Consider the following 68,515-nt stretch of genomic DNA (forward strand, 5'->3'; position numbering starts at 1 on the left):
GTGTTCATGCTCTTGTCTGAAGAGCCCCCAAGTACTCAAATAGGCAAGAGATTTAAGAAAGTTCTGTGCCCGGGACTGAGGTGAGGGTTACTGCAGGCCGAAGGGATTAGCAGAGGCTTGTGGAGAGGATAAGGCTGTGACCTGAATAACTCAGGACTCAAATCCAACCCCTCTGGAATTCTCTGGATGGCTGCCCAGGCCCCTTTGGCAGGAGATCGGCCCCAGGCTCTGGGTTTTTGCAGGACTCCCTGCATATATAAAGCCAGCTGGGGGCTGAGCAGGGGCCTGCCCCGCTGGGTCCAGGCAGAAGTTTCTCCTGGTCACCTCCAGGCCTGTCTTTGTCGCTCGTTCCCATTCAGGGCTTTAAGGTCCTGGAGACTGAGGATCTGTTCCCTCCGGACCCACGGTCTGTGGGTGCCGATGTTCTGGCTGGAGGCGGGGAGCCAGCGGGGCCTGGGGTTTCCAGCTCTGCCCGAGGAGCAGGACCTGAGGCCCGGCCAAAGAGGTCAGTTACTGGCATGGGGGCTGCACACGTCGGGGAGGGACGAGCCGGCCGGAGAGGGACGGCCTGGAGAAGCTGGGGTCTGGAAAGCTCAAGAAGGGGCCCTGGGAGAGGTAGGCAGGCACAGCCTCTGTCGGGGGACTGTCCCTCGGGCTGCTGGGCTCCTTTACCCTTCACTTGTCACGCCTGGACAGTTGGTGTGGTTCTTAAGGAGGCCAGGCCACCCCGATGGGAAGGTGGAGGTGGCCGAGAAGATCATTCCTAAGCTTAGGGGCAAAGCCCAGGCAGGGATATGAATAGGGTGTGTTAGGACTTGTGTGTGTGTGTTCATCTGAAGTCTTGCCTGAATTTCTTTTTAACCCAACCCACAAGAAAATATTTCCTTTGGGAGAAGGAATCATCAACATCTACGGCACATCCCTTAACCTTTGTGAGCACCCAGTGTGTTGGTGCAGGTAGACAGGAAGCCAGAGCTGGCCCTTACAGGGAGACCTCTCTCCTCCCGTCCTCCACCTCTCTCTCTCTAGCCTGCCTTTCTGGAAAGCAGTTTAGCTTTCGGCCCAGCATATGTGGCCTTGGGAGTCAAACTGATCAGGTTCAACTCAGAGCTTTGTCACCGACCAGATGTGTGACATGGGTGAGCCACGTCATTTTCTTTGATCTTCAGTATCCCAATTTGCAAAGTGTGTACGATAATAGTATCTGCTTCGTAGGGTTATTTTAAGGATAACATGAGGTCGGCCATGTAAAGAACTTAGCATGGAATCTGTGCTTAATAAGCATTAGCTGTTTCTATTAGTCATTCAACAGACTTTCCTTCTAGGATCTGATCGCTGCCATACAGTGTACTAGGTGCTGCCAGAGACAGAGACAGATGAGAAATTCGCAAGGCTGCACAGTCTACTACGTTCATTCATTGATGGATTCAGTGAGATGGTCAATAAATACGTATCATGTCTTCTACTGGGCGCTGGAGACATCAGCGTGAAAGACACAGTCCCTGTCCCCAGGTTGCTTGGGAGGCATTGCAGCACAATATGCTTGATGCTGTGATGAGGGACAGATGCTGGGAGGGCTCAGAGCAGAGGGACCCGGCCAGTTTGAGGAAGGGCGATGGGTTCACAGAAGACTTTCTGGCAAAGGTAGACCTAGCTTCCTTGTTTCTCCAAATCACAAGCATGCTCCTACCCCAGGGCCTTTGCACTTGCCCTTTCCTCTCTGCCTGGAGTAGTCTTCCATAAGATATCCCCCATGGCCTGCTCCTTCACCTTCATCCTAGCTTTACTCAAAATGCCACCTCCTCAGGGAGACCTTTCTTGGTCATTCTATTTAAAGTGGCTGCTCCCACCATCAACGGCCTCCTACCCTCAAGCACACACTCTCAGCACTCCGATCTCCCCCACTTTATTTTTCTCCACAGCATCTGTCACCCCCTGACAAACTACGAATTTCACTGTTTTGCTTGTCTGTTTCTGCGTTCTCCCACCAGACTGCAAGTCTGCCATGAGGGCGGAGTTCTCAACTGTGATGCCCCAGTGTCTAGAACAGAGCCTGGCACCTAATAGGTGCTCGCTAAGTAGTTTTTGAATAATAAATATGCTAAGTTGGCCGGGCTCGGTGGCTCACGCCTATAATCCTAGCACTTTGGGATGCTAAGGTGGGTGGATCCTTTGAGCTCAGGAGTTAGAGACCAGCTTGAGCAAGAGCAAGACCCTGTCTCTATTAAAAATAGAAGCAAATTAGCTGGACAACTAAAAATATATAGAAAAAATTAGCCAGGCATGGTGGCGCATGCCTGTAGTCCCAGCTACTCGGGAGGCTGAGGCAGTAGGATTGCTTAAGCCCAGGAGTTTGAGGTTGCTGTGAGCTAGGCTGATGCCACGGCACTCTAGCCTGGGCAACAGAGTGAGACTCTGTCTCAAAAAAAAAAAAATGTATGCTAAGTCTAGAAAGATGAGTAGGAATTAAGAGAAGAAAGACAAGAGAATAATGAGGGGAAGAGATTGAGAGAGACTGAGGTTGAGATCGGCGTGTTCAGGAAATGGAAAGAGTTTGCACTGGGCTTCGCCCCAGGAATGCACTGGGGAGTGGGGGGTACAAGGCCTGGCTGGAGAGGGTGAGGGGGAGCAAATCACGAAGGCCATGCTCCCGTGGGGGGAGACAGGTGCCTCTAACTTGGGCAGGATATGCTATGTGCTGTCATAGAAGTTAGGAAGATCGACCCAGGAAAAGAGGAAAGAGCCATTAACTCTGCTGCAGAGGAATCAGGGAAGGTGTCTTGAAAAGGGTAGAACCTCCCCTAGGCCCGGGGAGAGAGTTCAAATGTTAGTCTAGGAGTGATGGACGTCCTGAAGGCCTGTTCCCATTTCCCCGTCCTAACAGACAGATGCTGGATTATAAAGCCGCATGTGCAGGGACTGACGGAGTTAGCTTTGCATTTGTTTCTCAGAGTGCCCAACGGGAACTCCGCCCACAGGAATCGCTCAAGACACGTTTGCTGGGTTGGACTGGCATTGAGACAGGTGGCGTGGCCTCAAAGTGTGGGTGTCGCCTGCTCGCCAGCCGAGAACCTTGGGTACCGTCTGGGATCTTGCCAGCCAGAGGAGGAGCCTATTCTGGGGTTCCTCCCTCCTCCAAAAAAGAAGTAACATTATAGCATGGAAAAACAAGTGGGCTTTTGCCAGGTAGAAAAAGAGAGCAAAGAACATTCTAGGTGGAGGGAACAAAAGAAACAAAGACAGGAAGGCTGGTTCGTGGTGTATTTCTTCAGAGTGAGCAGTTTTAACTGATTAGACTTTTCAAAGATAAAACAAAATGTACTCGCTGTTGAGTGGGTGTTTAGATTTGCATTCTTAGCCAAAGTTTTGGCGAAAGTTGGACTTGAGCCTGTTATTGAACATTAGCTGTGATGTATGTGCAAACTCTATGTATGTCGCAGACTGACGCCGAGATGGACCAGCTGTGTGCATGTTTAGAGCAAGCTGCCAGTTTACAGACTGGACAAAGCCCGGCCAGGGCAGCTGCTCCCCTCAGATTTCGCTGGTTCATCCATCCAGTCCTGCATTCCATAAATAAGTATCAGCCGCCAAAGTTGCGCTAGTTTCTCTGCTAGTGCTGATAACATAATGAAGAACAAGATGGACAAGTTTCCCGCCTTCAGAGGCTTATCTTGCAGTGGGAGGGACAGGGCACATAAACGATCGAATTAAAGAGAGCTAAAGATGATGGCAAGTGCTATGAAGGAAAAGAGCAGGGCGACCTTGGGTCGTGGTCAGGGAAGGCCTCCTGGAAGAGGTGGCATGTAAGGTGAGGCCTGGAGGGTATAGAATCGAGAACACCAAAACCTGCTAAGTATTCTGGGCAGGGGGAGCAGCAAGTGCAAAAGCCCTCAGTAAAAAAGCTCAGAATGTTCCAGAGCCGGCTGACGAGAGAGCACGTGTGGTCATGGAAGGGCAGACCCTGCAGGCACACCCAAATCCCACTCACCAGCTGCTGCTCTTTGCAACGTCTCTGAACTCGAGTCTGGCACGCAGCAAATGTTGGCGGGGGGCGGCGGACTTGGAGGGCAGGGGGCACAGACGATTGACAGCTCAGCTCTCTCCGTGCTACTGAGCAACTGAAGGGCTCATTTTTTTTTTTTTTTACAGACTAGAGCCTATGCATCATAACTGAGGTAGCTGACTGTGTGGGGTTTGACAGGTCTTAAAGAAAGTTCCTCTTCCTGAAAAGTCGAGTGGGGGCCTGTCCCACCCACTCTGTCCCCACTTCTCATGCTACGTTTCTTTCCCTAAAAAGGGGTAAATAAGAAGTGCCTTCTGGGGACAGGAAACTCACCACTCCCGAGACAGCTCATTCCATTCCCAGGATGGATATGTGAGCCATTAGAAAGAAACGTACGTGGCTGGAGCCAAACTCTGACTCCTTGGAGCGTCTGTGGCCGCCTGGTGTTGGTCCTGTGATCTGGAGCCACGCGGACAACTCGGATTCCTTTTACCCCAAACGGCCCTTCAGAGATGTGAAGACAGCCTGGGTACCCCGAGCCACCTTCCGAACACTAGTCAGCCCCGATTCCCTCCCTCCTGTCTCCTGTGATCCACACACCTCCTGCTTTTCCAGAAACCCACTCAGAGGGAAGGCCCAGGGCCAGGCACATCTCTCGGGGTCTGGTCTGCTGGCGGTCCCCACACTTCTGCCATCTACATCAAAGACAACCGCGGTTTCTGTGATGTCGCTGGTGCCGGGTGTGGGGTCACACGTACGACAGCTGAGCTGTGCTACCCACCCTGTCCCGGTGCAAGTCAGCTTTGGGGAATCTCAGGAAAGGATCTATTCAGTCTCCTCTTATCGAACTCAGATCGTCTAGCTATTGGTCAAGATGGGGACAAAAGTCTAAACTCCTTAGCCTGACACCCAAGGCTCTTTGTGACTTACCCAGCTGTGTCTCTTTGGCCAGACCTTCCCACCATTCCTGAATTCCTACTCAACACTTAAAGAAAGTTCCATTTTTCTGAGAAGTCAAGCGGGGGCATGTCCCACCTTTCTACTAAAAATAGCCAACATTTACTGAGATCTGACTGTGTGCCTACACACCGGCCCTGTATCCACCCAGAACACAGGCATGAAGCGAGTGAAATTACTCACCCATCATTCGTGCGGGCAAACCGAGGCATAGAGCAGTTAAGAAACTTGCTGGAGGTCACACAGCTAATACGAGGTGGTTCTGGGCCACGGGCTCTTAACTACTGTGCATCCTGCCCCACTCCCCGGTGTGTAGCTCACGGTGGCTTATAAGGGCTGACTGCCAAATTGTTGGGAATTTTGCAAGCTAGTTGTTAACATACAAGCATCATTTAAAAACTATATAAACTTCCTACACCAATTCATCTGGAAAAAAAAAAAACTATATAAACTGACAGTCAAATAAGTAAAATTAAAAACAAAGAGAAATACTCAAAACTTGTCACAGCCTAATGATTTTACTACATTTTACTATCACCTGTGTTCTTAAGGATATTTATGCTTATCGGATCTGTGTGGTGGAAATACCATACAATGATGTGCTGCATTCAGTGATATCATGCCAGTAGCACGAAATTGTCCGCGGCGGAATATTTACACTACAGAGATAGGCAAATGTTAAACATTAGGGCTTTTCTTTTTTCATTAGAGAGCCAGCTATTAAATATTGACTAGGATATCTCTGCCTAACACCCTCTCAGCTACCACATCAATGTATTCTTCCCCAAATAAGCCATTATCACAGATGCCAGTGAGTCTTGCCCACACTGTTCCTCCTACCTGGAACGCCCTTCCTCGCATTCTTGGCCTGTTGAACTTTAACCCACTCTTTAAGGTTCAGTACAGGTATCTCCTCTTCTAGAAATCCCTTAGTGACAACTCATCCTGGGGCAGGCACCCCTAGTGTGCTTACACGGTATTTAGCGGGCCATTGCTACATGCTATCCTCTGAGCTCAGCACTTGAAACACAAGGTTCCATAAGAGATGGTCTCTGATCTCAAGACAGAGATCTCTGATCTCTGATCTCGCTGTCTCCTCCGTGGTAAGCGGGTTGAGAGGGCAGGACTCAAGACTGAATGCCATGGCAGGTCCTGAGAGAGACCCCTCCAGGCAGAGAGCAGATTGGGCGTGAGACAATAAGGAGTGGTGAGGACTGGGGCAACACTAGCCCTGTGCCCCATCTATGAGTGCAGCCACTTCTCCACGATGGCCAGTTGTTGCCATTTAGGAATCCAGGCCTAGGATGGCCAGATCTTTTCAAGAGTAGCTGGAAATTGGGACCTCTGTGTAAGATCTCTTAACAGTTAGACATTGGCAACTAATTCCACTTTTAAAAAAAGCACTGTGTAGAGGAAGCAAAGCATCTCCTAGGGCTGCATGGAGCCCTGGGCTGAAAGTTTATAACCAAAGCTCCAGTTCCACTCATCAAGCAACTGTTGGGATCATGAACCCATTTCACTAACATCTCCAACTTGTCCGTAAGGAAACCCCATGACACTGTGGTCAGACAGCTTATGAAAATCCCAATCATTATGTCTTTATTGGGTCTCAAGCCCTTTGTGCAGTGGAAAGAACATGGATTTGGGTGACAGACCCAGGGCCAGACAGATTCTGGGTCCTCCTTTTACCAGCCATGTGACCTTGGGCAAGCTACCTAACATCTGCCCCTTCCTGATAAGATGGGATCACGATGTCCCACAGATTTCGTGAGGGCTAAGGAAGGCTGTGAATGTTATACTTGCCTTGTAAATGTGTCATAGCGGATGCCCATCGAAGGCCAAGTTCTTCTCTCCTTCCTTCCTGAACCATGACCCTTGCAATCCCCTCCAGCAGGAAGTGCCAGAGTGAACAGCATGTGTGATGAGTTCTGTAACATTCCAGAGATGGGCAAGCTCCCCGTGGAAGGAGGAATCATGGAAAACTTCCTGGAGGAGGAGGACTCAATGCAGACTTTCTGCCAGTGAGTACCGGACAATACTTTGTACTAGTAAAGCATTTGATGAGGTCAGGGATGTCTCAGCAGCTCAGGTTCTTAGAAAGAAGGAGGGTCCGGTGTGGAGTGGGGTGGTGGGGGAGAGAATGAAGCCGGAGCCAGAGGAGTCATGCATTCACTCAACAGACCCTTGCTGAGCACCTACTGTGTGCCAAGTGCTGGGGTACAGAGGCGAAGCTGACACAGCGCCTACCCTCATGGAGTTCTCAGTTGACTGGAAAGACATCCTGGCAATAATGTTTATGATAGTTATGATTTACTGAGCACCTACTAGGTGCCAAGCACTGTCCTGGGCCCTTCTGCCTAGCTCCTCTCATTGCTTTATCACGATTACTAAATGAAACTGGTTCTATTATTCTCTTATTTTACCCAGATAAAACTGAGAATCGAAGAGGCTAAACAACTCGGTCGGGTGACACAGGCGGTCAAAGGTGAGACCCAGGTTTGAATTCACGTCTGTCTGGCTTGAAGGTCAGGTTCTTGGATCTGACATTGTGCCTCCTCCTCCCTCGTGTGTTCAGTCTCTCCTTCATCAAGCGTTGTTAGTTAAGTTCAAGCCAGCCGCGAACTGCTCTACCCGAGACACCTCCTGGATGCCTGCGAAGACATTCGAGCCAAATCCCTCAGGTGGGCTGAGCTCGGCAGGGAGAGGGGAAGAGACAAGAGCAACTCCTACAATGCAGATCCCTGAAAACACACTGCGCTTGGGGGGCCCAGAGAGGTGGGGAGGGGTGAGTGCAGAAGGGCGGCCAGCACGGCCTGGTGAAGCCCAGAGGCGGACAGAGTTTCGAGGAGGAGGGGGGGGGTCTTGAGATGGAGGGGACTCCATCCTGCGAGCCTGAGCGGCGGCCCCAAGCTCGGGCTAGCCAGGCTCAGGGCACCCCTGAGGGCAGCGAAGGGCTCAGAATGGGCGCTGAGGAAGTGGAGGCCCCTCTGGTCAGAAATGTGGTTTTTACCAGAGAAAGAAAGCTAGAGAGAGAGAGGCCACCTGAGGCAAGGGCTTTTTTCTTTCTATTTCTTTTTTTTTTTTAGCCTTATTGTGTTTGGTTTAGGAAGGCAAGGTGGATGCATACCAGTCAGTGGAGGAGAGAAGAGGTTGAAAAAGAGAAATGAAATAATGCAGGACAGAGAGGACTTTTCCCCACAGCACTGAACACCTCCAGACATAGTATATATTTATTTGATGTCTTTTTTTTTTTTAGAGAGAGACAGAGTCTCGCTCTGTCTCCCAGGCACAATCATAGCTCACTGCAGCCTCGAACTCCTGGCCTCAAGCAATCTACCTCAGCTTCCCAAGTAGCTGGGACTACAGATACGTAGTCTGGCCATGCCTGGCCAATTTAAAGAAAAAAAAAATTTTTTTTTAGAGATGGGGATCTTGCTATGTTGTCCAGGCTGGTCTCAAACTCCTGGCCTTCAGCAATCCTCCTGCCTTGGCCTCCCAAAGTGCTGGGATTACAGGTGCAAGCCACGGTGCCCGGCCTTGATGTCTTTTCTATTAATATCTGTTTCCCACCAAGCACAGGGTAGCTCCAGGAAGGCAGGGCCTCTGTCTCAGTCACAGGTGGATTCCCAGTGCTGCCTGGCATGCAGTAGACACTTAATAAATATTTTTGTGTTGAATTGGATTCACAGGGTTCCTCAGGGAGCCCGGTAGTCGGGTTCCAGGAAGAGAAGAGTCCATGGGGGCCCAAAGGAGGGGCATCTTTCTGATCCAGCTGTGGGAGGAGGGGGAGAGAAAGAGAAGCCCAATGGCCAGCAGACGGGGAGCTCAAAATCCACGTCTTCTCGAAAACATGTGTGTGGGCTGGGGTTGGGGTAGGGTGGAGGCAGGGATTGATGGAAATGGAGAATGGAGAATAGTAGCTACCTATGTCCTGTGAGAATACTCTAGAAGGTTAGTTATCATTTATTTGTTAGCGTTATTCTGCATTGGCCGCTGCTGTAAGTTATAAATGTATAAATTCATTTAATCCTAACAGCAACTCTCCAAGGCAGGTGAGCTACAGACGTCCCTCCGAGGTGACGTAGCCAGTAGTGGGGAAGCCAGGATTTGAACCTGGGATTTGGAGCTGATGCAGAGTTTGTGATGTTACCCATTGGGCCACACACTTCCCTACCCAGTGTTAGTTCATATGCCTTGTTTTATCATTTTTATTTTTTATATTTTTATTATTTTAGAGACAGGGTCTTGCTCTGGAGTGCAGTGGCATGATCATAGCTCATTTTAACCTTGAACTCCTGGGCTCACGTGATCCTCCTGCCTCAGCCTCCCAAGGAGCTGGGACTACAGGCACATGCCACCAGGTCTGGCTAATTTTTAAATTTTTTTTTTTTGTAAAGACTGAGTCTTACTGTGTTGCCCAGGCTGGTCTGGAACTGCTGGCCTCAAGTGATCCTTCCTCCTTGGCCTCCCACAGTGCTAGGATTACAGGCATGAGCCACTGTGCCAGGCCCTCTGTTTTATATAGTGCATTCCTCTGAGGAGCCCCTGGAGCTGGAGGGGCTCATTGTTCTCACGTTTCACATGAAGAAACAGAGACATGTAGTGACTTTCCCAGGGTCACACAGCCACTAAGTGGCTGAGCAGGGGACTCCAGCTTGCATCTCTCTAACTTCAAGCCTGGTGCCTTCCCCTTGCCAGAGGGAAGACACACAGGAATTTAGTGGGGAGCCAGGTGCCAAAATAAGGTACCACCTGGACTTGGGGAGGCGACATTCTGCAGCCTCTCCAGAGAGGGGTTTCCACAGACTCTGAGTCATCCCAGTGAGGGCGCAGGGCGGAAGCTGCTGAGGGTTGGCAGGCTGGGAACAGCAGGAAGCAGACAGGGGGCAAAGCTGCAAATCCCAGAGGGGGGCAGGCTGGCTCCCGCGGCCGTTCTGGGTCTAGGTTGAGCGAGACGAGACGGACTGAAATACGAGCAGGAGCCGTGCACTGGGAGAAGTGCTCAGGGCCAAGGGCGGGAGTGTGGTGGGCGGGAGGGGGGCTGGGCCGGGAGAGGGGTGCCAGGGCTCCTCCTGTCCCTGGCGGGGAAGAGCCTGGACCATGAGTGGCCAAGCCAGACCCTCCTCAATGTCGCTCCTGAAGCCACCCTGGCACTGGGACCTGTTTCAGAAAATAGCTGCTTCTGAACGAGGAGAGGGAAGAATCCCCAGGGGTCTCGTGGGGTGCGCAGGGGGGAAGTAGGGCTTCCTATGTGAGTTACCAGGGATCTTGGAGCGGGGCCAGGCAGGAGAGTGGGAGGCGGCAGGCAGGCCCTTAAAGCCAGGCGTGTGCCCAGCCCCTGCCTCTACCGCGGCCCCTGGGACGGAGGAAAGGTCTCACTGGTGAGCAATCTTGCTCTTGGGGCTGCCTTGCTTGGGGGGGGGGGTTGGGAGAGCAGGGTGCACACAAGGGCTTTGAGAGGAGACACCTTGGTGGGGGCGCAGGGCCCAGAGCGGGCGGCCCCCATCTGTCGCCTGCCCGCAGACTGCGGTATCTCAGCGGTGCCTTCAGTGCAGCCGGGCTTGGTCCTCTCCAGCCAGGCGACGTGAACTGGGGTGTCCTGGGACATGGGGGCTGCTGCCCATGGGCTTGGAGGACTCATCGCTTGGGTGACCCGGCCACTTCCCGGCCTCCACATCTTCCCGAGTCTGTCGGTGGATCCATCCCCGCCTCCCCACCTCTTGCTGCTGCTGCTGTAGCCGCTGCCGGCCCTGAACTTCTCTGCGGCCGTGCTCGTTGCTCCCTGTGGTTGCCTGATAAAAATAGCCGAGCCCACATCCTTCTCTGGGACCTGCCCTGGGCTCACCCGCCGGCCCATCTGCAGGGCAGTGTTTCAGTGCCCTGCCACCTCTGCAGGGAAACCGCTTGTCACTCTTGCAGGCCCATTTTCTTTCTTTCCTTCTTTTTGTTTAGAGACAGGGTCTCGCCGTGCTGCCCAGGCTGGAGTGCAGGGGCGCCATCACAGCTCACTACAGCCTCAAACTCCTGGGCTCAAGCGATCCTCCTGCCTCAGCCTCCCACGGAGCTGGCTAATTTTTTTTGTTTTCTGTAGAGACGGAATCTTGCTATGTTGCCCAGGCTGGTCTTGAACTCCTGGCCTCAAGCGATCCTCTTGTGTGGCCTCCCAAAGTGCTGGGATGATAGGTGTGGGCCTTCGCGCCCGGCCTCAGCCTCATGTTCGCAGGGCCCCTGCTGCTCACTCACGCTGGCAGCCTGAGTCCAGGCTGTTCCCAGACGCACCTGGGAGGTTGGTTTTCTTCAGGTGTGGTGGGGCCAACAGGTCAGGAGGTGACTGTTGTGTGTAACAGCTTATTCACAGTCCCTGAGAGAGGAGGGCACGCCACCCCACGCAGGGCCACACCGGAGGTACCAGGCCGGTCGGGAGGCAGGGGAGGCCACTGGGAAGCGTGCCCCAGGGCCTTCGTCGTGATTTCCGAGGGGGAGGCCGGGCAAGGCAGGTGGACAGCGTAGGCCTGGCTGGCTGGAACCTTCTCCGTGGGCTCCAGCTTCCCTAGTTGTCCTGTGTCTGGCTGGGGGTGATTCAGAGCAGGAGAAATGTCGGCTTGGAGTGTGAGAGTGAGGCGACGGAGGTGGCCGGGTGTGACGAGGGCCCGGTTGGCTTGTGTGGCACCTTCGCAGAGGAGCCACTGCCTTCTCTAGGAATTAGCTGGCCCTGGGAGGGACAGTCTCTCCCTGGCCAGCAAAGCCCTGACATGTCGAAACATTATAAGATAAACAGAATAAACAGCGTGTTTACTGCCCAGGGTGCCCAGAGGCGGTGGAGTTGAGCCAGCCGAGGGCGCAGCCTCACGGCCCTGGCCTAAGCCCTCAGGCAACTACTTCCCCTGCCTGAGCCTCGACCTCCTCATCAGTAAGGTCCCAAACTGCCATGCATCCAGCAAGTCACTGTTGAAGGGGACAGACACCAGGCCAGCAGGTTGAACAATAGACACCATCAAGGTCACTGGGGAGACCAACGACCACTGGTTAGAGAGACGGTGACGGTGTCTGGCACGCCGGAAGTGCCCAGTGTCTGAGTGGCAGCTGGCGTCTTCCTGCCGCAGCTCAGGAGGCAGCGGGGAAAGATTGATGTGGAAGCCGGGGACCTGGGGCCACTTCTTTTGGCTGTTCAGAGCCCCCAGAGCGGAGGCTGTGGGTGGACAGAACCCTCAGGAATGTTCTTGGAACTCAGGGCTGCTGCTGGCCAGAGCTGGCATGGAGGCCAGCCCAGTCGCCAGGAGCCCCGGGGAGTGCGAGGTGCGTTTGAAGGCCAGGCCTCGGGAGGCGCCAGGGGCACGGGCGGAGCCCCGGCACCAGAGACCGCTCCGCTCAGGGACTCGGAGACGGCAGGACACCGCAGGGGAAACCCTGGCAGACCACAGGCCAGCTGGGCAGCTGCGGATAAACAAGGGCTCTGGCGTCCTGGGAGGAAGGGAGCAGCCAGCCGCCAGCGAGGAGCCTCTGAGACGCCCAGCGAGACTCGGGCAACGGCCGCAGACACGGGTGTCTCCTCCGCCTTCTGCCTGGGGTTGTTTGAACCCTGGGCGAGTGGTGGCTGTGTCTGCCAAGCACACAGCCTCAGGGGGGAAGCCGGGGGCCTGGGCCCACGAGGCGGAGGAACAAACACAGCCCCTCGGTTCAGAGAATTCACGCCTCTGGGGCGGGAGGCCACACGGTGCAGTGAGGGGCACACGAGGACAGCCCTGAATCCTGTCCCCGCTTCTCACTGGCTGCATGGACTCAGGCAAGTTCCTCGAGTTCTCTGAGCCTCAATCGTCCCACTTGCAAAATGGAAAAAAATGATACCTACCCTGCAGGACTGTCACGAGCACCCAAGGCTGGCTTAATCTTTAGGTAGGCACAGCGCCTGGGGCCCAGGAAAACGTTTTCATTTAAAATTCTTTAAAAATCGGGAGGAAAAAAATGAATATAATAATCATAATGAATATATAATAATGAATTCAGCTGGGGTTATATTTTCTTTATACCAATGTAATGGTCAAATATAATCGTTTATGCGCATATACACAGGGTGTGTCTATTCATATATTTTGGAGAGAGAAGGCCACTAAGCCCTAAGTGCTTGGGACCCACACAAGCCCCAAGAAGGCCCTGAGAGCTCTCCCGTCTTCCATCAAGGGCCAAGTGTAGGTTACGTCAATTCCTGCCTCTCTACGTACGCCACCAAATCTCCAGTTAAGAGTCCTGCCTAGTCTATGTTCCCTTTAGCCATTTTCTGCCGAGCGGTGGGTGCGTCCGGGCGTCCGTGGCTCGGGGCTCCGTTGGGGGAGACGCTTCCATGAATGCCCCTCTGCCTCCAGGGCCCCCAGCGGACCTATGAATTTTTGCCTCCTGTGTATTGTCCAACCCGGGGGCCTGTGGTGGAACAGGCGGGGCCTGGCAGGGAGGCAGGGTGGGGTCTGAATGGGCCGTTGCCCGATACATGCGTCGTGGCGTGTGTTTTCTTTTCCAGAAACCCAGAGATGAAGGGCCTCCTCCCACTGGCTTGGTTCCTGGCTTATAGTAAGTGCTGGCCCATGACCCCTGAGTGACCTTTGACCCCACGGGAGTCATGGCGCAGTGGAAAGGGGACCAGTCTCTGAGGTCGTGGAGACAGACCTGTGTCTGAACCTTGGCTCTGTGCCGACCGCGTAGATGTCAGCAAGAGCCTTTGTCCCTCTGAGCCTCTGCTCCCTGGGCCGACACAGGCAGACGCAGCCCATCATGGGGCCGGGCGGCGTTCTAGGAGATGCCATACCCAAAACGCAAAGTGCGTAAAGGCCGTGGACGCAGAGGATGTGTGGCTGGCAAATGCAGGAGGCGGATTTTATCCTTGGATGCAAAACAAAGTAAACTAAGGCCAAAACAAGACCAAGACATCCAAATTAGACACAAGGCCCTTAGCTAAATGTCCCAGCCTATGATTCCTGGTCATTTTCTGGTCCTGGGCCATCCAGGGCTTCTACGCACCCCACCCCTAGCCTCCTCCCAGCTTGGAGGTGACAGTGCAGCTGGCTTTAGTCCCACCCTGCAGCCCCATACCTGTGTGCACAGCCCCACGCCAGGCTGTCCTGATGTTTGATGTCCTGCCAGATCCCCAGGGACCCCAGGAGGAACGGGAGGCCAGTGTGGGGACAGAGCCTCGGGCTCTCTGCCAAACCCTGGACAGGGCACGTTCCCCCTCCAAGTCTCAGTTCCCAATTTGTAAGATGAGAGAGTAAATTCCCTGATTTCTAAGAGTCCCCTCCTGCTTTAGGGTTCTCTGCCTTGTGTTCTAAAAGGTGCCAGAGGGAGGGCAGGAGGGGGAGAGGGATGCATCGCCAGGAGAAATAGGAAACTCTGCCTGCTTCATACAGATACCATATGCATTACACCTGATATTTCTTGGTCACTTAGTATGTGTCTGCCACCATGCTCAAAATGTACATACTTTATCTTATTTTAACTCTCAACATGACTGCATGTGGTAGCTGCTAATTTTAGGTTCCCATTTTCCAGAAGAGGAAACTGAGGCTCTGAGAGATTAAGCCTGCTCAACATCATCCTTTGAATCAGTGGCAGAGCCAGGATTTGAATCTGGGTCTGCTCATTTTTTTAAGTCAAACTCTTAGCCACTGCTTGTACTGCACTAATTAGGGAATAAAAAAGAGACAGCTAGGTCCCTCTGAACCCCGGGGGGTTGGGGGCAGGGGTAGAAGGGGCAGGAGGTGCTGGGAAGCGGCTTGAGCAGGGCCGCCCAGGGGACATGGGGACATGGCTGTCTTTCAGGTGTGCCTGCTGTGCCAGGAGGCTTGCTGCAACTGAAGTCAATGATTGAGAAGGTGACAGGAAAGAACGCCCTGGTAAACTATGGCTTCTACGGCTGTTACTGCGGCTGGGGCGGCCGAGGGACCCCCAAGGATGTCACCGACTGGTGAGCTGATCCCCATATCTGTCCTTTGGGTTCCAGGCTCTGCATTCACATTATCTCACCCAGTGTCATGTCAATTCTGGAAAATGAGTATGAAAGCATCAATTTAGGGATAAGGAAACGAAGGCTCAAAGAAGTTAACTGGAGATCCCAAGAGCTCAGTGGCTTAAGGTGCCGTCAGTTGGTATATTATGGCAGATTCACAAATGGTCCTAAATGTAGTGGCTTAAAACAGCAGCCATCACTTTGCTTATGACTCTGCCATGAGGGCAGGGTTTGGCAGCGTGACCTGTGTCAGCTCTACCCAGCTTCAGCTCAGAGCCTGTGGCTGGCATGTTGCTGCTGTCCCCTGGCCTGAGAGTGGGCCAGGGGCCTCAGGTCCTCTCACTTAGGCCCCTGTAAGGATGTTTGGATTTCCTCCCAGCATGGTGACTCTTGGGTTCCAAGAGTGAGTCCCCAGACTGCAAGACCAAAGGGCACTGAGTTTTTATGATCAGCCTCAGAAATTCCATAGTGTCACACCACACTTGGTGGAGGCAGTCACAAAGGCTTTAAGAGGGAGGGGACCTAGATTCTACTCTCGATTGGGAAGAAGTTTTAGAAGAACATGTGAAATGGGAGATATTGCTCTTTGTAAAACACGCCCTGCTGGGCTAACCATTCTGATACCAATAGAAATGTAATGGAAAAGGACAATTAAGCAAATGGGATGACAGGTGGGTGGAGCCCAGGCTCTCCCTGCTGGGGTGGGATGAGCAGAGCAGGAAGCTAGAATGACCTGTTGATAATGCCTTGGAACAGGAGATGTCAACGTGAGCTCCCCTGAAGCCTACGATAGATGCAGATATTTACAAATAGATGTACGTATAGATACATGCATATACACAAGTTAATGTGAACACATTTTTTTTAGTGTTAGTTGAGAGGGGCTAAAAGAAATGACACCCCACTAGCAATAAGCACACTTGCTACCTATGTCTGGTTTCTAACACCATTCTTCGATGAAAGGAACCAAGGCTCCTTGAAGAAATGGCAGATTCTAAGACTCAGGGCAGGAAATAGATGAGTCTGGAACCTCTTAGAGTTCCAAAAAGCAAGAAAGAACTCAAACAAAACGAAACCCTGCATGGACAGGGGTAGGTCAGGGGACACATGAGCCACCAGAAAGATGCCCAATGCCCAGAGCTGGAACCACTTGAGCAGCAAAGTAAATAACCAGAACCCTGGTCTTACCATGAGAAGAAGAGAAAAATCAGACAAATCCCAACACTGGGGCATCTTACAAAATTCCTGACTGTACTGCTCACAGCCAGCAAGGTCAGCCAACCAGGGAAAATGTGGGAAACTGTTGCAGCCAAGTGCAGCCTAAAGAGACACAACAACTAAATGTAACATGGGAACTCGACAGGATCCCGGGACAGGGAAAGGACATTTGGTAAAAACTAAAAAGACCCGAATAAACTATGGAATTTATACAATTAGTGAAGCAATAATGACATATTGTTATTCAGTTAATTACTTCATTATAAAGTTGAATTATATATTATAAATATATAATTATATATTTAGTAATATGTCAATATTGGTTCATTAATTGTAACAAATGTAGAGTACTAAACATTAAGATGTTAATAATAGGGGAAACTGGGTGTTTTTCCTGTACAATCTCAATTTCTCTGTAAATAATAATAAAAAAAGTTTTTAAATACAACCCTCCACACCTAACATACAATCACCCTTCAGTATCTGTGGGAGGCTGAATCCAGGGCCCCCTACGAACACCAAAATCTGCAGCTGCCCTAGTCCCTGACATAAAAGGGCATAGTGTTTGCATATAACCTATGCACATCTTCTTGTATATTTTAAATTATTAATATCTCTAGATTACTTATAACAAACACCTGATGCAATGTAAATGCTATGTATATAGTTGTCATACCGTATTGTTTAGGGAATAATGACAAAGAATAAAATCTGTGCATGTTCAGTACAGACACAACCATTGTGGGCCTAACTAGATTTTTGGTCCATGGCTGGTTGAATGCATGGATGTGAGGCCCGTGATACTAGAAGTTTAATTTTTGCTCATGTAACAGTTCAGTGGGTATCACATGTTGATTTAGGGCGCCAGGCTTCTCCTGTCTGGTAGCTCTGCCATCCCCCACGGCCTCAGAGTCCTCTCCTGGGCCATCCCCAAGGGGGATAAAGAGAAAAAGTGGAGGAAAGTGTGGGAAGTTTTCCGGCAGGCCTGGCAGTGGATGGAGAACATACATCACTGCTGCCCACGGCCCACGTCCTGGCCAGAACCTAGTCACGTGTACACGCCCACGTGCAAGGGAGCTGGGAGTTGTCATCGAATCGTGGTCCCAGGAGGGAAAAGTGACCTGCTGGGCAGTGGTGGCCCTTGTGGAAGGCAGGGAAGTGCTCGGCCACGCCCACCAGGGTGGCTGCCGCTAAAGGGCCATGGTTGAAGTTTTGCTCCTATTAGGGACAAGGGGGGGGCGTCAAGAGAGCACCCCTTCCTCTCAAGATCTACGTCTCCCGCATGGACAGGTGCTGCTGGGTGCACGACCGCTGTTACGGGTCGCTGGAGGACAGAGGCTGCAACATCAGGACACAGACCTACGGATACAGATTCGCATGGGGCCTGGTCACCTGCGGTAAGGCTGGGGCTTCCCCTTCAGGCCATTGGAAGAGCCTGGATCTCCCCTGGCTCTGAGTTCAGCTGCCCTAGAGGTCAGCCAGCCTGTGTCTCAGGGGTGCAGATGTGGGACAAAAGGGGCGGGGAAACTGGAGCTGTATCAGAACTCCAGGGAGGGGCTGAAACATGTGACACCAAGCATGTGCTGGGTGCCAAGTGCTTTGCTTAATTCTCTTGACTTACTCCCCCCAATTCCCTACGGAGTAGACTTATTCTCCCCCACTTTGCACAAGAGGAAACTGAAGCTCAAAGGCCTGCGGGTGCAAACGGAAGGGTTCCAGCCCGGATCCTCCAAGTTCAAACCTAAGTCTGGGGATGGAATCTGCTGTATGAGAACTGGCTTTCGTTCCTCTAGAGCAGAGCTGTCCCCACCCTCACCCAGGAGTTCCCAAGAGGAGGGACCCTGCTTCCTCCCGGACTGGGAGCTCCCTGAGGGCAGGAGCTTTGTCTCCTGGACTGAAACCTCCCTCTGAGCAGCAGCTGTACCCCTCCCATCAGACTATCCGTCCCCCCAGTTTAAGAGTTGCACCCTGTTCATCATGCTGAGAGCTCCTCAGAGCAGGAAGCGGAGCGGGGAGTCTGCTCAGACTGAACCAAGTCCAAGTTCACGAAGCCCGTCCTTTCTGGCCTCATTCCGTGCTTGGTGTCGTGTTTGCAGAGGCCGGGCCCTCGTGTGGCATGCAGCTCTGCGCCTGTGACCGGCAGCTCGTCTACTGCCTGAGGAGGAACCTGCGGAGCTACAACCCTCGCTACCGCTACTTCCCCAACGTCTTCTGCTCCTAGTCACCCGGCACGGGCTCCTGCCAGGCCAAGACTTTGTTCTCTTCTACAATGCAGAGTTCTGACTCGGAGGGATGCCCCGGAGAGGCTCAGGGTCTCAGACCTCATCCTGTCTCGGAGGAGCCCCAGGGCCACACATCACCCTCTGGAAAGTCCCCAAAAGGTGACTAATAAACACCACACAGGCATTTTTCCTCTGCTGTGAGGTTGCCGGTGCCTCTTTCTGTGCCATTGGGACACTAAACCCAAAGTTGTCTGCGTTGTCTTGGAGACGGGAGGGGAGGTTAGGAAACGGAAGGTTTTGCAGGGTGAGATTCAGGCCTTCTCCTGGACTCATTTCCTTAAACCTTGGGGTCGTCTGGAGCCCAGCGCTGGGACTCGGTCTTCCTCAAGGAGTGGGGGAAGGACAATTGGCAACTGTCCCGCTTCCAGGCCAGGGAGGAGATCCCAGCCTTGGCTTCTCCACATGTGTGGTCTTGGGCCAATCACTGAACCTCTCTGACTCTCAGTGTCTTTCAAAAAGAAACTGTCACTCTCCTTGTGATGTAAAATGAGGCTTCTAAAGCTCACTGTGACGCTGATATGGGAGCTGCTGAGGTTCCAGAACTTCATTGAGGGCATGTTTTTTAAAATAGAGTTCCGCTATGGGGTTTACTTTTAGCCACCATGCCAGGCTAATTTTTCTTTCTTTCTTTCTTTTTTTTTTTTTTTTTTTGGAGAGATGGGATCTCACTCTTACTCAGGCTGGTCTGGAACTCCTGGCCTCAAGCCATCCTCCTGCCTTGGCCTCCCAGAGTGCTAGGATTACAAGCATAAGCCACCACACCTGGGCAATTTTTTTTTTTTTTTTTAAATAGAAAAAGGGTCTCTCTCTGTTGCCTAGGCTGGAGTGCAGTGGTGTGATCATTGCTCACTGTAACCTTGAATTCCTGAGCTCAAGTGATCCTCCTGCCTCAGCCTCCTGAGTACCTAGGGCTATAGGCATGTGCCACCATGCCCAGCTAATTTTAAAATTTTTTTTTGTAGACGTGGGATCTCACTATGTTGCTCAGGCTGGTTTTGCACCCCTGGGCTCAAGTGATCTTCCTACGTTGGCCTCCCAAAGTGCTGGGATTATAGGTGTAAGCCACCACGCCTAGCTGAAAATGTTTAAATCAAAGCCATTTCCCAGATGCGATTTTATTTTATTTTATTTTTGACAGGGAAAAAAATTTTTTTAATTATGAACTCAATCCATTTGGTGTATTTCAAAGGTGCAATACTTTTCTTCATTTATCAGTGAAAGAAGTTAGAAATTAACTTCCCAAAAAATCAGCAAATGGCAAACAAATTTCCTTGAAAGTCACAGTCACATATATAGTGCATCCTAGAAAAGAGGAGGGGCAAGACAGGTTCCACCCACTTTCATGAGTTTCATCAAATACTGGATCTACTCAAGGGTGGAGAGAAAAGGCAACTTTCAAAAAGGAGTATGTTATTAAATGAGGCATTTACTATACTCCTTCCTAAGAGCACCAGATGGGGAACATGTTTTCTAAACTAGATCTAGGAAGTGGAATGTGGAATCAATCCATCCTCCTCCCCTTAAGGGCTGTCCACTGGTTAATGAATTTAAAAAACAAGACTAAAAAACAAATCCCACACATACTCCCCCCAAAAACACAGGAAAAAAAAAAAACAAAACAAAAAACAACACTAAGATGTCCCAGATTACTCTCCAGAGTGGAACCAGGGAGCAGCTTCAACAATTCGAATTAGTCTGTTACAGAGTCATCACAAGCATGCCTTGCTTTAAAAAAAAAAAATTTCTTTTTTGAAACAACAAAACAAAAACTAGTACTGATCACTTTTCTGACAATACACAATTACTCAAAATTAACTAGTATTGGGAGGGGAAGGGGGGGCCATACCTATGGGCCTCGTCTCACACGAGTGCATGTGGGTAGGTGCAGGGCATTTGTCATTATCGCAAAAACGAATTTTAATTTTTAATCTTTAGTTTGATTTAAACATTGCTTTTAGTATGATGCCGACACCAGCTGTGCAGAAAGGGCTCTGGAGAGATGTTCATAGCAGCACACACCTGCGGCTCTTCTTCGGTTCTGGAGGCTCCAAGGCAGCCAATATTGCTTCGTCAAATACGTTCTTTAGGCCTTTCCGTGTGAGTGCAGAACACTCCACATACTTGACAGCCTTCAGGTCACGGGCCAGCTTTTCAGCAGTCTCTGGAGTAATAGGCTTCTGTTTGTTCTTGGCAAGTTTCTCAATAGTAGAGGGGTCATCTCTGAGATCAATTTGGGTCCCGACAAGCAAGAAAGGAGTCTTTGGACAGTGGTGAGTTATCTCAGGCACCCACTAAAGAAAAGGTATTTTGAAATACACCTTTGTTAATCCATAAGCATCTAAAGCTATTTACAATTGGTGCACAGAAATTCTGTGATGACTTTTTTTTAGAGCAAGAATATCTGACAAACTTACCTTTTCTTTCACATTTTCAAATGAGGACGGAGAGACCACTGAAAAACAGACTAGAAATACATCTGTTTGTGGATAACTCAGCGGTCGTAATCTGTCATAATCCTCTTGCCCTGCAGTATCAAAAAGTCCGAGAGTATATGGCTCTCCACCAATCAGTACTGTGACTGCATAGTTGTCAAAAACAGTCGGAACATATTCGGATGGAAATTTGTTTGTTGTGTAGGATATCAGGAGACATGTTTTACCAACAGCACCATCGCCCACAACAACACAATTGTCTGCATTGCTGAAATAGTTTTATATCCACTTTAAATATTTCAAATCTGATGGTGACCTCAGCGTCTCCACCGGGGCGTTGGCCCCCAGATGTGATTTTAAATGGATGTGTGGAGGAAGTTGGAAGCTTCACTCTAACGCCTTTTTTCTTCAGTGGTAAGATTCTGGATGAGGGGAAGAGAACCTAGCCCAGACTTCTCCCTTCTCCCATTGGGGTCAGATGGCAGGCAAGGCAGTGTTTGGCTTTAAGCTCTATGGGCAGGCGCTTCTCATCGGGGCACCCTGGCTCAGAGCCCCAGGGCACTGACAGGCTCAGACAGGCGAGGAATACTGAGGTTATGAAAGCAGCACCTCAGGCTAACATGGGTTTGAGCTGGAAGGAACCATGGAGAGCCCTCATTTATGTACCAGGAAATTGAGGCCCAGAAAGGTTAGGAGACCTTCCCAAAGTTGCATAGCACATCGACAGCAGAAGTAGAATTACACATCGGATCCTAGCTTTAAACCCTGGGCGCTGGCCACTGTCCCCCGCTGTCTTCAAGTCCAGCCCACAAATGCAGAAACAGGAACTCAGGGCACTTCAGGGACTCTCCCACATTGGGGCTTCACAGGAGGACCCCTGCATACCAGCTGAGGGCCAGCTCCATGTCGTCTCTGCTCTGACTGCCTCTTTGGGTTCCAGAGGCTGTCCCTGGATGGTCAGTCTGTCTGGGGACCCCATTGCCGTCTTCCATGGCTGCTGCTGGCCCTGGGAAATGGTGAGAGCCGAGTGAGCCCCAAAACTTGGAACGAAGAGTGTTCTCCTCGACTGTTTCATTTGTCCACCCCTTGGCCAGCAGGAGAATCATCAGGGAGATACCCCCCCCACACACAATTGCATGGCTCCCCTTTAAAGGGAGACACTGAAATGTACAGACCAGATGGCAAATGTCTCCTTTACTAGATCTTTCTATAAAAGTGGGCAGAGAACACAAATCCACACTTACGGGACAGATTGTCTTATAAATACAGGTCCACTCCTGGCTTCTGAAATGGGGCTTCAGATACGAATGCAACCCTAGAAACATATGTAAAATAATCTGTATGAACATACCTACATTTGGGGAGGTGGGGGGACTTTGCTCGTAGCTGTTACCAAACCGAAAATGCATCAAAGGTAGAGCCCGCTGGTCCAGCCAGAGGGGAGAGGACAGGGTGAAGGTGCGTTCATGTAGCAGTGGGTGCATCGAGCCCCTTCTCTGTGCTGGATGCTGCGTAGACATTACCCACTCTCTTATGAGGCAGGAGTTCTCATCCCCACGTGAGGGGCGGGACCTGAAGCTCAGGGAAGTGAAGCATTTTGCCTGAGGCTGCACAGGTAACAAGGAAGACAGGTGGGAAGGAAGCAGCCTGTCTGATCTCAGAGCTGTGTTCTTAGGCGGTGGCGCAGGTAGCATCACATGGCGGGGGGGTTGCGGGGGCAGGTAGCTTGGAGCTGGGGGCAGGTCTTACCACAGGCACTGGGGAAAACACATGCTGTCTTGTTCGGGGCGGGTGCGGTTCATTTGGATTTTGCAACTTTAGTGAAGCTGCATTTCCCAGAGTTGCCTGCGGAGTTCAGGGCTGGCAGGGCCGGGAGAGGTGTTTCACATGGGATGGGGAAGGCGGAGGGGAAGCAGGAGCCATATTCTTTTCATGCTTGGGAGGTTGGAGCAAGGCACAAGATCTGTGTGCGTCTCGGGCGTGGTGTCACGGACCTGCCAGCCTGCCTTGCCGGTGTGAGCCGGCGGTTCTCTCCGTTTGACTTGGGCTCTCGGGCTGCTGTGTGTTTGGCCCCGTGGGTGAGGGAGCCCGCCTTGCCCGCAGGCTGCACTGGCAGCGAAACTGGGGGCTGCAGACCCAGGTGGGTGTCACTCACCCGCCCAGGTTCCAATTTGTCCTTTCTCCTCCCACTTCACACCCGTCTTCCCTTCCAGACGGTCTGCCCTGCCGACTTCAGGCCGCAGCACCAAACACGGGAGAAACAGCCTCGCATGGAGTGCGAAGCCAGCGCTCGCGTCTGCACCAGGCCAAATCTTTACCGAAAAACTTCATTGTTATATAGAGAGCACTTCTGCCTCTCTGCCTGAGAGGTCGGTACTAGCAGTGGTTTCAGAGGAAGAGGGCCTGAAGGAAATGAAATGCTTCTGGGTATCTGAAATTGGCTTTTCTTGTCTGATTAGATTTAAAGGCGTTACTGACTGGCGTTGACTGGTAAAGGGGACATTGTCCACGGCCTGCAGGGATAAAACAGCTAGTTAAATGATCACCTCTGCATACCCCTATTCAACGGTGACCAAGTGGTTGATGCCATAGAGCATTTTAGTGGCAATAAAAATATTATGGATTGGAGAACTTGGAAAAGGAAAATGGAATCTGGGTAAAGTGGGTACACCTGTCATCCCAGTTACTTGGGACCCTGAGGTGTGAGGATCTCGTGAGCCCAGGAGTTTGAGACCAGCCTGGGTAACATAGCAAGACTCCCCACTCTACCCCGCCCCCCCAAATGGAAAAAGAAAATGATGAGCTCAAGGCTTTAAATGCTCACTCAAGATCCACATACACAGCGTGAATTCTTCTTTACCTGCCTACACAGAAGACAGATACCTGTGAGAGAAGGACAGTGGAGTTGTTAAGTCTTGTGCCTGCAATCCCAGCTACTCAGGAGGCGGAGGTGGGAGAATCACTTGAGGCCAGGAGTTCAAGACCAGACTGGACGATATAGTGAGACTCTGCCTCAAAATAAAATTAGCTGGGAAAGGTGGTGCCCTCCTGTAGTTCCAACTACTTGGGAGGCTGAGGCAGGAGCATCGCTTGAGCCCAGGAGTTTGATGCTTCAGTGAGCTACGATTGATTGTGCCACTGCACTCCAGTCTGGGTGACAGAGCAAGACCTCATCTCGTTGAGAGAGAGAGAGAGAGAGAGAAACAGTGGAGTAATGCAAACTGAATCAGCCTCCAGTTGCAGCTGCTATGGTTTTGTTGCTGGAGCAAAATCGCACACCTCCGGCACCTGTTTTATAATTATTCCACTGTAGAAAGATTTCTTCTCTATAGCTATTAGTGAAACCACAGGATGCATTCGCGTTCAGCTTTTAGGGGCAACAATGCACCTTTACTTCCCTACGGCAGGGCTACATCAGCCCTCTGGCGCTCCACCGTGATCTAGTCCAGAGAGACCGTGGTGATCTTTGTGTTCCACAGGACATTGTGCTTGGCCATTCCACTGGTGATGTTGTGCTGGTTGGACCCGGTCGTCATGGCGAAGCAACTACTTTAGCCTCAATGATAAGACATGCATGCGTCTTAGGTGAGAAAGTAAATCCCACAGGAATTCAGGGGCCTGATGCCACAGTGGCATTTCTAGGGGTCCTGTAGTCTGGGGCATGTGGTGATACCCCTTTCAAGGGGTAAGACAAGTAGCAGCATCTGGCCCTGCTGTCCCTGGAGAAGGAAGCATGATGCTTTGTGGGCCCCCAGAGTTGGAAGACAGGTAGCTTAGTGGTTGTGCTACTTCAGCCCATGTACCGGTCGGCCTGAACAGCTGCCAGTTTTGAGCTGAGCCCAGGACAAGAGAAGGCTCTGCAACAGGTCCGGGCTGCCCCTCAAGAGGTCCTGCCACTTGGGCCGTAAGGCCCAGAGATCCAACGATGCTTGAAGAGTATGCACAGAGAGATGTCACATAGACACTCGGGCTGGCCTCTGTGGGCAAAGCATGGAGCAGACCCTTCGGGTTTTGGAGCAAAGCCATGCCATCAGCTGCAGAGAACTACTCTCCTTTTGAGAAACGGCATCTCAGTAATGGCAATGAAGGCTTGATAATGGGCCTTAGTGAAAACCGAATGCTTGACCTTGGGTTACCAGGTTATCATGACACCTAAGTTGCCTGTCACGAACTGTTATCTGACCCATCAAGACGAAGTTGGGCATATACAGCAGCAATCCATCATCACATGGAAATGGTATCTGTGAAGTTGGGCTCGAACAGGTCCTGATGGTGCAGGTAGATTGCATGAGCATGCCCACAGTGCCCGAACCTGCCACGTTGCCTTCTCCTTAAGCTGACCTGTGGTTTTATGGGTGTGTTCCCTGTGACCAGTTGCTTGAGGAAGAAAAAGGTCTGGGCCATTCTTGCAGATTGTTCTCCACAATACGCTGGGACTCCCCGAAGTGGCCAGCTCTGTTACAGCCCCCTCTGGGGTGGCCCTACTGTTTGCATAATGTATGATAATGTAGTTAACCTTGTATCTCAATATTCAAGTCAGAGACTTCAAAAGGAGATCGTGACTCAACCAGAATAGAAATGAACCTCACCTATAGATGGATAAAAGGACTTTGTATCCTCTTTTGCCACTTTTGAGGGAGTAGTTATCTTGTTTTGGATCGTATAGGGGATAACTGCATTATGTTAGGCAGAAAGGTGATTTCACTATTGTCTTTATTTGGAAGTCAAGTATGGTTGGAAGAGGTGTACGTGGGTGCCAGGTCAACGAGAGGTGGACTTTCATGGATTTGTGTTGCCACTTAACATCTTCTAGAATTCCCATCCCTGCAGAGTTGCCTTGACACTTGGGACGTGACTTCAGGCTGCAGCCCCAGCATAAAAAGAAACAGCCTCCCACAGACTATTTTACTGGCTCCCACAGTCATAAAAAGTCAAAGCCCTATAATAAACCCCTTATTTTATATATAGGAATCTCCTAGTAGTTCTGTTGCTCCGATCAAACCCCGGTTGATACAGGCTTCCCAGCGTGCAGGTGAACAGTGTGCTTGGTACACAGCAGGTGCTCAGCAAATGTTTGTTGAATGAATGAGTGACTGAAAGAAAAAAATGAACAAATGAGATGCAGCTCCTGCCCTCAAGGATGTCACACAGGGGGCTGAGAGTTATTAACTCAGTCCCCTAATGTCCCAGAGGGAGGTGTGCTCTTCCCACATGGCTTGCTCCTGAAAAAGAGGTTCCAACCATCGTATGTGCTCAGGTGCTGCTGCAGACAGGAGGCTGAGTTCAGATCACACTTATGCAGGTCACAGGAGTGCAGGTCTACTCCTGGCACTTGCTCCTGAGACCTGTACCAGCCAGGGAAGGAAACTGGCTTGTGGACAGCCAATCAGACAGACCCATCCCACCCCACCACCCTTGACCCAGGCGGGATGGTGTCAGGGTCCCTTTTCCTGCTGGATTTAGAAAGCGCCTGAGTATACAGTGTCTTCTCTGGTGGGAGTTTGCTATTATCAATGGAAAGTCCACCAGCCATCTTCTCTTTCATGAACTCCATTTGCATCACTCTCTTCCGCTAAGGCCTTCAATGGCTCCCCATTGCCAAGTTCTTCAGCCTGACATGGAAGGTCTTTCACTGGTGGCTGCACTGCCCTTCCAGTTTGATCTCCTGGCCAGTGTCCAGCTCCCAGACCTCCTCTCCTGTGATCTTGCCCTGTGCTTGCCCACCTCTCTGTCTTCGCTCCTGCCATTTCTTCCCCTCTGGAAAGTTCATCCCTTCTCACTAGCTGTGAATTGAATTTTTTCTATCAGTAACAATATAATAATAAAAGCTACCACTCACTGGTTGCCTACTGTGTGCCAGGGACTTTCATACAAGTGATCTTGTTTAATCTTCCCAACACCCAATTACAGGTAAATGTAATTATTCCACTTAATGGGTGAATACGTTGAGGCTGAAGGTGAGCCCTAGGCCATGCTGGCAGAGGGAGGCAGAGGGGGACTGGGACCCGGGTCCATGCACAGCCAGAGGCTGGGACCCCAGGACAGGGCCCGAGCCTTACTGCCGTCAGCTATCCCTGCCAGCCTGGCACGGGGCTCGGCACAGAGGGTGCCCAGGACACGTCCACTGTGTTCAATCCCATGCCCATCTCTGCCTCCTGTGCCCATCAGCGGTGCTGGAGAGCAGAGGTCATGGCCGTGTCTTCTGGGGACCCACACTCAGGAGGCAGATGAATTAGGAACTCAAACACAGGCACCCTTGTTTGGGGTGAGCCCCCTGAGCCCCCCCGCTGGCCAGCACACAGGCTCAGTGAAAACCAACAGCCATGGTGACCCAGAGGCAGCCCAAGTGCCTTCTGAACCCCCCCAAAAGCACAGAATCAGACCCTCTCTAGCTGAAGGGTTCAGCACAGTGTCTTGTACCCCAAATCATCCACAAACCGCATACATACTCAGATGGGCTAACATTCTAGTAGTCACAGTTTGGGTAACTAGAAGTATTGGAAACTAGATACCTGGGCTCCAGCCATGACCTCGTACATGTGCTGACCTTGAGCAGGTCCCTTACCCTTCCTGGACCTTAGCTTTCCCCTCTTTACACCAGCAGGTTTGATAGATTTTCTTTTAAGCTGCAGTCCCAGTGCATCAGGGGGTCCCGGAATCGGGTTAGAGGGTTGCATCAGGCACGCGCACGTCTGTGTTGACATAGCACGAGCTGCAAAGTGCTGCTTCGGCAATTGTGGTTTTACGGCGGGTGTGCGTGTGTGTGGGCTGACTGGGTCCAATGTCAGTTTTATTACATTCTGTGGGCTGTCATTAAAGGGCTTGAGAAACACTCATTCCTATGACCTCTCAGAGCTCTTCTGGCTCTGAAGTTGCAGGTGTCTGAGTGGCTTCCGTGTCTTTGCCTTAATTGTACAAAACCCCAAAGGCTCTGCTGGGGCTCGATGCCCCTCGGATTCCCTTGTCCTTTTCTGCAGACGCTAGATCAGAACTGGGCGTCTGGCCTGGGACCTCCAAGCCTCTGCTGGTATCTGTCCCACGATGTTCAATAACCACCCAGCACAGAACCCGACACACAAACTCCTCACTGGGGGGAGCGAGTTTAAGTTTAACTCCAAGCCACTGAGTTTAAGTCACGTGGAGCTTGTGTTGCCTGTGTGGGGCGATGGGTATATACACACGTAATGGGTGCAGTGCGCACTGTCTGGGGGATGGGCACGCTTGAAGCTCTGACTTGGGTGGGGCAAGGGCAATGTACGTAACCTAAACATTTGTACCCCCATAATGTGCTGAAAGAAAAAAGAAAAAAAAAAAAAAAGAATCAGACTGGGGCCCATATGTGGGCTCTATCGCCTCGCCATGTGACCTCAGGCCTGTGATTTCAATTCTCTAATCAGCTGTCAGATGGCCTCACTAGGTTGTTGGGAGTATTTGATGAGACCGTGCATGTAAGGCACCCTCTGTGTGCCTGGGACACAGTAGGCACTCAATAAATGGCACCCATCCTGGGAGAGGACCACCAAACTCAAGCCCAGGAGTTCTGACTGCAGCCATCGGCCCTAAACACAAGTCCTAGGGGCCAAGGCAGGTGTCTGGCTCAGAGAGCGACCCCTCTTCTCGTCCTCCCAGGCTGCCCCCCTCAGCACTTACTACACTGGATGCGGCCGCGGTGACACTGTAATTGTATGGGCCCCGCGTGGGGGAGCACCGGCAGGCTGTCAGGAGGGAGCAGCAGCAGTCGTGGGTGCTGGGCCCGGAGCAACGCGTGCCCACGCCTCCAGCCTTGTGCCCGGGACGCCCGTCCCCTGCCCCACCAGCAAAGCCCTTCGCACCCGCCACGGCCCAACCCAAAGGCTCCCGCACGTGCCACTCTCCCAGCGCCCCCAGCAGAGGTCCTGCTTCCTCTGCCGGGCTCCACGAAGTCCCACTCATTCATCGGCTCAAATACATTCATCGGTCTCCAGCACACATGTGGTGAGCCCTGGGCCAGGCACGGGGGACACAGAGGCTCAGCACCAGCCACCGCAGCCGCCACCTCTTATTCTCTGCCCCAGAGACAGCCTAGGGAAGGGACTGACAGGTGACAGGCAAGAACGCCGTGCTGCGATGAGACGGGAGGCCAGGTGGAGGGGTGGAACCAAGAGCCTGTCATCTGAGCAGGACGGTGGCGGTTTGACATGGAACCCGCTGCTCCAGCTCCATCAGAGCGAGCAGAGAGCCCTGTGTGCCGTGCACTGGGCCCGATGTCCAGTCGCTTAGCCCGTCCTCCCAGACGGGGGACCTTGTGTCTCTTGTTCAGAGAACACATACATGTTCCCAGTGGCACAGCACAACCTCCACTGGGACCGAAAGGATTCAGGCCTAGGGGAGAGGGAAGGCTCTGCCCAGGGGAACCTGGTGAATGCTAAGGCTGCCCAGGGACTGACAGGTCCAAGGGCTGCTTCAGAGCCACCAGGCCTCCAAGCCGAATGAGAACTGCTGACCTGGGCCCTAGAGAGCTGCATCTGTAAACCAGCCCCCAGGGATGCAGGCAGCAGTCCAGTGTGTGGCACTGGGGCGATGGATGGACGGGTCCGAGGAGGTGTGTGGGCCACTCGCATGTGCTATTTTCTTATTCTGGGGCAAAAGGTGAGCAAAGCTTATTGATATATCCCCACATGTCCACAGGTGTACCCTGGTGACACCCACAGAGATGGGGACAAACTTTGGTCCTGGTATCTATTTTCCAGATTTCTAATTTTGGCACTGTGTGCCCCCCCCCCCAGGGGTAGTACGAGGTACGTCCTCCTGGTGAATCCAGAATAATATACCACCATCGTCACCTACCTAACATATGGGCATTTTATAACTTTCTCCTTTAAAAATGTATTTAAAACAGTCTTCCATTCTTCGTGGTAGAACATTTTCTTGAAATGTGTTCCTCTCCTCTTTTTGAACGAAGGACACCCCCTAAAACTTCTTACCCTTTTCTGGATGATTCTGGGTCATTGTGTTTACGGCCCCTGCACTGGCCTCTCGTGTTCCCGTTCCCGGCCAGCTCGGAGCTGGAGAGAAAGCGAGTTACGTCTCACACACAGAAAGTTGCATCTCAAAGGCACCTGTCCACCACTTCCAAAATGGTACATTCTGGGAATCCACAACAATTCATTTATCAAATCTGAGCACCCCCTGACCCACAGAATCTGAAAATTGTTCAGTTGCCGTGTCTAAAACTCTTTGAGTCATCAGTTCTAACCTGTTGATCTAATGGAGTCAGAATGTTGCACAATTGGTTTCCTATAAATCAAAGTGAACCAGCAGCCGGATGGACGCTGAGATTGCTACAATAAACGTGTGGGTCATAAACAAGTTCTTGCCAGATCTTCCGTACAGGTGCACAAGCTATTGTTGCACCTGCTGCTATCTCCTCCAAGCATCTCTTTATCTAGTTGTCCTACCACTGTGAACATCCAGCCAAAGGTCTAAAGAGTTTCAGTTTGCAGACCTCCCTCCCCTCTATGTCGAGCTCCTCGGACCTTTCAACATTTTATGCTTGTCAACGTGTTTTCAAGTCTGTGACCCAATGTGAGCCTCATGACATCCCATTTTACAGAGTGGAAAACTGAGAGACAGAGAGCAAAGTGTCTTGCGTAAGGTTGTCCCCAAGTTAGTGGAGGAGCCAGGACTTGAAGTGGATTCTCAGGTGCTGGTGTGTGGGGCAGTCCCCGTAACCCCAGCTGGCTCCCCGTGGCAGTGGTACAGAGCCCCTCTGGGACCAGGGCTGTGACTGCTCTGCGTGGGTCAGTGCCGTGCCTGGTGCCTGGTGCCATTGAGCAGATCCCAGCGTGGGCAGTGCATGGTGCCCTTCACGACAGTTCCACTGAATCCCCGCGTTAACCCTACAAGGGGGGCACTAGAACACCCCATTCTGGGCAGGAAGAGACGGAGGCACAGAGGGGTGCAGGGACCTGCCGCAGGAGCCAGCACAGGTAAGCTGTGCGGGAGGGTTTGGACCCTGGAGCCCACCCCCCTGTGCCCAGGAAATGTGTGCTCAGTCGATGCAGTTGCCCCTGCTCAGAATGGGCCCAGGCAAGGCTCTGCTCAGACTTCAGCCAGCCTGGCTGCCGTCCCAGTCCATGGCATCCACAGGCTGTCCCCCCGCCCCCATACCACGGTGACAGCCACAAGGAAGGTAGCGGAGGAAGAGCCACATCCCCATGGCTTGCCGCTCATTCCACAGAGCTCTAACAAGCTGTCCTGGGTGGGGAGGAGCCCCGCGGGGAAGGAAGAGAACTTCAATCAAATGCTGCCACCACCGCTGATGATGGCATTTACAGCCACCAGCACCACAATGGCAACAGCAGCTGCCCTGGCTCCCCGGCCCCACAGCAGGCTAAGTGCTTTCCAGACTTTCTGTCATTCATCTCTCATGACACCTCGTGAAAACAGTACTGTCAGTCCCACTTTATAGGTAAAGAAACTGAGGCTTGGGCCGGGTGCGGTGGCGCATGCCTGTAATCCTAGCACTCTGGGAGGCCTAGGCGGGAGGATCACTCAAGGTCAGGAGTTCGAAACCAGCCTGAGCAAGAGCGAGACCCCGTCTCTACTAAAAATAGAAAAAAATTATCTGGACAACTTGAAATATATAGAAAAAATTAGCCGGGCATGGTGGCGCATGCCTGTAGTCCCAGCTACTCGGGAGGCTGAGACTGGAGGATTGCTTGAGCACAGGAGTTTGAGGTTGCTGTGAGCTAGGCTGACGCCACGGCACTCACTCTAGCCTGGGTGATGGACGACAGAGTGAGACTATGTCTCAAAAAAAAAAAGAAAAGAAAAAAGGAAAGAAAAGAAAAGAAAAAGAAACTGAGGCTTGGAGAGTTTCAATGACTTGTACCCAAGCTCTCATAGCCCGGAGTCAGCAGACCCAAGAGCAGGGACCTTTGTGTGTGGACCTTTGTGTTTTGACCTTTGTGGAGCTTTGTGAGCCCACATTTCTGACGACTGTGTTAGAGTATTCCTCCTGCCAACCTTTCCTGCGGCACATTTCCCCATAGAGTCAAGGTGGACGGACTGTGGTGCCTCTTGTTTTATTTATTTATTCTTCCATTTAACGTGAGATTTTTTTTTTTTTGGAAAATATACAATTTTCTAACAGATTATCCAAAATATTTGAGAAGTCACATGCATTCATAAATTATTTTTCCACAAAGCTTTGTTGGAAGGTGAAAACTAGCAGTTAGTTTTTTCTAGTTTTATTAAGAAAAATAATTTTTTCCATAACTTGTTAGATTTTATTTTTTATTTTACTTTTCAAGTAGTTACCTTAGGGACTAAAATGTGCCCATTTAACCTACCACATTTTCTCTTGAATTAATATTATCCCACTTTACATATAATGTAGTAAATTTACCAAACTCTAATTCTAATTTATTTCCAATTCATGCTTTTTACTACCCTTAAGTATTTTACTTTTATATATGTCATTTACCCCATAATAGAAATATTTCATTTACTTTTGATGTATTGAGGATATTATGGGGTACAAACATTTTGGTTACATCCACTGCTGTTTGCCCCACTTAAGCTGCCTGTCTTTTCTGACTGCTTTGAGCTTCTACAAACTGTTTTAAAAAATCTCTACTTTAAATCATACTAATAATAAAATAGAGGACTGTATGCGAGAGAGAGAGAGAGAGAGAGAGAGAGAGCGAGAGAGAGAGCACGCCAGGTGACCCAGCAGGAGAGACGGAGGTGCCAGTGCCTGACTCTGGGTTGTCCCGGCTGCCCTGGGGTCAGGACGGCTCTCTGGGTGGCCTCAGTCGGGAGCCTCAAGTCCAGATGTCCCCCAGTCCCCATCAAGGGGACAGTGAGGGTGGGGGGAAGGCAGGAGCCCGGCCCCACCTGCACTTCATGGCAAGGCGGAGGATGTGGGACAGGGACATTAGTACTTAGGAGCAGGACCCCGCTGGAAAAACAGGAAGGGACTTGGAGAAGTTGGGGTCCATCCCTCTGCCCTGGGCTGGGCAGAACCCTGGACTCAGGTGGTCTGAGGATCGCACCCACCAAGGGGAGGGTTTCCTGCCTTTGCCACCTCCTGCCCATACTTCCTGTCCCAAGGTGTGGCTAGCCCCCCCTGGAGGCACCCAAGGCTGAGTCAGGGACTGTCTCAGATAAGAGTGTGGGAGGTAGGGCGGTACACAGCCCCTGGAGCCAGAAAGACATGGGTTCGAATCCCATCCCTGCCACTTATCAGCAGGTGACTCACCCTCGGAGTTTCAGTTTCTGCAGCTGTGAAATTCGGGTAACAGTACCAGTGTCCCGAGGTGGGCGAGAGGAGGCAGGGAATGGGCACCATGTTCAATGTCAGCTCCACCTTCCTCACTGGGTGCCCCTGTGCAGAGTCTGACCCCGGTGGGAACAGGAGGCAGAGGGGCTGCCTCTTTCGCCCAGGGGATGCTTGAGAGCAGTGGGTGGAGAACAGCAGCTCCCCTGGGAATCCCTCCTGCCTTGGTGCCTCTTGTCCAATTTCAATTGTTGGAAATTGGTCCAGAGCAAGAACTCACAGGGAGGGACGGTCTCCCTTTACCCTGGCACCCCCAGTCCTGGCTGCCCGAGGCCCCACCTGCCCATCCTGCCTCCCGATCCAAAGTCCCTGAGATTTGTTCATTCATCATTCACTTATTCACTCAACAAATGCCTACTGATCGATTACCTACTACGTACACCAGGGCACAGCCCGGCTCCCGACCAGCCCAGCCTCACCTGGGAGGGAGCTGCCGTCCCCAGCCCAGGGCTTGCCCACGCCACACTGACTCTGGCAACTGCACACCCCTCAGGGACAATGACCCTCTTCCCTCCCAGAGGGAGGGAGGTAAATCCTGAGGAATATAAACCAACCAGGGTTTTTCTTGGGCCACCACTGGTTGGGTGGCCAGTCCCAAGGGGACGTCTGCTGGGGAGCCGGGCGGGGCTTATTAAAAAGAGACACAGGGAGCAGACAGCATCTTCTCCGCCGGAAGCCCTCATGTCCTGGCCTGCGATCTGGAACTGCAGATCTGGAACCAGCTTGGAGCCACCCAGAGGGCGCAGCCAGTGCAGGGAGGGTGGCCCAGCCAGGAGCAGGAAAGAAACAGGCCCTGGTGACCTCATCAAGCTGCCAAAGAGCCAAGTGTGGAGCTTCCTCCCCTCTGAACTTCTCATCCTGTGCGATCATGAATGCCCTCATTGTCTGAGCCCACTGAGTCACAGCTTTTACCTGGAAGCTTCTTAACCAATACAAACGGGATGCACCGCCAGGACGCAGAGGAAGAAGAGTCAGGTGGAATCGTGGCCCCGCCTTTGGCCGGTTATGGGACCTCGGGGGTGCCTGTCCCCTCTCTGAGCCTCAGGTTCCTCAATTATAAAATGGGGGCCAGGCACGGTGGCTCACACCTGTAATCCTAGCACTTTGGGAAGCTGAGGTAGGAAGATCACTTGAGGCCAGGAGTTCGAGGTTGCAGCAGCGAGCTATGATGATGCCACTGCTCTCTAGCCTGGGTGACAAAGCAAGACCCAGGCTCCAAAAAAAAAAAAAAAAAGTAAAACATAAATAAATAAAAAAATTGGGATAATAATGCCCAAGTTTGCCAACACTGACATTAAGAGAAATGTTGCAAAGCCACAGGGAGCTATGTGAACAAATTTAGTGGACAAATCAGAGTCACCGGTTCCCGATGGTGTTGTCTGGAATAAACGTTCATCGTGCATCTGAGTCTAATGGAGAGAAAAACTAGGTGGGAAGAGGGGAACACTGATGAGCTATTTTCCTCTCCTGATTTCTCTTGGGGGCAACTTCAGATGTGGTCGCTATAGAACAACAGCAGTAATTACACCGTTGACATTTAAAGAGGGCTTACCGTGTGTTTGGCACTGTGTTGACCCTACGTTGATCCTACTTAATACTCACACTAACCTTTCTATTGCTTCTTATTTTTGTTTATACTTTACACACAAGGAAACTAGGTTTCCTCATAAACAGAACATGGTTAATCAGTGAGCTACCTCTAATTGTTTAAAAAATAGACTTCATTTTTTTTTTTACAGCAGTCTTAGGTTCACAGCCTAACACTGGGTGGAGGTAGAGATTTCTCCACCCTCTGCCCCCAGACTTGCCTCCCCGACTATCAGTGTCCCCACCAGGGTGGTGCACCGAGCTGGAATTGGAGCCCAGAGCCTAGAGCTGTTCACTGCGACCACCCTGCCTCCCCCGAACCACCGCGTTTCGGGAGGACAGCTCAGTCAGTTGTGTCACAAACGTGTGTCCCTGGCCAGGAGCACGGGTGGCTGCAGGCACCTCAGCTGCGTCGCTGGCACACAGCCCGCCACACACGAATGACAGGCTGGAGAGCCTCGTACCAAAAAGTTGTCCATCGTCACCCTTTTCCCTAGAAGCAGAGGCCGAGACAAGGATTGTCATGCGAGTGATTTATTGAGGGAGTGCTCTCCCGGAGACACCTGCGCGGGAACCAGGAAAACAGGACAGGCTGGGGTGCGACCACGCCAAGAGTGGTTCCAGGGAAAGTCTGGCCTCAGCTCCGTCTCAGGAGAAATTCTGGGGTGTTGCACCACTCCAATGGTGCTGCAAAGAGGCAAGGGGGCAGGGCAGTTGTCCCCTCCGTGGTGTGGTCCACTCTCCCGGTCGTTGGTTACAGGTGGCCCCTGGTGGGGAGGGGCGTGGGGTGGAGACAAGGCAGCTCCCAGTAGACCAGGGTGACTCTTAGGAGAAGGAGGCAGATTGGGGTACTCAGCAGCCAACACCCAGCTTCTCTGGGGGTGGGGGGCCCAGGTCTGGAGGGGCTCTGGGTGGGGCATCAACAATATCTGCTACATCCTCCATCTATCCATTATGGGCATATTTGATCCACAAGCATTAATTGAGCACCTACTGTGTGTGAGAGCAGAGGACACAAGGATGGGGTAGACATGGTCTCTGTCCTCCGGGAGCTCCAGGGTAGTTGTGGGACATCAGAGAAGTCCCACGTGCCACTCAAGCTAAAGCTAAACAGTAGAGCCCTGAAGGGCTACGGGAGCTCATCAGTGGGAGTGAGCCCCGGCAGCAGGGGCAGAGGAGTCAGCCTGGGGACACTCGGGGAAGCAGCCTCTGACCCTGAGGAGCTGGGAAGGGCTGGTCCCGAGGAGAGGGCAGGGGCAGGGGTGGTTCTGCAGGGAGCCCATCCTGAGCAAATGCCCGGGGGCAGCAGCAAGTACTCCAGGGCCTGTGCCTGGAGCCCCTTCTCCATTCTGAGCCCAGGACAGTCGTGGGCTCCACCGGCAGGGACCTCAGAGCCTAGTCGGGGAGAGGGACACAGGGTCTCTATGTGGGGCTATGTGGGGTCCCAACATCAAAGAGACGCTTTATCCTAGGGCAGGGGAGGGCCTTGGGATTTTAAGAGTCACGTGGATGGACAGATAAAAATTGCCCTTTAGAGAGGCCACTCAGGTTGCTGCTGGAGGGTGTATCGGAGCGGGTGAGATGGGGCTGGGGGCCAGCAGGTGGGGGCAGTGGCAGGGAGCCGCCCCCCCTCCCCCACAGAACTCGCCACAGCGGCCCCCAGACCCCTGCCTCCACCCCTGCTGCCTTGGCCCGAATGCCATCCTGGGGGCTCTCATGCCCGGCTTTTCCCGAGATCCGGATGCACCCACAGAGGACTTGGCTGCCGCCTTGGTTGGGAGGAGCCAGAAGGGCAGGAGGCATGCGGGGGGCGCTGGGAACCTGTGACCCCAGGAATGTTTTAAAAGCCAGGCTGTTTCCAGTTAGATGCTGGGGCAGGGATGTCGGTGATCCTGCGGGACTTTCAGAGCTCAGGGTGCCGAGGGACAGGGGCAGGGGGCGGGGAGAGGGGTGCGGCTTCTCCTAGCAGTTGGGGGTCGGGCCCTTGCAGTGGGGCCGCCAGTAGAAACGCAGGCGCTTGTTGTAGGTGTCCAGGTTGCGCTTCAGGCAGGAGGCTATCTCCTTGTCACAGGCACACAGCTCCCGCTCACACCAGGTCCCCTTGTCGGCTGTGGGTGGAGGACGGGGGAGCTCAGGGTCTGTCCCTCCCTGAGGCAGGGCCAGGTGTGGGTCTCGGGACCCCTCAGGGCAGTGCGGGGTCTGCTCAGCTGCTCAGCTTTGATTCTAGCTGCATGACTTTGGGCATATACCATGACCTCCGCGTGTGCCATTGCGCCTTTGTTTATTTCACCCGTTCAGTGAACAATTATTGAGCAGCGACCATGTGGCTTGTCCTCGGGGGAGAGGACTGAACAAAAGGCGCATGCCAGGCAGGAAGGAAAGAACAAACTGTGCCAAGAGAAAGGAAGGAACCATGAAGGGCTAGGAGATTGTAAAACAGCCTCAAGTGGCCACCAGAGCTGGGATCTTGCCAGCTGCTCCTAGAGAAAGCAGGGTGGGAGAGGGGGAGTATTCCAGGCAGATGGAACAGTAGGTGCAAAGACTCCAGGCGGGCCCACTTATGGGCTTCAGTTTGATTAGCTGTAAAGTGGGGATAATGGTAGGAGCTGCCTCAGGGGCTGCTGTGAGAGTTAAAATAAGAAAAGACATAGCGCTTAGCGTATAGTCAGTGCTCAGTAAATGTTGGATCTGATTGTTATTATTATTAAGCCCTCAGTTAACATTTTTTCCCTATGCTGGGAGGAGGCAGGGGCCACGTGTCCTGGGTTCCAGCCCAGGCTCTGTCCTCTGCAGCGGTGTGAGCCCCCGGGCAAACTCTTCCCCAGTCTAGTTTCAGTTTCCTAGCCTGTACAATGGAGATGATCAGGGTTTTGCTGGCTCCTTACTGGGCCCGTTTTGAGTATCAGTAATGATAAAAGTCATTACTCATGGGTAGCCCGTGTAATTTACTGAGCAAGCGCTCTATGGCAGGCATCCTGCGAGGCACATTCTGTCTGTCTCATCTTGGTTCTTGCGATAACTTTATGGCCTAGATTATAGATGAGGATACTGAGGTTCAGAGAGGTTAAGCAATGTGTCTGTGGACACAGGACTGGTTTGCGGTGGGCCGGGCTTCCAGGTGTGAAAGGGTCAATGTCCCCTGGGCCCTCTCCACACCCCTGTGCCCATTCCTGCCCCTCCTCTGCAGTCCAGCTGCGGCCACTGGGCACACGTGAAAACAGAGAGGTCGAGCAGCTGTGCTGCACAGGCAGGGGCAGCCAGAACCCCCTTCCTGGGCCTCCAGTTCCCACCCAAGGCCCAGCACTCACAGCAGTGGATGACCCCCTGGGAGAAGTTGTATTTGTAGTGGTCCGTGTGGAAGCGGCAGCCGTGGGTCTTCAGGTGGGCGTAGCAGCAGTCGTGGACCTTGCAGCACCTGGAGGGAGAGGACGGAGCTGGGGCAGGCACCGCTGAACAGGCCCCCGCTGACGGTGGGCCTCTGGCTGCCCCTGGCCCAGAGGAGAACTCACACGCCCACCTGGGAAGAGTCAAACCCTGCAGGGCTCTGGTCTTCCTTAAGATCATTTATTAAAAGCCTCCTGTGCGCCAGTCACCTGCTTTATCTGCTCGCTCTGTCTCTATCCTCAAACCACCCTGTGACAGAGCTACTAGTATTCTCCCCATTTCACAGATGAGAAACTGAGACTCAGAGGGGTCAAGCCACTTGTCCAAGGTCACACAGCCTGTAAATGGTCACCTGTGGAGGTGACCCAGGGCTGGCTAGCTGTCGTCCGCCCTCAGGCCGATTCCCAGGGTGGTTGTGAGGATCAAATGAGATAATGGCAGAAGAGGGGGGCTTTTAAAGACAATGTGCAATGGCAGTGGGGAAATGTGGGTGTTATAACTAGACTAGGAGGTGGGAGGGCTGGGGAATCAGGCCTTCAGAGACTCCGGGGAACCTTCTAGAAGGCTAGGACTCAGCAGAGTTCCTAGCACATAGTAGATGCTCAACAAAAGGAATTCACTAATGAATAAATGGGTGGGGAGGAAAGGAGAGTCCTGGGGTGGGAGGCGGGATAGGGTGGCCACCCGTGGCCCTGGGGAGGGGTTACCAGTCCGAGGCATCTTTGGGCTGGCCTCTGCCACCAAGTCCGCAGTAACAGCCGTAGGGCCAGTAGGAGAAGAGGGGTATCTTCCTGGTCATTTGCTCGATCATCTTGTTCAGGTTCAGGATCCCGCCCTGGGCCGGCATCACACCTGCCAAGCAGCCCAGCAGTGAGGACAGGGGAGGAGTCCAGGGACGTGCCAGCAGGCTACAGAGTGGCACCTCTGCCTGCCTGGACCAAATGAGTGACTCTGAATGCTGCTGCTGATAAAATGACGGCAATTACTGCTGTTATTAAAAATGCAGTGGCAATTATTGAATGTTTACTATAGGTCTTTTTGTATATTGATTTATGGACTCTATCCCACGAGATAAATACGTTTTTTAAAAAAATAAATAAACTTTTCATTATGGAATAATTTCTGGCTATACAGAAAAGTCACGAAGGTAGGTCCAGGTCCCAGACTTCTAGTTTCTCACCCTCACAGCAAGTGCGAGGCATGCCACGCAGCTTGGCCACCCTGAGCTCTCTGGCCGAAGCCATGGTCCCAGGGGACTGGCAGCCTCTGTGGCTCCTTGCAGCGGGCAGAGGGCTGGGGGAGGGCCAGAGCACTGGGATCAGAGCAGCGGCAGCCCAGTGTACCAGTGTAGAAAGAGCAAGCACGGGGAGCACCAGCCTCCCTCCGTCCCTTCCTGACCCCACTCACCAGCCATCACCACCAGCCCCCACAGCAGGGGAAGTTCCATGATCGCAGCGCCGAGCGGCGGGGGCAGCTGCTGGAAGTCCCCTTCCACAGAGGGGGTCTCCTTATATCAGGCTCGCCCAGCCCCTGTGCCACTGCAGGCGACACGCGCTCCTCCCGCTTCCTCTCTTCTGGCACTGGGAAATTTTATTTTTTTACATCTGGGTTTCCCCTCCTTTTTGATAAAAGAAACCTATATTTCAGTGTAGATGATTTGGAAAACACAAACAAGAAATTTAAAATCGCCTGTGGGCTGGGCGCAGTAGCTCATACCTGTAATCCTAGCATGTTGGGAGGCCAGGAGTTTGAGACCAGCCTGGGCAACGCAGTGAGACCCCCCCTCTCTACAAAATAGAAAAATTAGCTGAGTGTGGTGGCACACGCCTGTAGTCCCAGCTACTCGGGAGGCTGAGGCAGGGGGATCGCTTGGGCCCAGGAGTGTAAGGCTACAGTGAACTATGATCAGGCCACTGCACTTCAGCTCAGGCAACAGAGTGAGACCCCAGCCTCAGAATTAAATAAATAAATAAATAAAATCACCTGTGAATTCATTAAGTACCATTAAAATTTTGGTGTCTGTCCTTCTGGTCCTATTGTGCTTTCTCTCTCTCTTTCTCTCTGGAATATTCTATGTCTACACTTTTCTCTAACCGAATTAGGAAAATGTTATATATAATACTTTGTAGCCTATTTTTTCATTTCCTGATATAACTTGAACATATTTCTTTTTTTTTTATTTCAGCATATTATGGGGTTACAAATTTTAAGGTTTCAAATAATGCCCTTGCTCCCCCTCCCCCCATAAGTCTGAGCTTCAAGCGTGACCATCCCCCAGACGGTGCACATCTCACTCATTATGTATGTATTACCCCCTCCCCCCTCCCACCCACCCAATACCCAATTAATGTAGTTCTTATGTGTCCACTTAGGTGCTGCTCAGTTAATACCAGTTTGCTGGCAAGTATATGTGGTGCTTGTTTTTCCATTCTTGGGATACTTCACTTAGTAGTATGGGTTCCAGCTCTATCCAGGAAAACACAAGATGTGCTATATCACCATTGTTTCTTAGAGCTGAATAGTACTCCATGGTATGCATATACCACATTTTATTAATTCACTCATGAATTGATGGGCACTTGGGTTGTTTCCACCGCTTTGCAATTATGAATTGTGCTGCTATAAACATTCGAGTGCAGGTGTCTTTTTTGTAGAATGTCATTGTATCTTTTGGGTAGATGCTCAGTAATGGGATTGCTGGATCAAATGGTAGATCCACTTGTATCTCCATATTGCTTTCCAAAGAGGTTGAACTAGTTTGCAGTCCCACCAGCAGTGCAGGAGTGTTCCTATCTCTCTGCATCCACACCAACATCTATTGTTTTGGGATGTTTTGATAAAGGCCATTCTTACTGGAAATAAATGATATCTCATTGTAGTTTTTATTTGCATTTCCATGAAGATTAGAAATGTTGAACATTTTTTCATGTTTGTTAGCCATTATTCTGTATTCTTTAGAAAAGTTTCTGTTCATGGCCTTTGCCCACTTTTTGATAGGGTTGTTTGATTTTTTTCTTGCTGATTTTTGTGAGTTCTAAGTAGATTCTAGTTATCAGCCCCTTATCAGATGTGTAGGATGCAAAATTTTTCTCCCATTCTGTAGGTTGTCTGTTTACTTTCAGGAGTATTTCTTTGGCTGTGCAGAAGTTTTTAGTTTGATCATGTCCCATTTATTTATTTTTGTTGATGTTGTGATTGCCTTTGGGGTCTTCTTCATAAACTCTTTGCCTAGGCCAATGTCTAGGAGAGTGTTTCCAACATTTTCCTCTAGAATTCTAATAGTTTCATACCTTAGGTTTGAGTCTGTTATCCAGCGTGAGTTGATTTTTGTGAGAGGTGAAAGGTATGGATCCTGCTTCAGCCTTCTACAAGTGGCTATCCAGTTTTCCCAGCACCATTTATTGAAAAGAGATTCTTTTCCCAAGTGTATGTTTTTGTCTGGTTTGTCAAAGATTAGATGGCTATATAAGGATGGTTTTATATCAGGGTTCTCAGATCTGTTCCACTGGTCAATATTCCTATTTTTGTGCCAATACCAGATTGATTTAATTACTACAGCTTTGTAGTATAGTTTGATATCTGGCATATTAATACCTCCCATTTTGTTTTTATTGCCTAGAATTGCTTTTGATACGCGGGGTCTTCTCTAGTTCCAAACGAAGCGTAAAATTATTTTTTCCAATATCTATGAAGAATGATGATGGGATTTTAATAGGTATTGCATTAAATCTGTAAATCAGTTTGGGTAGTAGAGACATTTTAACGATGTTGAGTCTGCCAACCCACGAGCATGGTATGGATTTCTATCTGTTTACATTCTCTGCTATTTCCTTCCTCAGTGTTTCATAGTTCTCCCTGTAGAGGTCTTTTACCTCCTTGGTTAAGTATATTCCTAGGTACTTTCTTTTCTTTGTTGCTATTGTGAAGGGTATTGATACTTTGATTTGGTTCTCAATTTGATTATTGTTGGTGCATATGAATGTCTCTGATCTCTGTGTATTGATTTTGTATCCTGAGACTTTACTAAATTCATTTATCAATTCCACTTGAACATATTTCTATGTTGTTAATTATTCTTCCACAGTAACAGTTTGAAAAGCAGCTTCATATTTCATTATATGGCTATACCATCTCTTTACTATAACTCCTACAGAAGGACATAGGAGTTGTTGCAAGTTTTAACTACTCCAGACCATAGAGTGAAGGAAGACTAACCTCTGCTCATGTCCAGAATTGTCTCCGCAGGATCTGTTCCTAACGTGGACTTGCTGAGTCGAAGCACATGCACAGCTCGAAGGCTGCAGAAGGTCTGCACCATTTACATATGAGAGTCCTAATGAGGTGAATGGGGTGGACCCAGCCCAGCCAAGGTTGACTTACTGATGGAAGGACATACGGCACAGAGATCGTCACCCTCCAGGGCTCCACTGAGAGCCTTGTCCACACGTGGCAGAAACTGGTTTTCTTTGGTGCCTGTTAAATGGCTGTTCAAGGACATAATGTTCAGGCCGACCTCTTTGTGCCAGTTCACCAGTTCACACACAGGAGCGTGCCAGCAAGAGTCACTGCTGTGAGGCACTCGTGTGTGTGCCCACCCCTTCCCTTTCTCTTTTAAATCCGATTTTTGCCTTTCTTTGTTCCTTGACTTGGTCAACCAACTCACCACCTCATATGTGAGTCAACAATCTTCATGCAAGATAATTCAGCTGCAGGCAAACTAGGTGTCTCTGGCACATTCTTTGGCACTAAATGTTGGCTTTGGTTACGCCCGTCATCATCATCTTCTTCACACTTATCATCACTGATTATAATAAATAGAATAAATAAGCTTTTCTTCTGCACCATCTAATCTGCTGTTAATTCCATCCACTGCACTTTTCATCTCAGGGTATTTTTTTTCTATATATAAATTTGTTCTAGATTTTTTTATATCCTCCACGATTCTACTTAATGTGCTCAAACTTTCTTTTACATTCTTAAATGCATAGAATATACAGTCATTTCCTCTTCTATGCAGTTTTGATTTCCGAGGTTTCAGTTACCTGCAGCATACGGGACACTAAGATACTCTGAGAGCGGAAGAGACCACATTCACATAGCTTTTATGACAGTGTATTGTTACAATGGTTCTATTTTATTGTTATTGTTAATCTCTTACCATGCTGAATTTATAATTTAAACTCCATCTGTCATTTGGGTCATTTCTGGGTCTTTTTCTATAGTTTGGTGGTTTCTTTAGAAGAGATTTCCAGAAGTGAAATTGCTGGGTCATTAGACAGAGGTTTTTGTGTCTTGCCCTTTCTCTGCAAGTCTGCACGCATTTGGAAACCCTGTTGTCTCTGCCCCGTCAGCAGTTTCCGAGCGCCCCTCGGGGCTGGTTGTTGCTGTTTCTCCAGACTTGCCAGGCGGCCCGTGTGTTTCACTTCCCTGGTAACAGTCGGGAAAACACTGGATGATGCTGTTGGGCCGCAGCGTGGCTGGCTCTCGGGGCGGGGCTGGGCGACAGCCGGTGCTGTTGGTGCTGGCTCACCTGCCGACCTTGCACCGCGTGTCAGGCGCGGGCTGTTACCGCGTTTAACTCTCATGACCACACCACGAAGAAGATACTGCCAGCCTATCTTACAGGGCGGAATCGGGGGCTGAGAGAGGTTAGAAACTTGACCGGGGTCACACGCCGGGTACGTGGCGGAGTTTGGGTTAGACCACAAGTCTGCCAGAGCCTGCGCTTACCGTGCGTGGGGCGCTGTTCTAAGAACACAGATATGAAACGCAAGTGGGCACTGCCCTCATCTCCACTCGACAGGTGAGTCACTGGGTCCTGGAGCTCTGCCACACGTGCGTTCTTACTGTCCCAGCATAGAGGCGGAAGTGGGGACAGCGGGCAGGGTCTGGAACCTGCTGGCCCAACCTGGCTGCAGAATGGAAGAAAGGGGACCCCCTTGCCCCTTTCCTAAGAACACCCCAGTGGGGTGAGAGCACATCATCTCAGCCAGCAGCTAGCGACCTTGTCCACCTGCCCCTGCCTGCAAGGCCTCATCTAGCAGAACAGTGGCCTGGGCTCCCTCCGTGGTGAAAGCTGCCAGAGCCCGTCGGCAGAGAAGCCCAGCATGCCTGCGGGTTTGCAGGGTCGCGGAAAAGCAGAGGGAGCTGGGCCTCGTCGCGTGGGGAAGAGGAGCGAGGGAGAGGCTGGAGGTTGGCCTTCGTGGGAGGGGACCCACTTTTCTCCATCTGCTCCAAGGCAGAACCAAAGGAAGTGGGTTAAACAATTGGAACCGCTCACACTGGAACCGCCGATAGAACCGTGGCTCTATCCATCCTGTCGGCCGCAGCAGAGCTACTCGGTGTATCACCACGTTGGTGAACCACGGCGACACACAACGACATAGAGGAATCTCGCGAACATAAGGATGAACGAAAAAAAGCTGGACACAAAGGAATACAGGCTGAGATCCATTTCTGTGCCATTTCAAAACAGCCACGCTGACTCGCGCTCTCTGAAGTCAGGACAGCGGTTACCCACGGACGTGTGTGTTGTCTAGAAGGGTTTCTAGAAGGGTCACTAGAGGTCTTCCGGGTGCTGCTAATGCCAGTCTCTTGGGGTGTTGGTTATGTGGGTGTGTTCACATTGTGAAAATGTGTCCAGCTGCTCATTTATGCTTTGTGCATTTTCCTCTATGTATGTTATACTTCAATACATTTCAACAATAACAACCATGATGATGATTGATTAAAAAAAAAAATGCTAGATTATGAACAATTGAAGTTGTGTTGTAGGAGGTCCCAGTTCTGATATCAGAAAATTCTGGCTTTGAATTCTAGCTTAATAACGGTGTTACCTTGGTCACATTGCTTCATCTCTCTGAGCCTCAGTTTCCGATCTGAAAAATGGGGCCAATGAGGTGTCCCCTGCAGGCTTGTTGTCTTGGTTACAGATAGTGTGATTGGCACACAGTAGGTGGTCAATAAATGCATGGCACGTGGTGACCCCTCCTTCCAGGAGGAAAGAGCCCCAGGTTCTGCCAAGGCAAGAGCCCGGGCAAACCTCTTTCTGTAGCCCAGGCCCAGACTCTGGTTTCTAAAGACGCAGAGCTGGTCAGTTGCAATGAGGGGGTTTCCACTTTGACCTCTCAGTTCATGAGAGGGACTCAGATCCGGACCAGTGGCCACAAGACAGCACTTTCAAAATCACTTGAAATCCCAACACCCACCAGCTTTGAGATGGTCATTGCTGGAAGGTTCTTCCCTGTTTTTGGCCCAGCCCAGCCCCCTGCTGTCTCCTTAGGGCCACATCAGGCCGGGAGGCATCAGACTCTGGGTGGCCGAGGGGTCTCACAGACCTGAAATGCGGCCCAACATCCCCTCTGCTTTTCCATCTGTTAAGTGGGGCAAAATAATGACGCCCACCCAGTGGGGTTGTTCCTAGGATCCCAAGACGCGGGGCACGTGCAGCATCTGGCGATATGCCTCACCTCTTTTGTTATCAAATGACAGCCATCGCTACTTTTATTTCTCTTCATACCCCTTAAAATCAGCAAACCCCTTGGCTCGGGGCTGCACCCCCTTCTCTTTCTTTGGGGTGCCACACCACGTCCCTGCGTTCCCTCTCTTTCCTCTCATTCTCTCTCTCCTTCTAAAAAGATAAAAGAAACCTTTTTGCTTTTATATATCCAAATCTCTGCATGAGAAACTTTTCTCTGCCTGTGCCGTGAGCACCCGCTGGACCTTCCACCCTGGCAGTAGGATCTCGTGGTTTTAACTTTCATTTCTCTGATGACTAATGCTGAGCACCTTTTCTATGTGCTCATTAGCCAATCTGTAGACCTTCTTTGAAGTGTCTGTTCAAATCCTTTGCTCCTTTTTTTTTTTAATTGGGTTATTTGTTTTCTTATTACTGAGTATTGAGAGTTCTTTACATATCCCGGATGCAAGTCCTTTATTGGATATGTGCTTTGCAAATATTTTATTCTACTCTGTAATTTTTCTTTCCGTTATCTTAACAGGATCTTTGAAAGAGCAGAAGTTAAATTTTCATGAAGTCCATTTTACTGATTTTTTTTTCTTTTACGTATTGTGCTTTTGGTGTTAAGAAATCTGTCTAATCCAAGGTCACAAAAATGTTCTCCTGTTTTCTTCCGGAAACTGTGTAAGCTTCGGTTTTACATCTAGGTCTATGATCCATTTTTTTTTAATATTTATTTTTTTAAATTGTGGTAAAATACACGACGTCAAATTTACTATCTTAACCATTTTTAAGTGTACATTTTAGTGCCATTAAGTACATTCACACTGTTGTGATAATATCACCATCATCCATCTACACCAGCGGTCCCCAACCTTTTTTGGCACCTGAGACAGATTTCATGGAAGATGAATTTTTCACAGACATCGGCCGGGGTGGGGTGCGGGGGGATGGTTTGGGATGATTCAAGCACGTTACATTTATCGTGCAGTCGGACCTCTCTGCTAATGATGATCTGTATTTGCAGCCACTCCCCAGCGCTAGCATCACCGCCTCAGCTGCACCTCGGATCATCAGGCATTAGATTCTCGTAAGGAGCCTGCAACCCAGCTCCCTCGCATGCGCAGTTCACAGCAGGGTTCGGGCTCCTGTGAGAATCGAACGCAGCTGCCGATCGGACAGGAGGCGGAGCTTACGCGGTGATGCGAGGATGGGGAGCGGCTGTAAACACGGATGAAGCTTCGCTCCCTCCTGCTGTGCGGCCCTGTACAGGTCTGCCGCCCCCAGGTTGGGAGCCACAGGTCTACAGAACTCTTTTCATCTTACAGAACTGAAACATTGTACCCATGAGACATAACTCCCTTCTCTCCTCCTTTCAGCCTCTGGCAACCTCCATCCTGTGTCTAGGAATTTGACCAAGTAACTCCTATAAGCGAAATCACACAGTATTTGTCTTCTGATGACTGGCTTATTTCACTGGTGTCCTCCAGGTTCATCCATGTCGTAGCATGTGTCAGAATGCCCTTCTTCTATACAGCTCAATAATATAATCCATTTTTTGGAAACAGCTTTATTGAGATAAAATGCATGTATTTCAAGTGTATAATTCATTGTGGGTGTTTTTGGTAGATTCACAGTTATGCAACCATCACCACGATCTAATTTTGGAACATTTTTGAGAAACTCTACCATTAGCAAACACTTCCCAATCCCCTCAACCTCACCCTCCCTCCCCTCAGCCCCTGGCAACCACTCATCTATTTTCTTTCCCCACAGACTTCCGTAGTCTGGAAATTTCATAGACATGAAATCATACATAATATGTGGCCTTTTGTGGCATTTTTCATTTAATGTAGTGTTTTCAAGGTTCATATTGTTGTAGCATGTATCAATACCTTATTCCTTTTTTTTTTCTTTTTTCTAGGAAACACACTTTGAGCATACTTTATTTCTTTTAATGGTTGAATAATATTCCATTGTATAACTATACTACTTTTTTTTTTTGAGACAGAGTCTCACTCTGTTGCCTGGACTAGAGTACCATGGCATTAGCCTAACTCACAGCAACCTTAAACTCCTGGGCTCAAGCAATCCTCCTGCCTCAGTCTCCCAAGTAGCTGGGACTATAGGCATGCACCACCATGCCAGGCGAATTTGTCTATTTTTAGTAGAGACAGGATCTTGATCTTGCTCAGGCTGGTCTTGAATTCCTGACCTCAAGCCATCCTCCCACCTTGGCCTCCCAGAGTGCTAGGATTACAGGCGTGAGCCACCATGCCTGGCCTATATTACATTTTTTTTTTAATCCATTCATGTGTGTGAATGCATGTTTTCAATTCTCTTGGGTATATGCCTAGGAGTGGAATTGCTGGCATATGTTAATTCCATGTTTAACACTTTGAGGAAATGCCACACTGTTTTCCAATTTTACATTCCCATCAACGAGATAGGGTCTTGTTCTATTGCCCAGGCTAGAGTGCAGTGGCATCATTGTAGCTCACAGCAACCTCAAACTCCTGGCCTCAAGAGATCCTCCCACCTCTGCCTCCCGAGTTGCTGAGATTACAGGAGGAAGCTGTTGCACTGGCTCAGTTGCTTTTGTAGTTATAGCCATCGAGTAGATGTGAAGTACAGCTCATTGCATTTGATTTTCATTTCTCTAATGACTAATGAGGTTGAGCATCATTTCAGGTGCTTATTGGTCATTAGTTTGTCTTCTTTGGAGAAATGTCTTTAAATCCTTTGCCTATTTTAAGTTGGGTTGTTATCTTTTTTACTGCTGAATTCTAAGAGTTCTTTATATATTCTGGATATAAGTTCCTTACCAGACATATGATTTGCAAATATTTCTTTTACTTTCTTGATGGTATAGTTTGCAGCACACACATTTTTAATTTTGATGAAGTTCAAATTATCTTCTTTTTGTCATGTGCTTTTGATTTACTAAGAAACTGTTGCCTAACTCAACATCACAAGATTTACACATATATTTTCTTCTAAGAGTTTTATAGTTTACATTTAGGTCTCTGATCCATTTTAAATTAACTTTTGTATATGGTGTGAGGAAGGGATTCAAGGTCATTCTTTTGTGTATGGATACCCAGTTATCTCAGCAGCGTTTGTTGAAAAGGCCACTTGTTCCCTATTTAGTTGTCTTATCACCCTCGGTGAGAGACATGGATTTAAATTCTTTTTTATTTTCTCTGTTTTTCTCTTTTCCTTCCTTCCCCCCTTTTCCTTCTTTCAATCTCTCCCATTATCTCTTTCTTTTCCTCCCCCTCTTCCTTCCTTTCTCCCTCCCTCCCTTCCTCCTTCCTTCCCCCCTCTCTCTCTCTTTCTTTCTTCATAATGACAGCCAATTGTCCTAGCACCATTGTTGAACAAACTATTCTTCCTCCATGGACTTGCCTTTGCATTTTCCATACATGTACAGGTCTAATTCTGGGTCACCCATTCTGTTCCATTGACCTCTTTGTCTATATTTATACCAAAACCACACTGTCTCATTGCAGTAACTTTGTAAGTCTTAAAATCAGGTAGTATAAGTCCTACAACTTTATTCATCTTTTTATACTTGACTTACCTATTCTAGCTCCTTTTAATTTCCATATGAATTTTAGGGTCAGCTTGTCAATTTCTTCGAGAAAAGTCTGTTAGGATTTTGATGGAGAGCATGTTGCCTCTACAGAGCAAATGGGAGAATTGACATCTTAATATTGAGTCTTCTGATTCGTAAGTATGGTATATTTTGGTCTTCCTTGATTTTTCTGAGCATTGTTTTATGGTTTTCAGTGTATAAGTCTTCCATATTTTTGTCAATTTTTATCCCTAAATATTTCATATTTTTAGATATCATTGTAAATGTATTTTTAATTTATGTTCCCAATTGTTCATTGCTAGGATGTAGAAGTATAATTATTATTATTTTATATTTTCATTTTATATCTTGCAACCTTGCTAAACTCAGTTATTAGTTCCAGGGGCTTTTTTTTTTGTAGATTCTATAGGATTTTTTTACTATTATGCTTATTATTATGTTTTATTATTATGTTATCTTATGTCTATTATGTTTATGCCAACAGAGGATAATCTTCTTCCTTTCGAATCTGAATGTCTTTTATTTCTTTTCTTGCCTATGGCACCAACTAAAACCATCAGTACAATGTTGAACAGAAGTGGTGAGAGTGGACATTGTTCCTAATCTTAAGGAGAAAAGCACCCAGTCTTTCCCCATTAAGCATGGTGTTAGCTGTAGGTTCGTTGTAGGTCCCTTTTTTCCAGTTAAGAAAGTTCCATTCTATTTAAGTTTGCTGGCAGTTTTTTAAAAATCGGGACTGGATATTAGATTTTGTCAAATAGTATTCATTTGTTTTGTTTTGTTTTATTTCATTTATTGAGATGAGCATATATGATTTTTCTTCTTTAATCTGTTGATATCGTATCTTACATCGACTGATTTTTAATGTAAAACCAACCATTCATTCTCGGGATAAACGCCACTTGGTCATGATATATTATCCTGTTTACCAACATTTGCTTGTTTGCCAAGATTTTTAAAAGAATTTTTGTATCTATGTTGATAAGAGATATCTATAGTTTTCTTTTCTTGTCTTTTTCTGGTTTTGGTGTCAGAATAATGGTAGCTTGATACAATGAATCGGCCCCTTAAGTTTTTGGGAGGAATTTGTGTACAACTGTTGTTCTGAGTTCAATCATGTCCCTCACAAATTCCTATGTTGAAGCCCTAACCCCTAGAACCTCAGAATATGATTGTATTTGGTGCTTGGCCTTTGAAAAAGTGACTAAGTTTAAATGAGGGATGCTCCTAATCCGATATACTGGTGTCCTTATAAGATGAGGAAATTTGGACACACAAAGAGACACGAGGGATGTGTATACACAGAGGAGAGACCACACGAAGACACAGTGAGAAGGCAGCCAAGGAGAGAGGCCTCAGAATGAAACCAACCTTGCTAACACCTCGATCTTGGATTTCTACCCTCCAGAACTGTGAGAAAATTAATTTCTGTTGTGTATGCTACCTCATTTTGTGTTATTAGGTTATGGTAGCCCTACCAAACTAATATATTAACAATTGGTATTATTTCTTCCTTAAGTATTTGGTCAAATTCACCAGTGAAGCCATCTGGACCTAATTTTGTTTATGGGAAGATTTTAAATTACACTTTTCAATTTCTTTAATAGATCTAGAGCTATTTCCAGTTGAGTGAGTTTGTGTCTTTCAAGCAAATTGATCGTTTTATCTTAGTTGCTGGATGTATTTTTACATTCATTTTCATACCAAAAATTATAAATAAGAAAATAAAAACCACCAGTTATTCTGCTGTCTAAAGATGACCATTACTAAGGTTTTGCAGTATATTCTTCCAGATAATTTTTATATATGTGTACGCCAACCCCCTTAAAAAATGCAATTAGCCTGTATCACAGGGATTTTTTCTCTATCATCAAATATGCTTTGAAAACATGATTGTAGATGGATGATTAATAATTTGCTTAACTAATCCCCTAACTTAAGTTGCTTCTGATTTTGCTGACGGGCATCATAAAAACACCCCTATCAGTGTCCTTTGTCGTCTGTCTCTAGGAGCCATCAGGTTTGCATCTTGTCCACAGAACAGAAGTGGAATTACTGGGTCAACCAGTTTATTATTGACTCCTTATTGAGCACCCTGAGCTTGGTAGGGGGAGGGCGGGGGAGGAGAGAGAAGAGCCCATCCTCCCCCTCGAGGATTTAGCCTCTCTTAGCCTCTCTGAAGACCAGCCCAACCAGCGTGTCCAGTGGGAATTTGAGATGAGGATGTGGCAGCAGTGTTGTTCAGAGGCTCTCAGGGGTCCCTGGCCCCAGCCTTGGCCACCTTGACACAGGTCTATGTGGCTCCAGGTTACCTGCAGGTTGGAGGCTGCATCTTCAGCATATGGACTGTATTGGGCCTGGCTTCTTGGTTCTTCCTCCTTTGGAGTGTGGTGATGTCACCAAGAGGTGGAGGCAAAAGTCAAAGCACAGACAGAGGCCAAGCTTTGTGCAGACAAGTGAAGGCAGAAACTTCCTTGTCCTCCAAGTCACTCTAGTCTGATAAGGCAGATGCAGGCTTGTCCCAGGGGGAATCCCTGGGCTCTGGGAGGAAATAAAGTCCCCCTTTCTCCCAGATTCCCAGCTCAAGTGCAGTGTCAAGACCCACAGACCAAAACACGAACAAGTATCCACAAAGGAATGCATGAGCAAGTGCAAATTAACAGCTTCTTATGTGAGGATGCGTTCTTGGGTGCAGGGTATAGGCAGAAGAGGGAATTGGCAATGCTAAAGGTAGGAGGGGAGGCCCCTCGTCAGCAGCTTTGGGACACTGGAGAGGTTGTGACAGTGAGGGAGTGCCATCACCTTCCAGGATACTCTCCTCTTTACCCCCTTGTCCGCCACCACCATCTCAACTCACCCCCTGGCCGGAGATCAGGCCTCTGCTTTGTAACAACCAGCCTTTGACCCAGCATCTGAGTGGAGCCCACACCGCAGGACACCTGCCCTCTGTGGGCACCGTCCTTCCTCAGAGAGGCCCTGTCATGTACGGTCTGCAGCTGGGGACACAGACCAGGGTAGGGGCTCTCCTGCAGAGGCCAGCTGAGGAGTGGGGGTGCTGGAGTCTGGGCCTCTATTAGCCCAGCCCGAGTGGCCAAGCCCCCTTGGCTGTCCTCTGGCCTCATCTTTCCCAGGTGCACCCCACCCCTGAAAAATAGACCAACGGCGCTGACTCCCAGCCCCCCCACCCTCCCAGGCTTTCGACTAAAGACACTTGTGTCCCCCCCACCCTGGGGCAAATCCAGCAGTGTTCGGAGACATTTTTGGTGTTCACAACTGGGGCGAGGAGAGGAGGGCAGCTACCCACGGCCAGGGATGCGGCCCTGCAGGCTGGGGGGCACCAGCCAGCCCCCCACCCAGCAGGCTCTTCCTTCCAGATGTGGGCAGAGGGCTCTCTCCAGGTGCGGGCCTCCAGCCTTTCCAGCTGTGGCAGCACGCCGCACAGACCTGGGCACGTCGCACAGAGGGGCCTCCCTGAGAAAGGCTCTCTCCTTGACCACACTCTACTCAGGCTCCCAGGCACTCTCTTTCCAACCAGGCCTCGACATCTGGACTCCACACTCACCTTGGCCTTGTCCGATTTTAGCCAGAACCCTGCTAAGTGGGCTTTGCTAGAATCTCCCCATGCTCCGTCTCTGACCAGTCCTTCAGCCTCCACCTCCCCCAGGTGTCTGGTCGCCCAGCTGCCTTCAGCAAGAGTCCTGCTGGGTCAGTTCAGCCGGAATCCCCCTCCCCGCTGGTGTTGCTTCTCAACTTTCCCTCTAAGCCCCCTCCCCTTGCTCCCTGGCTGTGACTCCCGCTTTCCCTTGCTGCACTTGGGAACTGAGTGTGATCTCGTCCCCCTGTAGCCTGTTGCAGTGACCAGTGGCCCCCTCCCCCATTCCCCTGGCCCCTTTGAATAAAGTCTGCTTTACTGCGCTTGGACAAGTGTCACTGAATGATGTTTTTAAGGTCTTTCAGGCAGGCGTGGGCGTGGGGTGGGCATGGAGAGGACTTGGGTTAATTTCCTTTAATATGCATGGAGTGCAGCCCAGCAAGGTGGCTCACGCCTGTGATCCTAGCACTCTGGGAGGCCGAGGGGGTTGGATTGTCTGAGCTCAGGAGTTCAAGACCAGCCTGAGCAAGAGCAAGACCCCGCCTCTACTAAAAAAAAATAGAAAGAAATTAATTGACCAACTAAAAATATACCAAAAATTAGCCGGGCATGGTGGCACATGGCTGTAGTCCCAGCTACTCGGGAGGCTGAGGCAGCAGGATCGCTTGAGCCCAGGAGTTTGAGGTTGCTGTGAGCTAGGCTGATGCCATGGCACTCTAGCCTGGCAACAGAGTGAGACTTTATCTAAAAAAAAAAAAAAAGAAAGAAAGAAAGAAAGGAAGGAAGGAAGGAAGGAAGGAAGGAAGGAAGGAAGGAAGGAAGGAAGGAAGAGAAAGGTGTGTGGGGTGGGCAGGTGTATAAAACCTCAGCTGGTCAGGCCAGAGCACACTGGGGGTGGGGACTTTACCTGCCAGCTGTGGGTAGGGCTGTGGGGGTGGGAGGGAGGAGGTGGGGCCTCCTTTTTCTAGGGCATGTGTCACCTGCCTCCTGCCCAGGGGCACTGCTCCGGCGCTGCCCTGCCGCATGAGAGGCAGCGTGAAGCTGGGGCCTGCTCCCCAGGGCCTTTGGAGGCCATCAAGGACCTTTCAAGACCTATGCTGCTGGCCCCCCGGAACCCGGAACATGGCAGATGGGCTGCAGGCCAACCCCAAAGGGTTCAGCAAGAAGGTGCTGGTTAGATGCCCCTCTGGGTGGAGGGGCCCAAGCCTCAGGGCCTCTTGTCCTTTGAGAACCTCCAGGTAGGTGCCTGGTGCCTGGGAGTGGACTCCTCCGTGGAGGGGGCAGGGTGGAGGTGAGGGACTGGTCCTAGAATTCCTTTCCCAGAAAGGAGGGCTCTGAGTCTCTGAGTGATGGGCTCTGAGTCTCTGAGTGATGGGCTGGGGTAGGTCCCTGAATTTTCAGTGCTGGAGGGGCCTCTGGGATCTTTTAATCAACTGTCCTCAAGGGGCACTTGAGGCCCAGAGAGGCTGAGGGCTCTGTCCAAGGTGACACAACATTTTGGAAACAGAGCTAGGACTAGAATTTAGGGACCTGGGTCTCTTGGCTCTGGGTTCAAGACTCAGCTGCTGGGCGGAGCACATGACTCCTCGTCCCGGGACTCCTTGGCATGCAGACGGAAGGCGGGGGTCTGGCTCAGGGTGTGGGGGGGAGGTTCCAGTGTGCCCCCCACAACCCGCTCTGTCATCTGGAGCTGTTTCCCCCAGGAGGGGTGGGGCGGCTGGGGAGGTGCCGATCACAGGGCTGGGGGCGGCTACTGGGGCATCAGGCTACCGCGGATGGCCCCCCACAAGGAGCAGCAGGAGGGTGGAGGGGACGGACTCAGGCTCCGGGTTCCTCCTCCTGCAGGTCTAGCCCGGGCGTGAAGCTCCTCAGCATCGCCCTCCTGGCCGGCAGCGGTGAGTAAAGGCCCCTTCTCTGCCCCGCCAGCCTGTCTCCCCCGACCTCGGCACTGAGTTATTATTTTATTGCCCGGCCCTGCAGACTCCTTCCTCCTTCTGGGGCTGTTTACGCCTCCGGCCACCTGTAAACACGGCATTTACGTGTAAACACGGCGTTTACCTGTAAACACGGCGTTTACAAGGAGGCCCGGGAGCTGAGCCAGCATCATAAAGTGGAGGTGCTCGCGGGCGTTGTGTTCATAAGAATGTGTGTTGGTGTGTGTAGACGGGAATTAACGAGTTTGTGTGCGGACAGACACATGCATCCACGCATGTGGGGGTGTCTGAGCATATGGCGATGTCTGTGTGTGCAATGCACATTGATAAAACATGTCGGTGCCGGCACCTGAGTGGGAGCCGCCGTGATTCCCTGCGGTGGCGCGTGTCTCCGGAGCGTGCGTGTGAACGTAGGGTCGCGGCTCCGCACGTGCCTGTGTGCACATGGGGGTGTCTGTGTGCATGCACGAGACTGGCGGGCAGGTCGGGGCGTCTGCCCGGGTGGTGATCAGGCATCACGGCTCCTTGTGCAAACCCGGCCGCGCGCAGCCAGGGGTGCGTGGGGCAGGCGCCTCAGTGACCGGACGTTGGCTGGTGTTCCACGCTGCCTGCTAAACCTCCCCGAAACGCAGCCGGGTTTAAGGAAAAGACACAAATGCCAGACAGAAAAGTAAGGTTCCGTGTGGCCAGGCCCGAGGAAGGGGTGGCTGCTGTCAGGCCACGCGACCTGTCATTCACAAAACGACCACTCGAGTCCTGCCCGCCCCCTGGTTAGGGACAGAGCCGTCAGCCGGCCTGGACGTGGACGTGGTTTCTTCTGCCTGGAGTGTGAGTGTGGACGAGGCCTCGGGTCCAGCCCCGCTCTCCCCTGGATGCTGCTGGGTGTGAGTGCGTGTGTGATGTGAGTGCAGCGTGTGTACGCCTGCGAGGTGCGTGTGTGTATCAGCTGTGTGTGTGAGCGTGTGTGATGTGAGTGCAGCGTGTGTACGCCTGCGAGGTGCGTGTGTGTATCAGGTGTGTGTGAGTGTGTGTGATGTGAGTGCAGCATGTGTACACCTGCGAGGTGCGTGTGTGTATCAGGTGTGTGTGTGAGCGTGTGTGATGTGAGTGCAGCGTGTGTACGCCTGCGAGGTGCGTGTGTGTATCAGGTGTGTGTGAGTGTGTGTGATGTGAGTGCAGCGTGTGTACGCCTGCGAGGTGCGTGTGTGTATCAGCTGTGTGTGTGAGTGTGTGTGATGTGAGTGCAGCGTGTGTACACCTGTGAAGTGCGTGTGTGTATCAGCTGTGTGTGTGAGTGTGTGTGATGTGTGAGTGCAGCGTGTGTACACCTGTGAAGTGCGTGTGTGTATCAGGTGTGTGTGAGCGCGTGTGTGATGTGTGAGTGCAGCGTGTGTATGCCTGTGAGGTGCGTGTGTGTATCAGGTGTGTGTGTGTGATCTGTGAGTGTGAGGTGTGTGGGTGAGTACGTGTGTGTGCGTGTGTATGCGGAGTGTAGGGGAGAGTGTGAGGTGGCGTGTCTGTGTGAAGTGGGTGCGTGTGAGAAAGTGCATGTGAAAGTGAGCGTGTGCCCACCCTGTGTGTGGCAGTAAGTTCCCCACGCCGCTCCTCTTGCCACGTTGGAGTTGACGGTCGGAGGGTCCCGGGGCCCGGAGCCACCACCGAGGGTGGCATCCACACCGCTAAGGGGTGGGGGCTTTCAGGCTGGGGGAGGGGAGGCCCGGGCCTCACAGCGGCCGGGCCAGGCTCTGCACACGTTTGTGATCACACCCCATCCTGCAAAGTGCCCTGCAAGGCGGGTGTCATCCGCTTCTCAGATTTGGCACTGAGGTCGAAGTGGTCACTGGTGTGTGCCAGGCCCGAGCTGGGCCCTGGGCTGCCTGAGCCGTCTCGGTCAGGCTGGTCCCTCCCATCGTGCGGGTGAGAAACACCCCTGGGGAGCCCGGGGCTGCAGGTATCAGCCCAGGCCTGTCGGGCCCCACCGTCCGCGCCCTTCCACTGAGGCGCGTTGAGGAGGCGAGTGCCCCATCGCTGGGGACGTGGACACTGTCTCCAGAGGCAAGCGAGAGTGGCCTTTTGGATTCTGTTAACCCCCCGGTTTCTGAAACCCTGGGCTCCTTCCCTCCCCCTGTGCATTTCCTCATTCCTGCCGGGGAGCAGGACAGGGACAAGGAGAGAGCGGGAGGCAGGTGCTCACCTGGTCACCCAACTCTGGGCACAGCTGGAGAGGGGCAGCGTGGAGGAGGCAGGGGCTGCAGCCCAGCTCGGGGGCACACAGACCGGGCCGTGCTGGGCTCTGCATGACCTGGGCAAGCCCCCACTTTTCTGAGCCTTAGTGTACTCATCCACAAAATGGGGCTAGATCGGCTGTGTGGCAGCTTCACCCAGGCAGGGACCGAGGGTGCCAGGCTCGGTGCATGGACTCAGCGCGGAGCCCAGGAGGACGTGCAGAGGCGACACAGGCTGCTCTGAGAGCCCAGCACAGGCAAGAGGGAGAGAAGCCATGGAAAGGGGAAAATAGGTCCTGGGGGGCCTGGCAGGTGCTGTGAAGCTGAATTTGCTGGTTCAGAAAGTGTCCTTGCGCTATTGCCTCCTCTGCGTGTGTGTCCCTCTTCCAACTTCCGGCGCTATCAGCCTGTTAATATGAAGCCTTGTCTGTATATTCATTAAATGACCAGAGCACCGAGTTGTCTCTGGACTAATCTTGAGATGCACCAGCCCCAAGACCGTGGTGGGGACCCTGAGTCCCCAAGGTCAGGAAGGGAGAGGAAGGACCCAGAATCAAGCCCCTGTGGTTTATAACAGCATGCGGCATTTGCGAAGCCCCTTCCAGTGGACCAGGCAGTCGGGCAGCCCCCTTGAGAAGTGTTTACAGCCAAGTGGCAGAGGGTCTGGCTGCAAAACCTTCATTGCCTGGGAGCAAATCCCGTCTGCACTGCTTTCTGACAACATGACCTGGGGCAAGTTACTAAGTGCTTCAGGCGGGCCTCAGTCTCCTCCTCTGTAAAGTGGAATGACAATAGCGCTCAGTAGGTTGCAGTGAGCACGCGGTGAGTTAATGCATGGAGGGGCTTAGGACAGGCCTCGGCAGATGCTAGCGATGTTATCTTCTCAGGGCTGCAGGGATTCCTACAGGAACGTGGCTAGCCGATCGTACTTGGTACTTTGTGGATTTCCTTCCTCCTGCTCAGCTGCCCACCGTCCCTGCTGCCCTCCACCTCTCTGCTTCCTCCCTCCCTCCTTTCCTTCCCCTTTTCCTGGCCCTGGGGTATCAGGAGGACAGTGAGTCCAGACTCTCAGGACAGGACAGGTCACCATGGGTCAGGGGCTCACAGCGTCCCTTGTTCTCTTGCAGTTCTGCCCACGGCCCAGGGCAGCCTGCTCAACCTGAAGTTCATGGTGGAAGCCGTCACGGGGAGGAATGCCATCCTGTCCTTCGTGGGCTACGGCTGCTACTGCGGGCTGGGGGGGCTCGGCCAGCCCAAGGATGAGGTGGACTGGTAGGTGCCGGGGCCTGGGCTCCTGTCGGGGACCAGGTGGGGACAGCTGAAGGCCAGACTGACCTCCATCTCTGAGAGGGGGGAGAGGTTCTTTCTCCAAAAGGTGAGGCTTGTTTGATGAGCTCATGACCAGGAGCTTGATCTTTGACTGTGTCCTCCCCCACTGTCTTGGACACTTTCTGTTGTCCGTCTCCAGGGTCTTGGGCTTGGAAGTATTTCGGTCCCCCAGGCTGTGCTTCCTCCACCAGACTGGCGCTCCCAGAAGCCATGGCTTGTTTTCCACTCCTATCCCCCCAACAGCAGCCAGCACCACCGAGTTTGGTGTCACTGGGAGCTTAATAAATGCATGTTGCCTAGCTGACTTCACTCCCCCAGAGGCAATGGGGACAGCTGCACTGCATTTGCTTCCTGTCCCCATCCTCTCAGTCCCCATTGACTCTCCAGACCTTTGTCCCTCCCTGGCATCAGGCACAGCCAGGGCTGTCTGCAAACAGCCAGTGCTGCTCCAGCCCTGCCTTCAACCCGGGCCCTACCCCCATCACCCCAGTGCTGGACCACCGACGCCTCCAGGGCTCCAAGGGGAAAGCTGGGAGCTCTAGGGATCGAACAAAGAGGCAGGATCACAGGCAAGAACCCAGCCAACCCCAGCTCTGCCTGGTTGTGTGACCTTGGGCAAGTAACTGCCCCTCTCTGGGCTTCAGTCTGCAGGCCTGACCTGTGAGGGACTGGAATAGATGATCAGAGGTCTCTGCTAGTGGGAGACGGGCCAGCCTGGGCACACCTACCTGCTCATCTCTGCCCACCCCTAGGTGCTGCCATGCCCACGACTGCTGCTACGAGAAGCTCTTTGATCTGGGCTGCAGCCCCTACGTGGACCACTACGCCTACACCATTGAGAATGACACTGAGATAGTCTGCAGTGAGTGCCTCTCGTGCCACGTGGGCCCCGGGAGAAGGGTGTGGACTGCCAGCCCCCCAGCCTGTGCTGGGGCCGCAGGCATGCCTGCCAGGTGCAATACAGGCTGCCCAGTTAAATTCAAATTTCAAATAAGCAGTGAAAAATGTTTAAATATAAGTCTGTCCTAAATATTGCATGGGATATACAGATACTGAAAATTACATGTTAGTATAAAATTAATATTTGCAGAAAATGAATTAGTATCCGTATGTCCCATGTAATATTTGGGTCATGCTTACACTAAAACATGTATTGTTTATGTGAAATTCAAATTTAACCAGGCATCCTGCATTTTGGTTTTGTTTTTAGCCTTTTGCTAAATCTCTATCTGATGAGCCTGGCCATGGCTCAGAGCGGCTCCCCAATGTGCTCTGGTCCCCCTAGCCTGGCACTGGCACCCGGCTTCTCCTGTGCCCATGGTTCTTGGGAGAGCTTAGGCAGGAAGTGATTCCGATTCAGTGGGTTTGAGTGGGGCCTAGGAATCTGGTTTTTAGCCGGCTTTCCAGATGATTCTGAGACTGCTGCTCTGCAAGGGTGGCTTTGAGCAGTGCTGGCCTGGGAGTCGGGAGACCTGGGTCTGAACCCAGGTCCCGTCACCATCTCCCAGCGCCGTGCAGCCCTGGGCAGGACCCTTCCCCAGCTGGCCTCAGTCTCCTCACTCAAGGGGACACTGAGCAGACCTTTTCCCTTCCAGTTCTGTCACTGGGACCCCACTTGAAGAGGTGACCCCATCCCAGGACACCCAGTGTTTCCAGGGGCTCCCTCCTTTCCCATGATCTCTCCATGGCCATTCCCCAGCTGAGGAGTGTGGGCAAGGGGCATCCAAGTAACAGGCCCAGGTGTCTCTGCCCTCACCCCCTGTGCCCCTCTCTGGGGCATGTAGGAGCCACTGCTCCCCCACCAGCCCCCGGAGCAGCCACTGGGCTCTCTCTGTCCCCACGCCTCACCTGGCTCTGCACGTTGTTCCATACTGATAGCTCAAAAACAACGCTGGTTTTGCAAAGAAACTCGAGTCTCCTGTCATCTGAGAAGGAGGCCGGTGGGGAACCAGGTACATTTGGAGCCCCCGGGTGCCCAGAGCTCTGTGGTCCTCATATTCTGCTGTTCAAAGATGGGGCGGGAGGGGCTGGCTTGAGAGAGAGGATGCCGCCATTAGAGCAGTTTGAAGCTCAGGAATCCAGCTTTTTTTTTTTTTTTAATTATTTTTTTTTATTTTGGCATATTATGGGGGTACAGATTTTAAGGTTTCAATAAATGCCCATTTCCCCCCCCCCAAAAGTCTGAGTCTCCATCATGACCTTCCCCCAGATGGTGCACATCTCACTCACTATGTATGTATATACCCGCCCCCCTCCCCCCTCCCACCTGCCTAATACCCTATTACTGTAGCACCTATGTGTCCACTTAGGTGCTACTCAGTTAATACCAGTTTGCTGGAGAATATATCTGGTGCTTGTTTTTCCATTCTTGGGATACTTCACTTAGTAGTATGGGTTCCAGCTCTAACCAGGAAAATATAAGGTGTGCTATATCACCATTGCTTCTTAGAGCTGAATAGTACTCCATGGTGTACATATACCACATTTTATTAATCCATTCTTTGATTGATGGGCACTTGGGCTGTTTCCACAGCCTTGCAATTATGAATTGTGCTGCTATAAACATTCGAGTGCAGGTGTCTTTTTTGTAGAGTGTCACTGGATCATTTGGGTAGATGCCCAGCAATGGGATTGCTGGATCAAATGGTAGATTCACTTGTATCGCTTTAAGGTATCTCCATATTGCTTTCCACAGAGGTTGAACTAGTTTGCAGTCCCACCAGCAGTGTAGGAGTGTTCCTCTCTCTCCGCAACCACGCCAGCATTTATTGTTTGGAGATTTTTTGATAAAGGCCATTCTCACTGGGGTTAAGTGATATCTCATTGTGGTTTTGATTTGCATTTCCCTGATGATTAGAGATGTTGAGCATTTCTTCATCTGTTTGTTGGCCATTCTTCTGTCTTCTTTAGAAAAATTTCTGTTCAAGTCCTTTGCCCACTTTTTAATGGGGTTATTTGATTTTTTCTTCCTAATTTTCGTGAGTTCTAAGTATATTCTAGTTATCAGTCCCTTATCGGATGCATAGGATGCAAAAATTTTCTCCCATTCTGTAGGTTGTCTGTTTACTTTCATGACTATTTCTTTGGCTGTGCAGAAGCTTTGTAGTTTGATCATGTCCCATTTATTTATTTTTGTTGCTGCTGTGATTGCCTTTGGGGACTTCTTCATAAACTCTTTGCCCAGGCCGATGTCTAGGAGAGTGTTTCCAACTTTTTCCTCTAGAGTTCTAATAGTTTCATATCTTAGGTTTAAGTCTGTTATCCAGCGTGAGTTGGTTTTTGTGAGAGGTGAAAGGTGTGGGTCCTGTTTTAGCCTTCTACAGGTGGCTATCCAGTTTTCCCAGCACCATTTATTGAAGAGGGATTCTTTTCCCCAGCGTATGTTTTTGTCTGCTTTGTCAAAGATGAGACGGCTATATGAGGATGGTTTTATATCAGGATTCTCACATCTGTTCCACTGGTCAATATTCCTGTTTTTGTGCCAATACCATATTGTTTTAATTACTACAGCTTTGTAGTATAGTTTAATATCTGGCATATTAATGCCTCCCATTTTGTTTTTGTTGCCTAGAATTGCTCTTGATATTCGGGGTCTTCTTTGGTTCCATACGAAGCGTAAAATTATTTTTTCTATATCTGTGAAGAATGCTGATGGGATTTTAATAGGTATTGCATTGAATCTGTAGATCAGTTTGGGTAGTATAGACATTTTGACGATATTGAGTCTGCCGATCCACGAGCATGGTATGGATTTCCATCTGTTTACATCCTCTGCTATTTCCTTCCTCAGTGTTTCATAGTTCTCCCTGTAGAGGTCTTTTACCTCTTTGGTTAAATATATTCCTAGGTACTTTAATTTCTTTGTTGCTATTGTGAAGGGAATTGAGTCTTTGATTTGGTTCTCAATTAGATTGTTGTTGGCGTATATGAATGCCTCTGATTTCTGTGTATTAATTTTGTATCCTGAGACTTTACTAAATTCATTGATCAGTTCCAGGAGTTTCTTGGTTGAATCCTTGGGGTTTTCTAGATACAATATCATATCATCAGCAAACAGTGAAAGTTTGATCTCTTCTGCCCCTATTTGGATACCTTTGATTCCATTTTCCTGTCTGATTGCTGTAGCCAAGACTTCCAGCACTATGTTGAATAGAAGTGGAGATAGTGGGCAGCCTTGTCTGGTTCCAGTTCTAAGTGGGAATGATTTCAGTCTTTCCCCATTCAGTATGATGTTGGCTACGGGTCTGTCATATATGGCTTGTATCATTTTTAGGTATGTCCCTTCTATGCCTATTTTCTTAAGTGTTCGTATCATGAAAGGGTGTTGAATTTTGTCAAAAGCTTTTTCTGCATCTATTGAAAGAATCATGTGGTCTTTGTTTTTGCTTCTGTTGATGTGGTGAATTGCATTTATAGATTTACGTATGTTGAACCATCCCTGCATCCCTGGGATGAAGGAATCCAGCTTTTACCAGCTTTAGCCAGTGGTGGCCCTCGCCTGGAGTCCCGGCTACTCTGGAGGCCGAGGTGGGAGGACCACTTGAGCCCAGGTGTTCAAGTCTGCAGTAAGCTGTGATCATGCCACTTCCCTCCAGCCTGGGTGACATAATGAGACCCTGTCTCAAAAAAAAAAAAAAAAAAAAAAGCAGATTGAGGAGCAAAATCCTCCCCCCACCCACCAAGGGCAATGGACTAACCTAAAGCAGTGGTTTTGCACTGGGTGCTGGGGACACCTGGGGCATCAGGTTCACCTAAGAGGTGACAGAGGTGCAGTCCGCAGTGATGGGGCTGGCTCTGTAATGTATGTTCTAATTAAGCAGCTTCTCCTTGGGCTGTTTGATATATCAGCCTTCTGCAAGAGTTTCACTTAAGAGAAAGGATTGTGCTGGTGGAAAGTTTGCCAAGTTCGTGAACCAATTGGGCTAGTGGGCGGTTCTCAGAGGGTGTTCCCCAAAGCAGCGAGGCGGCGGCAGCACCCAGGACCCGGCTGGAATGGCGCAGTATCAGCCCCACCCAGACCTACTGAGTCGGAAGCTTAGGGGTGAGGTCCGGGGTCTTTGAACAAGCCCTCCTGCCGATTCTAATGCACGTCTAAGGGTGGTGTCTGACGATAATAATAACAGCAGTAGCAACAGCCAGCAGCCGGCACCACGGCTCCACGAGTAAGCATTTGCTCGGCTCTTAGGCGCTGAGCTAAGCGCTTCACGAATGTTTTTCTCACTCAGTCCTTACGGATAACTCCCTGTGGGGTGGCTGTTCTTTGATTCTGTGCTTGAAGGGAGGAGGTCTGGGACTGTAGAAAGTAACTGGCCTGAAGGTGGGCCTTCAGCTCTCTGGGTGACTTAGCTAAACTCAGCCCCCTTTCTGGGCCTCAGTTTCCCCACCTATACAATGACCGTGTTGGGCCAGTGGTTCCCCAAGTGTAGCATGCGCTAGAGGGCATGGTACAGCACAGACCAGCTGGACCCCCAGAGCTGCTGACCCCATTGGCCTGTGGGTGGGTGGGTGGGTGTGCTGGTGCTGACGGCCCAGGGACGTCTGTGGGCGTCCCCCTCTCTCCCAGCAGTGGCCCTTTCACCCACAGGCCTTTGCCACCCTCCACCCCCCACAGGTGAGCTCAACAAGACAGAGTGCGACCAGCAGACGTGCGAGTGTGACAGGAGCGTGGTCCTGTGCATCAGGAACCAGACGTACAGGGAGGAGTACCGCGGCTACCTCAATGTCTTCTGCCAGGGCCCCACACCCAACTGCAGCATCTACGAGCCGCCCCCGGAGGAGGCGGCCTGCACACAAGTCTCCCCGGTGTCCCCCGCCCCTCCCTAGGCCTGCTGAGGTCTGAGAGAAGAGCAGGTGGAGGGTCTGGCTCAGGGACCAGACAGAGGGAGCAGGGAGGGGGTGGGGGCCAGGCCAGGAGCCGAGGGCTGCCTGCTGCCCCTTCCCGAGCCCTCCAGTGAGGGCTCAGCCCCCGGGGACTCAGGAAAGCCTGGGGCCTAGTTGTGACCTCCGGGCTCCTCTAGCTGGCACTGGGCGTGGCTGCGTCCCGCCACGGTTTTGGGACCAGGTGGGAAGCGTGTGGCTTGCAGGGGTCTCTCCTGAGTGTGAAAGGTGAGACCTGAGAGAAGGGTGGGTGGGGCCTCTGTGGCTGTCCCCGGCTTGACGCCCAGGAGCCTTGGAGACCCAGACCCTGAGCCACCAGCACAGGCCTGGAGCTTGGGAGTGTCCTGGGACCACGATCCCAGGCAGACAGAGCCAGGCCTGGGTCCTGGGTACCCCTTGGCCAACCCTGTAGGAAGGCTCATAGTGACCTCTGCTTTGGGAGCTAGTGGCTCCTGCTAGTGGAGCAGGTAGTCCCACCCCAGCCTTCACTGGGGTGCACATGCATCCAAGCCCAGCCTCCAGAGGGTGGCCACAGGGATGAGTGTCCCAGCCCCAAAGTCTGGCCTCTGTCACCCACAGTGCCTCAGTGCAGCCTGCTGGGCACTGACAGAGGCCATATGCCCAGTGACACCCCTTGGGTGCACAGGGACTAAGAAAGGGGCACACTCAGACATGCCCCACAATACTCAAGGTCTTTGCTGTGCTTCCCACTGACCCACACACATGGGGCACAGCCCAGCCCTGCCTGGCACCCATGCTGCTCTGACCAGCTCCCCGGCCCCTGGCCCCCTGGGTCCCTCTTGGCACGTGCTGGTACAGCAGCCAGGACAGTGGGGAAGGACACAGAGCCCTCGGTCCCTGCTCAGGGAGAGGCGAGGCTGTCCCAGAGGACTTACAGCCCGTCCATGTGAAGAGGCTGAGGGCTGGGACCACCCAGTGGAGAGGGAAATGGGGACAGGGTCCCGGCAGGAGTCCGTGAGGAAGCTTCGGAAGGCAGTGGGGGGGATGCAAGTAGAGAAGAGGAAAGGGGGGAACAGGGGAGGCAGGTGGACAAGGTGGGCCCAGCTGTCAGAAGGGCGCAGCCTGGGGGCGGTGCAGGGCCTGGGTGCAGGGCCTCGCCGGCGGGTTCCTGGCAGCGTTCGGAGCTGGGGCAGAGGTGGAGAGCTTGGGCCCCAGCGGCGGCTTCTCGATGCCCCCAGCACTGTTGTTTCTCCAGGTGCGCCCTCCCTGTCCTCCTTGCCTGGCCCGCCACCTCAGGGCCAGGGCCTGCACGCAGCCAGCCTGCCTCCCGCCTGACCTCCACCTTCAGCACGTCAGCCCCGAGGACCACTGAGGCCACCGCCCACGTGGACACCAGGAACAGCCACCAGGATGCTGGCCCTGCCCTGGCAGGGCCCCCACAGACACCCGGGGTGGGGGCAGAGCCAGGAGGAGTGGAAACGCCGGTGGCAGGGTGGGGCAAAGATGGGATGGGCCGGAAGCCGCACCACGGCCTACAACGCCAGCCTTCATTCAGGACTGGGAGGAGGTTGTCGCCTGGGGTTGCTGTCACTGTGTGTGGGAGGCCCCTCCCCGAGCACCTCCTGCCGGCCTCGGCAGTCGCCTGTGTGCCAGTCACTGAGATCTTCCTCCTCAACCCCCTGGGGGGCCCAGGTGACACACTTCCCCCCTCCCCATCTCCTCGATGGCCACGTCTCTGAGCCGAAGCCGTCACACGGACGGGGTGGGGTTGGAATGGGCACCTGGCATCTCCTGCCGGGGCTGTGGCCTCCCCCACCTGTGGGAGCCCTGTGTCCCTTGCCACACACCCTCCCCTGCTGAAAGCCTGGGCCGTGTCTGGGGACGAGATTGTGCTGTTGAGGGGTCCTGCCCACCCTTACCGCACCCCAGACTTTCCTTTGCACTGCAGCCCCCAGAGAATCTCACAGGACTCGGTGTGCCCCCTCCAGTTAATAAAGGCTCCTGCCTCCACTCCCCACTGCGGGGTCCTCCTTGGCCAGGCACCAGGGAGGGCCCAGTGACTCACTCCTGCGTCTGCAGCTCTGGGGCAGGCGGGTTCCTGACACCCAGTAGCTGGCATGGCCCGTCCCCTTCCTGCCCCCCAGCCTGGGGGTGGGACAGTGGTGCCCAGGCCATGTTGGTCCCCGTGGTTCAATGTGGGACAATGATAACAATGACAGGGCCAAGTCCTTCTCAGGAGATCCCCACAGTGCTCCCCCCGTTAGGTAGATAGCTAGGATCTCAGGCTCTTCTGGGGCAAGGGCTCCCTGTTTTGGTGCTATTTGGAGCAATCGCTCCACCTGGGAGAAGGGTACAGGAGGGGGCTCCATTTTAGTGCCGCCCCACCCTTAATCCTATCCGAGCAACTGGGGAAGGAGGGGATGCTTGCTCCGTCTAGGAATTCCCCAGCCCAGGCATGCATAGTAAGATTTAGAAAGTGACCTCGAGTAATCTAAGGGAAATTAATATGCCATTAGCTTGCATCTGTATTGGGGTTCACCCCCCAGGTGGGCTTTCTTAGAGGGAGCTCGTATCTAGACACGGATGGAATTGAGGACACCTGTTGATCATTTCATAACATCCTACACATCCCAAGAAACCCTCCTACAGACTGGGCTGATGAAAGGAGACAATCCGAGAAGTCAGGAGCGAGTGAGTTGGTCTGTCTCTCTCCACTCGTGGAGACAGACCCGTTTTATTCTACAATAAAGAGCTGCTCTTGTGGAACTGCCGGAGGTTACTCCGTTGTATTAGCCTTGCTGGTGGTTTTTCCAAGAAAGGAGTCAGAGGACTGGGATAATAGTCTGGACTTGACACTTTGGTGAGTCTGTTCATTCAGCCAAGAGTACACCAAGAACCCGAGGGCAGACTCCCACCCTGACATCTTTGGTGCTGAAACCTGGGATTCTGATATCTCCGGTGCCGAGACTTGGATTGACATCCCCACTCTTTTCTGTTGAACAACCGAGGCCCAGAGAGGGCAAGCAACTTGCCCAAAGTCACACAGGTCATGAGCGATGGGCCGGGCTCTGAGTCCTCAGTGTCTGATGTTTAACCACCCCTCCTCACACCTCCTTAATGATTCAGGCAGCTGGGTAGTGGGACAAGTGACCCAGGTCCTTGATGCCAACGGATCCTGGTTCGCCTTCCAGGAGGGATGCCCGCCTTCCAGGTGGGCATCTAGTGAGCCTCGGTTGTCCCAGCTGTAAAATGGAACTACATCTCTGGCCCGAAGGGTCATGGGCCTGGAGACTCAGAGGATGAAGCCCCAAGTCCATGTGGCAGTCACGAAGGTGCCCCAGAGGGGAACTGGGTGGACCTGGGGTGGTGCATCTGGGGTCTCCCTGGTGGTGGCAAGAAGCAGGGAGTCATATTTTTTGTGGAGGGGGCTCCCTGCTTCCACGATCTGGGAGTCTCTCCTTTCCTCGGCACTCCTGACAGCTCCTTCCACGAAAGTGGGGTGTTCCGTGCTACGGCTAGAGGAGGGGCTGCCATCTCTGCCCAGACCTGGGTCCCTGGCCTCCATTCCATGGAGACTTGGGTCCCTCCCGACCCTCCCCTGCCCCCAGGACCCTCTGGGGAGCAGCCGGCAACTCTTTTCTAGGACGTGGGCGACACCTAGCGGGCACTGCAGGTCACCGCCGGGGCTTCGCTCCTCACCTCCCTGTCCGCTTCTGGACCCGAAGTGCGGTTCTGTTGAGAGACCCTGCCTGGGGCTGACAACACCCGGGAGAGCACAAGGAAGTCGTCAGTGTCCCCTCACCACCTCAGCGTTGCTGCCAACAACGCTGTCCCACAGCACAGGCTGGGTGGCTCCCTGGCTCTGCCTTACGTGGGCCGCCTGGCCTTGGTCAAGTCCCTTCACCCCTCTGAGCCTCGATTGTCCCCCGTCCGTAAAACATGGCTAATAATGAAACGCACCACATAGGGGTTGAGGATTACATGAGGTCCGGGATGAGAGCACCCCGGGCACAGGGCGTGGCGTGGGAACAGAACCGTCCTTGCGCTGACCGGTGCCCTGGGCTCCCGTTTTGGGCAACAGGTCCTCGGGGTGAGGGACGCAGACAGCAGCAGGTGGAAGGAGGAGTTGCGGAGGGAGCTGGATTGCCTGTGACATGCTCCCCCAAACGGAAACCTGGCAGGAGCAGAGCTGTGGTTTAGCAGGAAAATCTGGCTCCCTGCGTGTGGGTGTGGGGGGGAGAGAAGGAAGGAGGAGGAGGAGGGGACGAAAACAGAAGGGAAGATTCTGTAGGCACTTACTGTCCCCAAACCACAGCCAGGCACCTGGTGCCATGGCTGACCCTGGTCACAGCGGGGCTGGC

The 68,515-nt window shown here is 51.5% G+C and overlaps 4 protein-coding genes across 7 annotated transcripts; 2 read left to right on the forward strand and 2 right to left on the reverse strand.

The window, feature by feature from the left end:
* The first annotated feature begins 287 nt into the window (after window positions 1-287).
* On the forward strand, window positions 288-18,578 carry PLA2G5 (phospholipase A2 group V). Of its 4 annotated transcripts, none has more exons than XM_076010565.1 (7): window positions 288-505; window positions 6,852-6,981; window positions 7,388-7,445; window positions 13,473-13,522; window positions 14,768-14,912; window positions 17,463-17,569; window positions 18,269-18,578. In XM_076010565.1, the coding sequence occupies exons 4-7, from the start codon at window positions 13,483-13,485 to the stop codon at window positions 18,391-18,393; spliced, it is 417 nt and encodes a 138-aa protein (XP_075866680.1). In that variant the 5' UTR covers window positions 288-505; window positions 6,852-6,981; window positions 7,388-7,445; window positions 13,473-13,482; the 3' UTR covers window positions 18,394-18,578. The 4 variants fall into 4 exon arrangements, with proteins under 4 accessions (XP_075866680.1, XP_075866677.1, XP_075866681.1 ...); XM_076010562.1 differs by having other exon boundaries at window positions 6,855-6,981; XM_076010566.1 differs by lacking the exons at window positions 288-505; window positions 6,852-6,981; window positions 7,388-7,445 and adding an exon at window positions 7,473-7,641.
* Window positions 18,579-20,384: 1,806 nt separating this feature from the next.
* LOC142875545 (cell division control protein 42 homolog) lies at window positions 20,385-24,422 on the reverse strand. Its single transcript, XM_076010067.1, has 5 exons — window positions 24,342-24,422; window positions 23,747-23,750; window positions 21,772-21,892; window positions 20,869-21,154; window positions 20,385-20,745 (listed from the first exon to the last, which is right to left on the reverse strand). The coding sequence occupies exons 1-5, from the start codon at window positions 24,420-24,422 to the stop codon at window positions 20,458-20,460; spliced, it is 780 nt and encodes a 259-aa protein (XP_075866182.1). The 3' UTR covers window positions 20,385-20,457.
* A 10,891-nt stretch (window positions 24,423-35,313) lies between these two features.
* Window positions 35,314-39,668, reverse strand: PLA2G2D (phospholipase A2 group IID). Its single transcript, XM_012787659.3, has 4 exons — window positions 39,587-39,668; window positions 38,887-39,031; window positions 38,104-38,210; window positions 35,314-36,903 (listed from the first exon to the last, which is right to left on the reverse strand). Exons 1-4 carry the CDS (start codon window positions 39,624-39,626, stop codon window positions 36,758-36,760), a joined length of 438 nt encoding a protein of 145 aa, XP_012643113.2. The 5' UTR covers window positions 39,627-39,668; the 3' UTR covers window positions 35,314-36,757.
* A 14,206-nt stretch (window positions 39,669-53,874) lies between these two features.
* Window positions 53,875-66,211, forward strand: PLA2G2F (phospholipase A2 group IIF). The gene is made up of 5 exons (XM_012787658.2): window positions 53,875-54,066; window positions 54,674-54,723; window positions 58,115-58,259; window positions 59,069-59,178; window positions 63,928-66,211. Exons 1-5 carry the CDS (start codon window positions 53,951-53,953, stop codon window positions 64,137-64,139), a joined length of 633 nt encoding a protein of 210 aa, XP_012643112.2. The 5' UTR covers window positions 53,875-53,950; the 3' UTR covers window positions 64,140-66,211.
* Window positions 66,212-68,515: the final 2,304 nt, after the last annotated feature.

Source organism: Microcebus murinus, chromosome 2 (genome assembly GCF_040939455.1).
Source record: "Microcebus murinus isolate Inina chromosome 2, M.murinus_Inina_mat1.0, whole genome shotgun sequence".
NCBI lineage: Eukaryota > Metazoa > Chordata > Mammalia > Primates > Cheirogaleidae > Microcebus > Microcebus murinus.

Bases quoted from the DNA above. Each gene is read 5' to 3' on its own strand.
- PLA2G5 (XM_076010565.1), top strand. From the start codon at position 13,483: ATGAAGGGCCTCCTCCCACTGGCTTGGTTCCTGGCTTATA. The intron at 13,523-14,767 runs GTAAGTGCTGGC...GCTGTCTTTCAG, and splicing joins GGCTTGGTTCCTGGCTTATA to GTGTGCCTGCTGTGCCAGGA. The intron at 17,570-18,268 runs GTAAGGCTGGGG...TCGTGTTTGCAG, and splicing joins ATGGGGCCTGGTCACCTGCG to AGGCCGGGCCCTCGTGTGGC.
- LOC142875545 (XM_076010067.1), bottom strand. From the start codon at position 24,422: ATGACGACCGGGTCCAACCAGCACAACATCACCAGTGGAATGGCCAAG. The intron at 21,155-21,771 runs GTATGCAGGGGT...AAACTATTTCAG, and splicing joins ATGGAGCTGGCCCTCAGCTG to CAATGCAGACAATTGTGTTG. The intron at 20,746-20,868 runs GTAAGTTTGTCA...CCTTTTCTTTAG, and splicing joins TTGAAAATGTGAAAGAAAAG to TGGGTGCCTGAGATAACTCA.
- PLA2G2D (XM_012787659.3), bottom strand. From the start codon at position 39,626: ATGGAACTTCCCCTGCTGTGGGGGCTGGTGGTGATGGCTG. The intron at 39,032-39,586 runs GTGAGTGGGGTC...GCTGCTTGGCAG, and splicing joins GGGGCTGGTGGTGATGGCTG to GTGTGATGCCGGCCCAGGGC. The intron at 36,904-38,103 runs GTGAGTGCTGGG...CTCCACCCACAG, and splicing joins CCAGGGGGTCATCCACTGCT to CCGACAAGGGGACCTGGTGT.
- PLA2G2F (XM_012787658.2), top strand. From the start codon at position 53,951: ATGGCAGATGGGCTGCAGGCCAACCCCAAAGGGTTCAGCAAGAAGGTG. The intron at 54,724-58,114 runs GTGAGTAAAGGC...GTTCTCTTGCAG, and splicing joins CGCCCTCCTGGCCGGCAGCG to TTCTGCCCACGGCCCAGGGC. The intron at 58,260-59,068 runs GTAGGTGCCGGG...GCCCACCCCTAG, and splicing joins CCCAAGGATGAGGTGGACTG to GTGCTGCCATGCCCACGACT.